At 35.7% G+C, this 72,089-nt stretch overlaps 1 protein-coding gene and 1 pseudogene across 1 annotated transcript; both read right to left on the bottom strand.

Annotated features, from left to right (window-relative positions):
* Positions 1-11,904: 11,904 nt before the first annotated feature.
* Positions 11,905-24,176, bottom strand: LOC131626566 (uncharacterized). The gene is made up of 9 exons (XM_058897387.1): positions 24,075-24,176; positions 23,728-23,938; positions 13,997-14,215; positions 13,649-13,739; positions 13,422-13,560; positions 13,208-13,323; positions 12,741-13,122; positions 12,599-12,655; positions 11,905-12,120 (listed from the first exon to the last, which is right to left on the bottom strand). The coding sequence occupies exons 1-9, from the start codon at positions 24,174-24,176 to the stop codon at positions 11,905-11,907; spliced, it is 1,533 nt and encodes a 510-aa protein (XP_058753370.1).
* A 2,227-nt stretch (positions 24,177-26,403) lies between these two features.
* LOC131626565 (protein HOTHEAD-like) lies at positions 26,404-47,219 on the bottom strand (annotated as a pseudogene).
* Positions 47,220-72,089: the final 24,870 nt, after the last annotated feature.

Here is a 72,089-nt window from a genome sequence, read left to right as displayed (position 1 = left end):
CCCACAATATTCAAATATTCAAATTATTTTAAAATTGGATTTTTTTTATAAAATTTTGAGGTCATTCACATTGACGTCTTGAATTTTATAAATATTCAATTTAAAGTCTATTTTAAAATATAATAATTTACTCTTAAATTATTTATATTTTAATAAATACTCCCTCCGTTCCTTTTTAAGTGTCGTTTTAGCAAAAAGCTCTTCCACCAAGATAGTGGATTATTAGAGTTGATTTTTCTATTATACCCTTATTTATTTTTCTCTTTCTAAATAAATTCAATCATATACTCTCTTTTTCCAATAACTAATTGAAAAATTTAAGGTGAAGTTATTGAAAAAATAAGGGTATAAATGACAAATTATAACATTAAATTATAAAACGACATTTAAATAGGAACAAAAAAATTCTTCTAAAACGACACTTAAAAAGGAACGGAGGGAGTAGCAAAATGCTTTCTCATGCTTCATACACTTCCAATTGGCTTTTATTTCAAACAAATAATATAACATAGTTGGTAAGGAGGTAAGGCTTGCAAGTACAAAGTCTCGGGTTCAAATACCACTTCTAACACTTTTTTTCTTTTTTTCTAACTATAGTTTTAATTTTATTTTTATTAAAAAAATCACAAAAAATCATTTTTTTTATCATTTAATTTTTAATTTTCGCACTATTTAAATATGCATTTTTTAAAATAGTCAAATTTTCACTTTTATGCATTTTTTAGTCAAAAATCATCAAAAATCATAAAATATTCAAAAAATCCAAAAAAAAAAAAGTTTTTAATCTTATTTGTCCTATTTTTAGCACTTTTTATAACTTAGAGAACAAGTCAATCTTATTAAATTAGTTTGATTTAATATTTTATTAAAATTAAAACAAATTGATTTTTGGGCTTTGATTTGGTCCATAGTTTTACTATAATTATTTTTTCTAACCTAATTCATGATATATAAATAAAACTAACAATTACAAATTTCTCAATTTACTCTCTCACAACTAAACCCTTATTTTTTTAACACCTTCAACCTTATTCTTCATTCCTAATTCCTGCATACAAAACAATTCACCAAGTTTCTTCAATATCTTTTGTTCTTCTTTTGCTTAGTTCTTGGCCAATGATTTCGTATGAGGCCTCATCTTCTTCTTTTTTAAAGAAAAAAACTTTTTCTAAATCTTTTTATCAAAACTAAAAATAAACCTTTTGTTTTCAAAACCTTTTGGCCAATGATTATCATATGAGGCCCTTGATGTATGTTTTTATACTAACTTTAGTTTTTGGCTAATGATGATACTTGATGCCACCTTTTATCAAAATTCTTATGTTTTTGACATCCTCTTTATGTTTCGAAACATTTTCTTTCAACTCTCTTTTTTTTTTTAAAAAACCTTTTTCAAATACTTTATCTAGAATTACAATTTTTTTGGCCAATGATGATACCTGAGGCTTGTTTTTTTTTATCATTGTTTTGGTCATTGTTGCTACATTTTAGTTTAAATTTATGTTTTTACAATCATAATTTTTTTTTTTTTTAACTTTTGAGAATTTTTGCCCTTTTAGCCATAATCTAACTTTCTGAACCTTTCTTTATTTCTTGGGAAAATTTAGATTATATGAGGTCAAACCTATTTTATAATATTTTTTATTTTATTATTGTAACTATTATCATTACTAACTCTTATTATTATTTTTATTATTATTATTATTATTATTATTATTATTATTATTATTATTATTATTATTATTATTATTATTATTATTAACATTATTACTATCCTTGTTTGCAGGTATCTCCTTTGGCCATTAACCTTGTTTTGGCCAAACAATTTTGCTGGCCACTTTCTCACCATGTACTCTCAAGAGCGCACAACACACAATCTGAGCTAAGTTTCTTTTTTTGTTTTTATTTTAATTGCATGAAATTTTATATATATATTCCTTTCTTTTTTTTATTATTAGTATAATTTTTTTTCTTTTATTTATTTTTATTTATTTAACCAAATTAGTTTTTATATATAATAATTTCATAGTTATTTATTTTAATCGAAAACTCGTTTTTTAATTTATCAATAATTATTTTTAAAACAATAAAAATTTTTATTTTTGTATATATTTTTAATTAATTAATTAATTGAAAATTAATAATTAAAGTTTTTGTTAACCTTGATTCATTTATAAACTTTAAAATCTTCAGGTAGGTGTTCTCCACTAACGCATTGTTAGGCCTTATAAACCTTTTGGGTCACAATAAGTTTTCTTAAATAACCCTTTAGGGTTCGTAAACTTTTTAGGGTTTATAATCAATTAACGTTTAAATCAGTTAATGCACTAACATTTCTCTTCTTCATGTCAATTCTTTTCAGGGTTAATAAGAAATTCTCCGCCTACGCACCCCACCAATCGAAAGCTAAGTTTTTTTAATTCTTTTCTTATTTAAATATTATTTTACTACTATTTTTTGCCTTTTTGCCCAAAATAGGGTTTGCCTCGAATAGTCAATACACTCACCGCTATTTATTTTCTGTTTAATTCTCAGATAAGCAGAGTCAATCGAAGATTCGAGGGAGATCAAGGCTCAAGATAAAGATTTTAAAATTGATTGTTGTTCCCTTTTTTCTACTTTAAATTCCCCCATCCCCTACAGGTGTTTATTATAATAGCGTAGGAAATTTTATTTCTGCCTTTACTTTATTTTAATTGCGTGGTTAGTAATTTAGGGAGTGATAACCATAAATTGAACGTAGATCACCTAATTACAAGATAAATGTCATCGAAGTTAACCAAGTGATTGTTGCACCCACACACCTTTAGGGTAACCCTTCTCGTTGCCTTATTACTGTTGCCTTATTACTGTTGCCTGTTGCCTTTAATTGTACTAAATAGTCAAAGTCCCTCGATTCCGAGGGTACCTAAAGCAAAACAAATGTTGCCCTGAGTTCATTATCATCATCAAATTTGTCCCTCGAAGTTGCCTCGGTAAAAACATGATGATTGTCCCAATTGCTAAGGTATCCTCGCATGATGCCTAAATTATCAAATGACTATTATATCCTTCCCTTAGACTACCTGCCCTCTTTATGGCAAGGGACAGTCTTATGGCGAACGATACGATTCTCGATGACCCTTAAACATCCAATTGAAAGACTTCCTACCCTCTATGGTATGGATAGATCCTTTCGCCTCGAAAAGCTAAAAGAACAAATTTTTAAAACTTAGGGTAGTTGCTACTAATTGCTTTCTCTAAAAATCAAAACTCTTTTCCCACTCTTTTCAAATCAAATTCAAAAAGACTACGCTTATTTACAAGCTAAAGTTCTTATTCAAAATTTCTATTCATACACTACTTTTCAAACAAATCAAACAAACAAACAAAGTGAGCTAAGCAATTAAGAGCCCATGGATAACCATGGATGCAAAGGGTGCCTTACACCTTCCCTTTGCATAATTTACCCCCGAACTCAAAATCTTTTAAAAGGTCTTTTCCTGTTCTTTTAGCCTTTCCTAAAATTGGATAAAATAAAAGTCGGTGGCGACTCTTGCTATCCGCGACATTTCGATATAAAAGTCAGTTCACCGTATTACAAAGTGGACTTAGACATTGCATTGGTGATAGTAATCATGGGGGTGTTAAATAGTAAGCCCAAATGAAGATTATAATTATAATAATAATTATAATAAAATAAGGGAAATAAGAAGAGAAGTTAGGTCTCAATAGACGTGGAGAAAGAAGAAAAGTTGGAGAAAGAGGAGAGGTGAAGAAGAGAGCCATGGCGGAAGAGAAAAGCCAGAGGAAATCCAATTTTCGCAGCAAGTTTCTGCAGTGAGACACTTTAGTAAAACGGACGTTTCTCCCAATCCAACCGTTGGATCGTCGCGGTTCTTGGACACAACGTTCCAGACTCGTAAAGGTAACTTCTGACCGGAGCGACTTTCGTTTTGATGATTTTAAGTCCGCCTGACAAAGAGATTTCCGAACAGATTTTTGGTGCTTCTCTGAATGTTGTTAGAAAAGATTTTCGGAGAAAAGTTGGAAGCGGTGGCATAAGCTATGGAAACCGGGAGGGTAGAGAAATCTCATATCCAAGGTAAGGGTGAGGTTCTAGCTCTATAAACGGTATTATGATGAATGATATGTGGGGGTTATGATTGTATGGATTGTCTCTGTTTTTTGTGGTTGTTTGTATCTTTGAGATTGAATTTTGTTGATGTTGAAATTGATTGATGTCTGTGAATAAGGTTATAAAAGTTCAATCAATTGTTGTGGGAAATTAACCTAGGGTTTATAATTATTATTATTGAGGAATTAAGTGCAGAAAAACGGATTAATGTTGATTGAGTATAACTATTATAGTGCTATGTCTATGTGTTGGTCGAAATTGATTTGCAACTGAATCGAAGGAGGAAAATTGAGTTTTCTGGTTGAGTTATAGGGATTTAGTATGATGGGGTTTGAGATTTGGGATCAAAATCAATGTGTTAAAATTCATGTTTTATGATTCCAATTCACTACTATATGTTAGGTATGAATGAATATGTGTTTGTTTTATGAAAAATAATTGAATTGAATGGATTTTAATGGAAAAATGCATAAAACCCGTAGCTGTTCTTGGGCAAAAATCTAGTTTTGGAGAAAACTTCAAAAATTCATATCTTTTGATCCGTAAGTCCGTTTGAGTCCCCGTTCGAAGCGCTAGAAAGCTAATAATGTGTATTTTCTTATAAAAATAGTTACATGTTCTGGAAATAAAAATTAATTGGTGTGTGATGAATTTTTGTTGTTTCGGTGTATGATACTGGTGTTTGCGCTTTCCGGAAACTTAGAAAATTCATAACTTTTGACTCGGGTGTCCATTTGACGTGCCGTTTGGACCGTTGAAAAGCTAAAATTATGTTCTATCTTATAAAAATATTTTCAAATACAGTAGATGAATTTTGTTGAATTGATATACATTTTCGTGTGTAATGTTGTGTAATTGTCGAACCGGGTGTACGCTATTAATCGTGTGCATGTTGTATGAACTTGTGTGATTGAATTGCATGTTGTATGAACTTGTATGATTGAATTGCATGTTGTTACTTCTGTTGTGTTGTTGTTATTAATATAAGTTGTTGCTTCATACAATTTGTTGATATAAGTTGTTGTCGATATGTTGACTAAGTTGTAGGCCTATGACCAGTGTTGAAGCTACGTTGAGTACCTCTAATGTTGGTACAGTGTTGAATTGTTATCGTTGTTGCTTTGTTGTTGTTGTGACGTTGTGGTTGTTGTTGCATGCATACATTTGCATTGTTTAAGTTGGCCATAATGGCACCACGTTGAAGGCTTACGCCTTGTTGAAATGCCTCGATAACCTGGCATATGTTTAAGTTGGGAGTTTTACTCCAAATGGTACCACATGCATTTGCACAGTTGAGTCGCATTTGAAGTTGTTGTTGTTTCGTTGTTGTTGTTATTACGTTGTTGTTGTTGTTGATATAAGTTGTTGTTGTTGTAAGTTGTTGTTGTTATAAGTGGTTGTTGTTATTAAGTTATGATGATTTAAATTGTGAAATAATTATTATAACTATTGTTATAGTTGTTGTTGCTAATTGTTGTTACTAATTGTTGTTATACTTGTTACTGAATATTGTTATCATAATTGTTGTTGGTAAATAATTATTATAACCGTTGTTGCTATTTGTTATTATAACTGTTGTTTGAATAAGTATGAAGTGGTGATATTGTATGATCTAATCTTAATATATTATTTATAATACGCTTGCTTATATTGTTGGATATCTCACCCCTTCTGTAATGATGTTACCTATTATGGGTAATTGAGCAGGTACTCAAGAATAGTTGTGGAAGTGAAGTAACTTTATGAAGTCTTTAGTTACTGTTAGTTCGACTTGGTCTTGCTCTGATACGTAGCACTCGGGGGATGTTTATGTGTTGTTTCTAAGTTACTGTTATTACTAATTGTTGAATAATTATAAATTGAACGATGTTTTAGTTGAATAAAGTTGCTAACTGATCTATAAGTTGGAAGTTGTAATTCTGTGGTTTTAATATTAAAAAGGTTGTTATGTTCCTATGAATAAATATGTTGTGAGTTGTTCAGCCGAATGCTATGTATCATATTAAAAGAAATACAGGTTGCTTTGTTGTTTTATGTTGAAATGTGACATCCTGTTATATGTTTCAAAATTTTAGCACTCTGATTTGTAATATAAATGTCGGGTATAAAATGGGGTGTTACATTTTAATGTAACACCCCGATATCCGCTGCACGCATCAACTGTGTCGGCCAACCGAGCATGTTACCGGCTTAATCAATAATCTCCTATAGGTCCGCTTATCGGCTGCCCCGGAAATATTGTTTTTGCCTTCCGCAGGAATCGAACCATGTACCTAGGGGTTAAGTACATATTCATAGCAATTCCTGCTACCAATTGACCATATGGTCAAGTGGTAGCAGGAATTGCTATGAATATGTACTTAACCCCTAGGTACATGGTTCGAATCCTGCGGAAGGCAAAAACAATATTTCCTGGGCAGCCGATAAGCGGACCTAGGGGGATTATTGATTAATCCGGTAACATGCTCGGTTGGCCGACACGGTTGATACGTGCAACAGATATCGGGGTGTTACATATTTTGTATGCTATTTTCTTTGAAAGGCAAGTCTCTATGTGCTACATCAGGTCTATAACCATCCTCACCATAAGGAAATATCAAAGGATACTGGTAAGCCATATAAGCCGCATGCAGTTCGTTGATTCTTTGAAGTCGTCCTCCCTTTGTCTGCATTATGATATCCCTCATTTCAGCTGTGTCAATATCACCGGCAACCAAGGCTGCAACCTCACAGTTGGTTGATTATACACTCTCCCATCTGTGGATCTCTTAGAAATGAGTCGCAGCTTCAAGTTTGGAGTTTCCCCTTTATTTAACCATTGCTTTGCCATTTGAAGACTCTTAGCATGAGGATTGCATTCATACAGCATATTGGATAACTGATTTATAACCAATGTATCAAAGTTTTCTTTGTTCCTTCACATGAGAAAACATTAATATTAATACAAATGAATGCACATGATTAGATATCACAAAAAAGGGAGATGACAGCATATTACTAACAGTCACAGTAGTATGTTAGGGGCAATAACCTTAGTCCATGCATTCGGTTTTCAACTTCATTCTCCGTGTCATAAATATATAATTGAGCAAACTTCGGTTTCTGACCTTGAGCAGGCAACAAACTTCCGATTCGATGGCAGGTTTGACCTTGTATCCTCAGTGTTGGAGGCCCACGTCCATCGTTAAAACGATTATCCACCTTTGCTCCAGGTGAAGTAAATGCAAACATCATGTTGTAAACACAGATGTGTTGTTGAAATTTCCGGCTAACAACGTTCTCGTGATCAAACAATAGCTTTGCAAGTATTTCTGGAGGTTGTCTAAGCAGTGGCAGTTCAACTTTCCCGTTCATACAACACAACATAAACTTCGGGTTAGCGGAATGGGAACTCTTGTGCATCCTCTCTTGATACCACATCATTGCTTTACAATAACGACATTCGATAAGAGGGGAACCGATATCCTAATATTCTACATAAGAAACAAAAGAATCAATCATAGATTAGAAAATAATCATGCAGCCTAGGACGAGTTTGATGATTGTAGCAAAATAAATCAAAAACTGCATACCCTCGGAATTCCCTGTTGCATTCGCATGAATTATAAATGGTGCTCCATCTCTTTCCGAGTCTGAACAGAACTCTTCTTCGGATTCATAAGCTGTTATGTTAAATCACAGTAAATGTACACCAATTAGAATGAGGTAATCACGTTGTTGGCTTCAAGGTAGAAAGTGTGACACAAAAATTAAACCATGACATGTTATAATTGCTGGAAGAAAGAATTATACTTACTTGCAAAGGGATCATAGTCGCTATCATCGTCGGAGTCGCTATCAAAATCCATATTGACCGTAGGTGTAAATATAGGACATGTTGGTTCCATTCTCTGCTTTGGAATAAGTGTGGACTGTGATACCGGTTGTGCTTCGTGCATAACATTTTGGTTCATGTCCTCTGGTGTTTGCAGACTAGTGAAAAATGGTGCACTGCGAACGCGGTTGAAAAATGGTTTTCACTATGAATATTATATAATTATAAGCGAATTAAAAATGGTGTACTGCGAACGCTGTTGGTTACCTTGAAGGCGGTGATTCTGTTGGTATAGACTGCCTGCCCCTAATTGAATTTTGGTTAGAGACATGCTTATTCAAATTGAAGGATAGGTTTTGATCTGTTTGTGTTTTCCTGGGCCTGCCCCTACCAGGTTTATGGAGCGTTGGACATCTGTACAATCGAAGGTAATTAAAGATTATTAAACTTATTAACATTCAAAGTTTAACAATTGAATTATAAACTCTGGATTCGGCATGACTGTTTCGAGGATTGGATCAGACTCCAATATAATAGCTAATTGCGCGACCTCGGTTAACCCGCGATGTCTTTATCAAAAGCTACAACGCAACCACTGTGAAACCGCCCGCTGAACTTGTATCTTTATAAGGAACATTGTCTACATTGTGACCACAAATTAATGGTATATATAACCATACAGTGTGTAGCAACAATTATAAGTGATTTTTCCATGTAGTTAAAGATGATACAGAAAAAAAGTACCTAGCTTGTGAGTAAGGTCTGTGCGTCTGACTTGGTGCGGCAGTACCTTCAGCACCAGTCAGTATAGGAAACTTGCTGCACAAGTTCAACACCATATTTGGAACTCCAAATTGATTTTTAGGCATGCCCCTGTTTGTTTTGGATATTGTTGCATTGCTGATAACATCAGGTATCAATAAGATATTATAATAATTTACTATATAATAGTTTTGAAGATTGGTTGATATATGGCTAAGAATGTAAAGTCATAGTACTTACTTCTTTAAATTAGATGAACTTCCAACTTCAATGACCGTGTTTTCATAAAGTGGAGATAATTGTTGCTTAGATTGCAATGACTAATGTTGGTACGTTTCATTTTCCACAACGGTTGAAGTTGTAGCAAACTTTTACAATAGATTTGTTCCTAGATTTCCAATTTGGTAGGTTTTCAAATTACTTCTAAAACTGTGTCTTGGTAGGCTAGGTTCTGAACCGGCAACACGTGCGCTTAGTTGAATAGACGGTACATTGAATTTTGATCTTGTATTACTATTTTGAGAGCACGGAGTCAGCTCGGACAAAGGTTGTCTTGGCGTGATGTGGCATGGAGTATTGTACATTGTATCCATACCAAGTACGTCCTGATGATTAATTTTGTGACGTTTGTTTAGGTTTTCCTTCATAATCAAAGATCTTCTTGTTCTTGCATTCTTTCCGGACACAATTTTCTCATCTGGGTTCATATTTGGCCAAAATAACTGATCTACAACAGTCAATGACAGTATAAGTTGTAATCTAATAACAACCACTGTGTCATAAATAGTATGCATAACAAAGATATTTTGGTTCACCAACATATTAACTTCCAACCTATAAAAGCTTATATAATATGGACAAAAGATCTATTAATACTTAATGTTTATGTTTGGCAAAAGTTCAATTAATACCTCAACCTATAAAGTCCCTATGCTTTTAATGAGGTGGTTGTTTCATCATAAATGAGTTCATTCATAAATGAGTTCAACAAATGAATCCTATAAGACAGGCATATTCCATCAAACCATGAGTAACTTTCAAATACATAGAGTGGCATTGTTTAACTGTATTAACTTATGGTCTCAGCAACACTAAGGTGAGTTACAAAATCTTCAACATTCATTCCACTAATAGGATGCAGAAATTAAATTGTCAATAGAACAACATCTTCAACATTCATTTTCCACAACAAATTTGATTTCATTCCACTAATAGCTTCCATGCCATACATCTCTTTGTCTAATATTTTTTCAGAGACAACACAGTGCAAATGGATTGCACTTAATAATCTAATGTTTTAGACAACAAAGGGTATTATAAATAGTCCTAGTGCTTTGGCAAGATTTGGTCCAAAAGTATAATTTTTATCTCAAAGGTTCTGAGGTAGTTGTTGTATATCTTATGAGTAGATAATTAAACTTGAAGAAATATAAGCAATGAAGATGCTCACCTGCTGCATGAAAATTCAAAGGCAACAGAATGGTGGTTCCTAGCTTTTTCTCATTTCCAACCAGTCAGTTCACAGCAGTTGAACATATTGATCCAGGTATGGACTTTTTGCTGGGTTTTTTTGGTTTGTTTAAAATAAATTATACTTGTTGATTTAGAGTCAAAATATGCATGAGATCTAGGCAGGAAATAAAATATGTTTCATATCCTTTTTATTTTGTTTAATATTATGTTGCAGGTTCCTAACTAAACTTATTTTGTTTCCTAAAAATATTAATTTTATTTAATGTTGTGTAGCAGTTTTGTTTAATATTACGTTTGTGGTTCCTATTTAAACTTATTTTGTTTCATGTTATATTAATTTTGTTTAATGTTACGTAGCAGCTTCCAATATATGCATGAGATTTAGGCCTAAATATCTTATTATATAATTATATATTTAGGACAGAGTTATGTAAAGGAGACTTACAAAATCTAGTTATATTTAAGAACTAAAAAGAGATATCCTTGGAAAGCAATGGATTTGATTCAGCAAAGATTCAAATGTTTAGACTTAGCATGCTAGGCTGACATTAGACGTAGGTCAATTAATATTCTGCAGTACCAGTTGTTCAAGGGACTGCTATCATGAATAAAGTAATCCATGATATAGGACAAATCTCATATAACATTAAATTGCCAATGGAAAAGCAAATGTGATGTTTGGAAAGAATGGAAATAAAGTTCAGAAACTATGTACCATCAATGTTGACCGTGGGAAAATCCTGGCTGCATTTATTGTAGAAGTGACACTCTACCCAAGAATTTCCCCAAACTATGGACATGGTGGCTGCTAGTTGTTGATCCGTGGCAGGCAAGGTAGTTTTTGGAGCAAATTGGCAGTTCCCAAGGCACGATACAGTCATCCTTTACTCCTAAAATCTGGCCATTGTACAATTAATCACATATAAAACACGCAAAGCTGGATAAAAGAGATGTACAGTTTGTAAAAACTAATATCATAAGATTTATTAATTTCAATCTCCTCTTAAATTTAATAGAACAACAACTTATAATACCTGGTACAACAATACCTTATAAATCTCTTGTTCAAGCGGGTTGAATTAATATGTGTTGCATAAATATAATAATGGTTTAATGGGGGCTCAAATGTTTTCTAAATAATGGTTTAAGTGGATAGTCCAGAAATAATTAATCTTTTGTCTGTGAATTATTGTGTAACCAATATCCAAGATCCCTTGCTAATTAATGTATTCAATGTTGATGGGTTAATGTGTAAGGATAGTCCAGAACTGTGATTGCCATCATAGCAGGGAGATAATATGGCTAGGAATAGATAACATACTCAAAAGGTTTCTAAAAATCTAGTACAGGGAGATAATCTTTTGTCTGTGTCCTAAAACTCATGGGGATGAACTCTGGTCAAATGTTGCTATAGTCTATAATAGCTCAAGTTCATATCCTAAACTATTGTTTGCTCAAGTGGAAGTTATTTCGATTTCATATGTATGGAGATCTAAGAATAACATCAACATATATAAAATGCCTCGACAATTAAATTTAACATCCAGCATTAATGTAACACAAAATAGCACTATCTCGAGTTAGGAGTTTTAGTTACAGTGCATCATGGCATAGAACACTTATACTGAGAGTGGGCAACAAAATAAGTAGTGAATAGTTGGATTAAATCCTTACAACTGATTATATGCTAGAAACAACATCAAAAAATGAGACAAATAGCTGAGATCACCCCACCAAATTACTCCTTCTTCAAATGCTTAGTCTTCTTTCCAGGCTTGGGTTTTGTGGCCGATTGCTTAGGAGTGAGTTCTTCAGTCAGTATGATATCATTAACCGATGTTGACATAGCAATCCTCTTGGCAAGAGTGGCGTTGGAGCTTGCTTCTGGACTCGAAGTATGGTTAGTAGCTGAGTCAGCTCTAGCGCAAAGAGATTGTTCACATGTTTGTGAGGCCTACATATGCCATTTACAAAGGAGTTACAATGCAGAAACAACATTGGAAGCTATGCAATAATACACAAACATATTTTCTTATAAAACCACATGACTGCAATGCGGTCCAGAAAAATAGAACTTCATTCTAATTCAACCTTTCCAATTTCTTCCTCCATAAAGCTAACACACAATTCTCATATATGTGTATATTATGGATCATTTGAATGTTGTGGATGAAAAATAAACAAAGGGATTGTAGTGATTGAAATATGCTAGATGTAAAAACAATGAAGCTAATCCTACAGCATTCCAGAATTGATTTACAACAGTTATAGATGATGAATTTTTGCAGACTGCTAAGGAAAACAACATTTATGGCCAGTGTTGCATATATATGAGAAATCGGAGAAATTGTGGAGCAGGGCTGGAACATGATTTGCATGAACATGCTACTATTGTGGAGCAGAGGTGGAACAGTCAAACATGAGTAACTTACTTGGTTTGTATTATGAGCGTTGGTGGAATTTGCTAGAACAGGAGGATTGATTGGATTCTGAAAAATGGGCAGAAAAATGGTTATTGTTTGCAGAATTAAATGTAGAGGTTTCAAGAAATTAGAATGACATGGATATTTGTACCTGATTTGTGGTGAGGTAGTTGTGAAACTTGTTGTAAAGGTCTTCCTCATTAAGTATTTTCACGACTGAGAATTGTCGGTATTGTGATTGATACTTGATACGAAAGGCGAGTTCTCTATTCAGCAAGACATCGAGTTGAGCAGGCCAAATCTTTGGGTTGTCCTCTCCAGCCCATTGATAACAACAACTAATATAGTTAATAATAGCTAAACAAATAAACTGGACGTAAGAATGGAAGTTATTCGGCACTGTCAAACTCACCGTCTTCATAACTTCTCTTATTTCCTTAGCATTCAGTTTAGTATAAGGAATACAGTCCTTATCCCAAAAAACAAAGATTCCCTTGTGTCCATCATATACTACCTCCACTTCAACTTTGAATCTAAAAGGAATAGTACAATATAAAGTTAATGAAGGCATTACAACAATAATTTACATGTTTTGAAATGGCAAGAGAGACTTCTCACTTGGTAACAGGTTCCGGATTTGCATTCCCAGAGGATCCAGTGCATGACTCAAAATACCAACCGTTTTTGGAGGCTCTTAAACTGACGGTAGTCCCAATCGTAGTTGCATAACAATCCTATTGCATAATACGGTATAAACTTTGTAGTTGCGTAACAATTATCTATATAACATAAAAAATGTAGAATGATACAAATATGAAAATAAAAGGCAGACCTTTCCCAAATCAGAGATTGCTTTGATACTCTTGACCTCACCCAAGCTAGTCCAGAAGTTGTTAGCAGGTTGAATGGTTGAATCACAGGTTAGTGATTGGGAAAGGGCAGGTATATTGGACAAAGCAGTTGCTCTAAAACTGAGAGAATAATATATTACTATTTAACATGCTGCAGTATGATAGTCATATATTTATTAAGATGGTTATTAGGTTCATATAACATTACTTAGCTTTGAATTCATCCACATGTGGATGCTCCAAGTTTATGTAAAGCCTTGAGCCGTTCCATGCATTGGATAGACATGGGAAACCTGAAACTGCCATAACATGTGATAGTTTGATAGTTAGATTATAAAACAATCATGAAAAAATGGATGATAATAAATAAACAACCCATGTAAATTTCAGTAAGATTAAAAGCAAACATCCAAAACATGTGATGGTTTGATAGTTAGATTATAAAACTATCATTAAAAAGTGGATGATAATAAGTAAACAACCCATGAAAATTTCTGTAACCATAAAAGTAGTTATAAATAAACGACTAACACATAAGTTGAAATGGTAATGAAACCTGTATTTGGCTTGCACCAGGCATGTGTCAGTATGACAATAGTAGGCCCAGAAATGTTGTCCGGGGTAGTGTAGTTCATGAATTGCTTGCCGTAATCATCCCATAAGACCAGCTCAATGATATTTCTTTCGACATCACGTAAAGTGACGTTGACGCAAGATTTTCTACCACCACCTCCATGTTGGGTCTTAACAACATCTTGCAACACTCCAATGACATCTGCAAATTTGAATGAGGAAAAAGAATGACATAACTAAAGTTTAAACTCAATGGCAAACAAAAAGGCATAAAAATGAGCAAATAGTATAAAGAACATATTAAGTGGTATCTGACCATATAGTGAAGGATAGAAAAACAATTAGAAAGGGGGGGTTTGAATAAGTGTAGTCTTAAAACTTGAACGATAAAAATAAATTGCACAATTATTTTTATCCTGGTTCGTTGTTAACTAAACTACTCCAGTCCACCCCCACGGAGTGATTTACCTCAACTGAGGATTTAATCCACTAATCGCACGGATTACAATGGTTTTCCACTTAGCCCACGACTAAGTCTTCCAGAGTATTCTGATCACAACTTGATCACTCCAGGAACAACTGCTTAGATACCCTCTAAGACTTCCTCTAGAGTCTTCTGATCAACACGATCACTCTAGTTACAACTGCTTAGATAACCTCTAAGACTTCCTAGAGTATACTGATCAACACGATCACTCTAGTTCCTTACAACTTAATGTAATCTATTCTAAGAGTATTACAAATGCTTCTGAAAAGCTATAATCACAACTGTGATATTTCTCTTAACGTTTAAGCTTAATCTCACTAATATATTACAACAGCAATGTAGTGAGTTTTGATGAAGATGAAGTTTCTGAGCTTTGATTTGAACAGTGTTTCAGCAAGTTGATATTCACAGAGTTGTTCAAAATTCGTTAGAGTTGGTAACCTTGCTTCTCATCGGAACTTCATACTTATAGGCGTTTGAGAAGATGACCGTTGGATGCATTTAATGCTTTGCGTGTTCCGTACAGCATTGCATTTAATATTTTACGCTTTTGTCAACTACCTCGAGCCTTGTTCACGCTGTGTCTATTGACGTTGCCTTTAATAGCTTCCAACGTTCCTTTTGTCAGTCAGCGTAGCCTGCCACTTGTACTTTCTTCTGATCTGATGTTTGTGAATACAATCGTTTGAATATCATCAGAGTCAAACAGCTTGGTGCAAAGCATCTTCTTGTCTTCTGACCTTGAAGTGCTTCTGCGCGTGATACCATGACATCAGTCACTTCTACTTCTGATCTCTAGTTCCTTCTGATGCTTCCATAGACCCATGTTCTGATTCTGCCTTGACCATCTTCTGATGTCTTGCCAGACCATGTTCTGATGTTGCATGTTGAACCTTTTGAGACAAAGCTTCTGAGCGTTGATTTATGCATACTCTTTGTATATTTCCTGAAAGGGAAATTGCAATGTATTAGAGTACCACATTATCTCACACAAAATTCATATCCTTGTTATCATCAAAACTAAGAATATTGATCAGAACAAATCTTGTTCTAACAATCTCCCCCTTTTTGATGATGACAAAAACATATATAAATGATATGAATTTGCGATCAGAAAGAGCAGACGGCTAAAGACAAATTACACAGCTATAGCATAAGCATGTGAATATGTCTCCCCCTGAGATTAACAATCTCCCCCTGAGATGAATAATCTCCCCCTGAAATAAATACTCGAAGAACTTTACTAATAAAAGACTTTCCTGATTATTTCGGTAGAGACGGTCACATAAGCTTTTGTCTTCAGAGAATTCATAGCTTCTGACTTCTGCTTCCATTGGACAGCTTCGGAACTTGAATTTCTTTAGATCCCTAGAACACTCACAGCTTCTGATTCCTGCTTCCATTTAGGACAGCTTCAGAACTTGAATTTCTTTGATCTTAAGAACATTCACAGCTTCTGATTCCTGCTTCTATTTAGGACAACTTCAGAACTTGAATTTCTTTGATCTTCAGAACATTCACAGCTTCTGATTTCTGCTTCCATTTAGGACAGCTTCAGAACTTGAGTTTTCTGGATGTTTAGAACATTCACAGCTTCTGATTTTTGCTTCCCTCGGATAGCTTCAGAGCTTTGAATTTCTTCTTACATCACTTCATGCTAGATTGTATCAGAACATTGTTGAATGTACCAGAGCATCATCAGAGCATCTCTACATCCTGAAATGTTACAGAACAAAACTAAACGACAAAAGTCAGCATGAATGAGTTAGAACATAAAATGTGTATCAGAACAAAAAATATGTATCAGAGCCATATAAGCCATATAGAATATATCAGATCCAATAGACAATGTATCAGAGCAAATAGACAATGATTTGGATCATATTCTACTATCAGAATTTCTGATTATTCTTCCTTCTTGCTTCTGATTCTGAAGCTTCCTAGCACTCAGCTTGCTTCAAGAATCCAAGAGCTATTTCTGATCATTCTTCCTTCTTGCTTCTGATTCAGAAGCTTCCTAGCACTCAGCTTGCTTCAAGAATCCAAGAGCTTGATTCATCTTGTTGCTTCTTATGTTGATTCTGAATCTTTGATTCCTGCAACAACACAGCTTAAAAACATAGAACTTTGCAAGTTCTGTTAGTAGGTGTAGGGACTTTCTTCCCGGTAACTGATAAAATTAATCAGATCATTTATCACCATTTTCTCCCCCTTTTTGTCATAACATCAAAAAGCATAAAAGATTCAGATGTAAAGCTAAAAAGAATCACATGGAAGAAAAGGAGAATTTTCATTTAAGCTTAACAATCCAGAAGTACAGAAGTACAAGGAGAGAAGGAAGACAAGATGCACAAAAACAGATGCAGCAAAGGCAAAAAACAAAGACAACAAAGACTCAATCTAAGATGGCCCTAGCTTTGACAAGATCTTAGCCAGCATATATTGAACCACATTGTTGTATCCATCTTTCCTCTCCATGAAAGCTCTAAACTCAGCATTGACTGAGCTTTGCTCATCCTGGTTCTTCTGAATAACTTCCATCTGCCTTGCAAGACGGGAAAATTCATTAGAAGAAGAAGCTTCACAGCTTCTATTCACAGGGATGACATTGTGATCTGCAGCTTCCATTGATAGATCATTTGCAGGGATTTCCTCAACAGGAACAGTTTCAGCAACATGATCTTCAGCAACTGTATCTGCTTCTTCCATAGAAACATCCTCATATTCTGCAGTCGGGATCTCAGAATCTCCATTCTCAAGAGCTTGAAGAATGGCAGCTAGATTCTTGGGAGCAGATGGACCTTCAACTTCTGGTGGGTCAACAACTTCTGGAATGACCAAGCTTGGGTCTTTCTCAGAGGGGTTTTCCCTCAGATAGTTAAAGAGAGTCTTGAAATCCCCGAGCAGAACAGGATAATCAGGAATCCAGATAACAATATCCCTGCATGGATTAGCTTCTAATGCAGCAGCCAGTCTTGCTTTCTCCATATCATCCATAAACGGCTTTTCTTCCAAAACATATCTTCCCCCGAGATGAGCAACCCAGACGTCTTCATAGCTTCTCAGAATTCCACGAGGCCGTGGGGCAGCTTCTATACAGGCTTCCTGAAGTTCTAAAAACAGAGCATCTGATTCTCTGCGTAAGATCCTCCAGAAGTTCCGCATAGCAACATCATTCAAGTCAGAACATTCAGCAATTCTGAGAGTATCAAAGATCTTCTGAAGATTTCTCTTTACCATTTCAAAAGATACACCAATAGGGTACAAACGGCGGGATATTATATAGGTTTTTGAAAAGGCAGGGTTAGGGATGGAATAGGTTTGAGGCTCTCTATCCATCTTATAGGAAGATTCTGCTTCATCATTAGAATCTAACACTACCACTTCAGCTTCAGGACGAGGCTTGGGAGTGTAATGGCAGTCACGGAGCAATTGCTCATGTGATGCAGAATTTGGACAATCAGAACCGTCTTGATTGTTTTGAGAGGTGGAAGGAATAGGTTCATAGTTGGCATAGGGAGGTGGTTGAGAAATGGAGATATTTGTGTGTGGTGGAAAAAGAGTTTGAATTGGTGGTATATCCAGAACATGATCAACAACAGCTTGGTCAGGAACAAGGTTAGTTGAGGGTGAAGGAGAAAGGATGGAGGCATGTGGAATTGGTGAAAGAGGAGGAGAATTGGGTTTGGTTGCAGGAGAAGATGGAGGTGTAAGAACACAGACAGTTATTGGTGATTCTGGTATGGCTTTTTCTGGTTCAGGGATAGGGGCAACCGCTATTGGTGCAACTTCTGAAAGACCAGCAGGAGTAGAATCAGGTTCAGAAATACATATACCTTTGGATGTTTTCTGAAGGGCTTGGATCGCAGCCTCTGTCTTCTTCTGCCTCTTACTCTTCGGCTCTTCAACAATCTTTGTTTTGCCGCTAGAGGTCTCTTTCCTTCTGATGCTCTCCAGAACATCCTGTTGGTTCACAGCCTCTTGAGCAACATTTTCTTCATCTGAGCTTTGAAGAATTATCTTCCTTTTTCTGGTTATCTTCTTCTCAACAACTTCAACAATCTCATCATTGTTATTTGACTTCTTCTTCTTTTTCTTCTTCTCAGCTTCCTTCTTATTCTTCTCAAATTCACTTGAAACAGCCTTGACAACCTTTGCAATGACCTCTTTAGAAGGATGATCAAACTTTCTTTTAGTCCTTTCCTCCTTCTTGCGATTTACTATGATTGGAGCACCCTTCTCTTGATCTTTGAAACTTTTATTTTCTTTTTGAGACTTTAGATACCTAGTTCTGACTTCAGGTACCTCACTGTTGAAGAAAGTTTCAAATTCAGCTAGAACTGGTGCTCTTATGATTCTTGTTCACGCAAGAGGTTGGGGAATCTTACTGATAGCCTTAATCACTTTCATCTTCTTTAAAGTGAAGGCATTCAGACAGGCCCCAGTTGTGACAGCAAGGTCCTTGATAGTGCCTTCAGTTTCCAGTTGCTCAACAATCTTGGAGTGAACCAGAAGATTGGTGATAATTCTCCCAAAAGGAATGCTTGTTCCACCTTTTCCTCTAAATGCGTTTTTGGAATCCTTCACAGCTTTCCACATATGGTTGAAGATAATGTAGATTGCATCAACCTTCTTCTTGGTGGCAATTCAATACAGAATGTATTTCTGCTCGTTGCTAATGAAGTCAGAAGCATGTGTCCCTTTTCTGTGATAGAAACATCCAAGAAGAATCTTGGTCCAGATTTTGTAGAGATCTTTCATGTCCTTGACATGTTTTGTTTCATTAATATCTAAGTAGAGAGTGGATAAAACGTCTTTCCACTCAGCCCTTCTATCGATTTCAAAAGCTCCCTCAGGGTTTCTCAGATCAAACATCATCCTTAGGATGTTCTCAGTTACTACTACAAACTTTCCATGGACGAAAGATAGGATGGATTTAGGGGCAACCATTGCATGTATCCAGAATTCCTTGACAAGATCCGGGTAGACTGGTCCACAGAACTCTGCGAACAACGAAGTCCATCCTTGGAAAATTATATCTTCTTTGAGATGAAATTGATGTTCTTCAATGTTGTCAAAGTCAACCATGAGTTCACATAGAACTTCCAATTCATCCTTAGGAATGGAGCATGCAACAACTGGAGTAAGTTGCATACTTTCTTCTTGAAGATGGAGAGTGACAGATGAATCATTAATTTTAGATGAAGAAGAAGCCATTTGAAGCAGAATGAACAAATGTGACGAACAAGAGAAAACTGGGTTTTCGGTTAGGGTTCAAAAGAGAGTATGCAAGAAGAAGGAGAGACAGGGAGCGAAAAAGATATATGAAAAGATTTGAAAAGAATATATAGAGACGGATTTGAAAAAGAAAATAATAAAAAAAATGAAACTGAACAGTTCCGGAATCAAAAGAAATTAATTTCATTAAAAGATGAGTGACGTAGGGAGAGAGAACGTGGTAAAAGAAATGATTTAGAACAGTTACCTAGGTCGGCGTCTTTTCAACTGCACGCTTTGTACCAACCGTACAGACACGTGTTCACCATCAGATAATAGATGATAGCTGTAAAATAAGAATAGACTTTACGCCTACTGATACTACTTCTGATTTGATCAACTTTCTCTTCTGGAATCACTTCTTCTAAAGTATGCTAATGTAAGTCTGAATGATCTTCTGATCCATTACTTCTGATATACATAGCTTCTGGAGATTTGCTTCTTGGTTCTGCAGCTTCTGATAAGACAAACTATATCTGCAAAATTCTCAAGCTGCTTTGGTTCTTCAAAACCAAGTTTATCATCAAACCAGATATTGATTGATTCTTCTACAATCAATGTTTCAATATTGAATATTTTGTAGCTTTTAGAGCATTCAGAATAACCAAGAACGAAACACCATTGCTTTAGAAATAAACTAAACAGATGGTTCCAAAACTGATAAATTTGCTCTTCTAATCTCCTTCAAGCTTAACTTCTCAGCAGATTTGAGTACCAGGACTTGGAAAACAGTCCTTCTTCCCTTCAAGTGTTGAGAACATCTTGAGTCCAGGTGACATGACATGTTGAATGTTGTCTTCTTTGTCATCAAGAGAATCTGCAATAGAAATAGTCTTTTTCTTTGGTACCCATAATTTCTTGGGTCCTTTCTTGTTAGTTCTCCTAAAGTTCTGATTGAACTTGGGTTTAGCATTAAAAGACATAGGAGGAACAGTATGATACTCCTTATTCTGAGTTCCATGATATTTCTTAGAATGTGTCACATGCTTCTTGGTGTGTGTTATGTGAAAACTTTGTGCATGTGATGTGTGCTCAATATCATGGGAGTGGCCAAATTTAAATTGGTTATACAGGGGCTTGTATGATATTTTCATATCATCGACAGATTCAAGCTTGTATGGGGTTTCACCCTCGTAACCAATGCCTACTCTATTGTTTCCAGACACAGCATATATCATAGAAGCAAGTTGACTTCTGCCTATGCTTCTAGATAGAAATTTTCTGAAGCTCAAGTCATATTCTTTCAGAATATGATTCATGCTAGGAATGGCTTTTTCTGTTTCAGAAGGAGATCCACTATTTTTGGATAGATTTAAAACTTTTTTCTTCAGTTCAGAATTTTCCAATTCCAGCTTCTTAGTTTCAAATTCAAATTGCTTCTTCAGCTTTTTGTATTTGATACTAAGATGAGCTTTGAGTTCCAGAAGTTCTGTTAAACTGGAAACTAACTCTTTTCCTAGATAGTTCAGAAAATACCTCTTCAGAATTTGATTCTGATGTAGATTCTGATCCGTCATCTTCTGTCGCCATCAGCGCACAGTTAGCCTGCTCATCTTCCGAGTCTGATTCATCTTCTGACTCATCCCAGGTTGCCATAAGATTTTTCTTCTTATGAAACTTCTTCTTGGGATTTTCCTTCTGAAGTTTTGGACATTCATTCTTATAATGTCCAGGCTCATTGCATTCATAGCACATGACCTTCTTCTTGTCATATCTTCTGTCATCAGAAGATTCTCCACGTTCAAATTTCTTTGAACTTCTGAAGCCTCCGAACTTCCTTTGCTTGCTCTTCCAGAGTTGGTTTACCCTTCTGGAGATCATGGATAGTTCATCTTCTTCTTCAGATTCTGATTCTTCAGGATCTTCTTCTCTAGCCCGAAAAGCGTTAGTGCATTTTTTGATATTAGATTTTAATGCAATAGACTTACCTTTCTTTTGAGGCTCGTTTGCATCCAGCTCAATTTCATGGCTTCTCAAGGCACTGATAAGCTCTTCCAAAGAAACTTCATTCAGATTATTGGCAATCTTGAATGCAGTCACCATTGGACCCCATCTTCTGGGTAAGCTTATGATGATCTTCTTCACATGGTCAGCCTTGCTGTAGACTTTGTCAAGAACTCTTAATCCAGCAGTAAGAGTTTGAAATCTTGAAAACATCTTTTCAATGTCTTCATGATCCTCCAGCTTGAAGGCTTCATACTTCTGGATTAGTGCAAGAGCTTTGGTCTCAGCATATATGTCATAGGCCGTTTCCCTGTTAGATATCTTCTCATACTCAGCATGAGAGATAGCATTCAGCAAAACAGTTCTGCATTTATGATGGTTCTTGAAATGCTTCTTCTGATCATCATTCAATTCTTTCCTTGTAAGCTTTACGCCACTAGCATTCACTGGATGTTTGTAACCATCCATCAGAAGATCCCATAGATCAGCATCTAGACCAAGAAAGTAACTTTCCAGTTTATCTTTCCAGTATTCAAAGTTTTCCCCATCAAATACTGGTGGTCTAGTATAACCATTGTTGTTACCGTTGTATTGCTCAGCAGAGCCAGATGTAGATGTAGTTGTATTTGTTGATTCACCAGCCATCTTTTACTGAAGCATTTTTCTCTTCCTGAATCTTTTCTAAACACGGTTAAGTGTTTGCACCTTAGAACCGGCACTCTGATGCCAATTGAAGGATAGGAAAACACTTAGAAAGGGGGGGTTTGAATAAGTGTAGTCTTAAAACTTGAACAATAAAAATAAATTGCACAATTATTTTTATCTTGGTTCGTTGTTAACTAAACTACTCCAGTCCACCCCCACGGAGTGATTTACCTCAACTGAGGATTTAATCCACTAATCGCACGAATTACAATGGTTTTCCACTTAGCCCACGACTAAGTCTTCCAGAGTATTCTGATCACAACTTGATCACTCCAGGAACAACTGCTTAGATACCCTCTAAGATTTCCTCTAGAGTCTTCTGATCAACACGATCACTCTAGTTACAACTGCTTAGATAACCTCTAAGACTTCCTAGAGTATACTGATCAACACGATCACTCTAGTTCCTTACAACTTAATGTAATCAATTCTAAGAGTATTACAAATGCTTCTGAAAAGCTATAATCACAACTGTGATATTTTTCTTAACGTTTAAGCTTAATCTCACTAATATATTACAACAGCAATGTAGTGAGTTTTGATGAAGATGAAGTTTCTGAGCTTTGATTTGAACAACGTTTCAGCAAGTTGATATTCACAGAGTTGTTCAGAATTCGTTAGAGTTGGCAACCTTGCTTCTCATCAGAACTTCATACTTATAGGCGTTTGAGAAGATGACCGTTGGATGCATTTAATGCTTTGCGTGTTCCGTACAGCATTGCATTTAATGTTTTACGCTTTTGTCAACTACCTCGAGCCTTGTTCACGCTGTGTCTACTGGCGTTGACTTTAATAGCTTCTAACGTTCCTTTTGTCAGTCAGCGTAGCCTGCCACTTGTACTTTCTTCTGATCTGATGTTTGTGAATACAATCGTTTGAATATCATCAGAGTCAAACAGCTTGGTGCAAAGCATCTTCTTGTCTTTTGACCTTGAAGTGCTTCTGAGCGTGATACCATGACATCAGTCACTTCTGCTTCTGATCTCTAGTTCCTTCTGATGCTTCCATAGACCCATGTTCTGATTTTGCCTTGACCATCTTCTGATGTCTTGCCAGACCATGTTCTGATGTTGCATGCTGAACCTTCTGAGACAAAGCTTCTGAGCGCTGATTTGTGCATACTCTTTATATATTTCCTGAAAGGGAAATTGCAATGTATTAGAGTACCACATTATCTCACACAAAATTCATATCCTTGTTATCATCAAAACTAAGAATATTGATCAAAAAAAATCTTGTTCTAACATATAGCAAGTCATGTTTGTAGTTCCCTTTGAGAAAGTTTTCAATCGGGTGAAAACAGAATTTGTGAGATGGTATTCCGGGTATGGAGAAATTCGTCATCGTAGTTCCTCCGTTGAAGACGAGCTTGAGTGGGTTAGAGCAAACTTTCAAAGGGGCGTCATTGTCAACAGGTTCTCCATTATACAGAAAAAAAGTGTCATGCTCCTTGACCTGTTGAACCCAATCGTTGAAGTCTTTGTTCCTGGTGGTGACATGAATCTTATCACCCTGTTAAAATGATGAACAAAGTAATATATTAGTTCACAAAAATTAGTATAACGTATGAAGTAAAGAAAACCATAAACAACATTAACAAACAAAGTGACCTCTCCATCTTGAATAACCATTTGAATGTGCTGATAACCATTTTTTCAGTAACAATCCACAAATCAACAACCCTAATAGCCATTTTCCATATCTGGTTTCCCTTGACCAGATCTTTGATAAGGATCGGAGCCCTTGACATGGTTACTGCGTTAAATGTAAAGTGTGGCTTATCATAAAAAATACATAAAAATCACAACTTTAAAGACAGAAAACCGGTATGAGAGTGGAAAGGAACAACACACACATTCAAGAAAGATTTCAGAAAAAACAAAACTTTAAGACACCAAAGGGGTTTGAGAGTGAAAAGGAAGAGAAAATCAAATGTAAACATGAAACGAAGAACTTTACAACAACACAAACATTCTGAAAAACCACAACTTTGAAGGAAGAGCAAATCAAATAAACGCTATAACATTTTGCGGTATGGAAACAAAGAAAGATACGGCTCTGATCGCGAGATTATGAAGGAGATGCTCAGCGGTGTAGGGTGCTCGGAAATACGGCGAAGATAGGGGTGGAAAAATGATACCTGAGCGTTTGAAAATAATGGAGTTCGGTTGACCATGGTGCTTGAGAGTTATGCAGATTGTTGAGAAGGAAGAGTGAGAAAGTTGTGCTTCTATAAACTTGCATAAGTGTGTATAAGCATGTATGTGGAAGAAGGGAAAAAGGTTGAGTGAAGTACAAATAGTGTTGTTGAAAAGTACAGAGAAATAGAAAGTGTGGCCAATCAAAAGAGCACGTTTGGCCAAATGTAATATTGATTTTGTTATTTACAGAAACATCCTTTTGGCTGTGGGAGTTTTTTTGAATAGAAGGGTTAAATGGTAACTTGGTCAATTTATTAGTATTGGGTAGATAGTAGATTCTAGACGTTTTAGGCAACGTTTTAAAACTGTTGCCTAAGTTATTTGGAACCGAGCAAAAGCGTTACTTATGGTGTCACCAGCGTCACATTACATTTTAGACAACGTTTTTTTGTCAATTACTTAAGGAAACGGTTTTAAACCGTTGCGTAAAATCTATAATTTAAAAAAAAAAACGGATCACTTTAAATAAGTGTTCCGGTTTGAACTTTCAAACCACACTTTAAATACCTTGAAAACTACCAGAACTCTTTTTCTAAGTGTTCCGGTATGTATTTTTTAAACCGGAAGACTTTAAAAAAGTGTTCCAGTTTGTATATTTTTGGGTGTTTTGAATTTTTTTTCGAAACGTGAAGAAAAAATGAAAAATTATAAAATATGTACTATTTATATGAGGGTATTTCGGTCCAATTTTTTTTCATGTAGGGGTAAAGGTATAATTGTAGGGGTACAAAGTAAATTTTTCGGTTTAAACTAAAGAAAAGTTGGCCCAAACTAGCACACTAAGGCCCAAATTCGAAATCAAATAAACACCAGAGGGGAGGTGCGCAAGAAGTATAGGGTTAGAGAGAGGAATTCTGGTTTGGCTGCTGGGTTAAAGGACCAACTAAACTTATAGCAAAGAAAAGAAAACCTAAAGCGCTAACCATCTCTTCTCTTGGTTGTTTTCTCTTTCTCACGTTGCTTGCTCTGTTCTTCATCTTCTTGACTCTCTCACTTTGTAACTTTCTCATCTCTCTGTAACTCCTTCTCTATCGTACACACAACAACAACGAACTTCCTCTTCATCTCTCACGAGCCTCTCTCGTTTCTAAACTCTCTCCCGATCTCTCACCTTAAAGAAATCCTCTCAAACTCTCCTCTCAGATCTTATACTCGGTTCCTATGTTCTTATTTTCAGTTTCGATTCCAAACTAGCAAATCAAGAAACATAAAATCGAACAATACTAAAAACCATCCAATGATTCGGCAACAACAACAAATCCAAAGTTTATAGCAAAAAAATATGCATACAAACATACACACAAAAGCTTAGGAAAAGTAGAACCGATACGTACCTACTCCGGTGGCTCTTTAGAAGCTGCGAAGATAAGAAAGCCAGAGATAGGTATGCTAATAGGAAGCAATTCCTATCAAGGTTCTAAACTAGGGTTTAAGCTAGGAAAGAGGAAGAACAATAAAAAGGACTTAAGATAAAAGATAAAATAAACTTTGATTTCATTTGATTGCTCTCTAATGTGTCAATGACACTACATATATAATGTTACTAATGGGCCAATAACTAAAAGGCCCAAATACTAGTGGAACCCAATTCAATAACAATTGAACTAAAATACCAACTAATATAAAACCTTAAATTAATAATTCTAATTAAACTAAAAATAATAAAATGTAACTAAATATTCTCTATCATTGTCGCGGGGTTCACTTGAACCTTGTCCTCAAGGTTCTAAAATAACTCCTGGATCCCATTGCTTAAACTGATGATGTCTCCCAAATCTAATATACACAGTTTCCATTACTCTTCATGGATTTGATTCCTTTGGCACTTGTTTCATTCTTGTCACCATTGTGATGAAAGATGATACTCTTAACTGTGGCATTCAAACAGTAAGATTTTTGGGATTTCCAGCCTCTAGAAGATCAACAGAGGTATGTCTTTGTTCAAATCCATAAAACACACTCCCATAAATCTTAGTTCCCTTGATATGCTTCAAAATATAACCATTGTAAGGTAAAATTCCAGTTTCAAGAAGACTAAACTCAACAACAAATTGCCACGGTGTGAGGAAATACGGAGGAAAAACAACTTTCGATTCAACCCATTTGTAAGCTTCTTTAACTAACATCTTATCCCAACCAACTTTCTCAACAAACTCATCACTTGCTCTACTATAAAATCCACCATTTATAGCCGATGATCCACCGAGAACTCTTCCTCGTACATTGCCAACACTGTCTTGCGAGGTGAATCGTTGTGCTACGGTCATATAGTGGTTGTCATTTTGAATCAATGGAAAACCATAGTATCTTCTATCAATCACCAAGGGATTTCCATATGGTGAACCACCTCTTTCTATGAGTAGCTGATAGGAAAATAGCAAGTGTACTATTTTTGCCTATGTAGTAGTAATGGGAAAATCCCAAGTATCGAATCTCAAGGACTGCTTGACGATACAGAGTTTCACAAGAATTTCAATTAAACAAAAGTTCAAAAGGTTGTTTTGATTGGTTTTGCAAATAATGCAAATACGCAGAATGTTAAAACGATGAACAGAGATGAGTAGGTTGCTAGGGGTCGATGAATGATTCTTCCTGTAACAACTATAGTTCTTAATGCAATAACATAGTTTCACAATCGATTACCGGTTCTCAAGAATATCTAATCCTAAGTCCTTAGTGAAAAGATCTTTGACGTCACAACCTAATTACTATGTCCATAGGTAATTATAATTGTGATCAAGCATTCCAATAACAAGAATTTCCGGTTAAGATAAAAATATCCCTAGTCCTAGGTGATAGATATTATCCTATGTTCTTACTCAAGTCAATGAACAATTTGCTGTCCAGCTTAATTTATTCATACAAATTCATTATCCGTTTTTCCGACGATTAAGGCATAAAGAACAGATGTAAGACAAACCAATTATATGAAAACCAAATTGTTATTGCATCAAATGAAATAAAGTTATCACATTCAGAATCAAGATCACCCCCTAGCAATGGGGGGTTTAGCTACTCATAAAAATAACAAAAACCATAGTGTAAATTGAAGACATTACAGATAAATGAATGAAATCCAATCTTCAATGGCAAAAGCTCATAGAATTCTTCAATCCTTGCATAAAATCTGAGTTCTCCAGCCTTCTACCATGAATTTTCGCTCCCAAATCCGTCGAACCCTTGTCCAAACGCAATCTCCTTCTTTTATTACTGTCATTCTGGGCTTTTCAGCAAAACAGGCCCAAAAATCACGTGCACACGCGTGTGGGAACGCGTCTGGTGCTGTGACACGCGTCCTAGGACGCGTTTGGGCAGAGGGGAAGTTTTCTTTATAATTCTGGCTGCTGGGACGCGTGTGGGCACGCGTCTGGTAGTCTGGGACGCGTCTGGACACGCGTGTGGACTCAGGAAACGCGTCCAGGGACGCGTGTGGGCAGGAGGTGCACTTTTCTCTTGCTGGACGCGTGTGGGCACGCGTGTGGACCTAGGAAACGCGTCTTGGGACGCGTGTAGCCAGAGAAGTGCACTTTGGCTTTTAGAAACGCGTCTGGGACGCGTGTGACCAGCATATGTGCTTTTCTTCAGTTTCTTCACTTTTTTCACTGATTTTCTCCACTTCATTCATCTGAGTCTGCAAACACTTAAACACAAAACCAAAGCATAAAATGACGAATAATGAATTAAAACATAAAATAAAATACTTCAAAGACAACTAAAAATAGCGGTAAAAATACGTGTGAAAACCACTGATCAAACTCCCCCAAACTTAAATCGTTGCTTGACCTCAAGCGACAATTACAAGAGTTGATGACCTTCAAGGCACATCGGTATTCATACGTGAGATATCCAGTTTTATTGATCAAGAAACAGTTGGTCCGGCATTCACATGACGCGACGAGTTTCTGCTCCCACTTTAAACCTTAAGCTCCCCTTTTAGATACCTCTCCAACTATGCTTTGCACTTAAGTCTCTTTCCGATTTTCCTCCTCTTTCATTCGGACAATCACATTACGGCACTGTATTTCTCATAATAATCATCACATGCATGAGACAGACCAAGACTTTATATTTTCTTTTTCTGGCACCAAACGAGCAGCATTTGCTACTTTCTTATTACCGATGAAATTTTCAAACTTTACAGTTGTATATTGTCCTTTTGGACGACGTTTGGGGATCAACCTCCTTTAGGCTGAATAACCGGGTGAGGGTTACCCAACTTAGCGAGCCGGTTGTCTTTTACCGCCTTTTCATCATTTGGTGCCCACCTTATATCCTTTTTTTTCAACCCATCATCATGCATGTGAATCTGAATTATGCCAGACTGTATCAATAAACTACTCGAGGAGTACTTCTCAGGATACAAGTACTATGGTGCAAATCTACACGTTGGACTCGTATTTCATTTAAGGAACCAAGGGTGTTTAAACAAACCTCTTCTTGTCACATTATTCCGAACTTCCTGTCCTCAAACAATCCTCCCTTCATCTCTATATACTATTCCCGGTCGCTCTTTAAGATCAAAACTCTTCAAAATTTAAAAATTTCGGTTAAAATTTGGGAGAATGATTTTGTAATTCTTACACGTATTATAGCAGCAATATAAAATAAATGCAAAGAGTAAAACCTCCCCCAAACTTGAACAAAACATTGACCTCAATGTTTTAGAACAAGCCCGAGAGAGGTGACTCACAGAGGGTAATGCACTCCATAGCTTCCACTTGAAATGCCCCTTTTATTTCCTGAAAATAAAACAAACAAACAGAGAAATTAATTATTAAAATTGTGGGTTGCCTCCCACGAAGCGCTTCGTTTAACGTCGCATGGCTCGACGGTCCATTACCCTTTATTATGGAGGGTATTTTCTATTCCTTACCTGGTTGCTTTTCACCTCCGCAACCAAAAACTCATGAAGATGAAAGGCATGGACAACTTTTCTCTTCAATTCACTTACCACATTCTTCTTGACTTTCTTAGCCTTCTTCGGACTTTTGATAGCTTCATGAGTTGTTTCTACCCGAGATGCTATGCTTGAAACTTTTTCTTGGAGCTGCTCAGGCTTTTTGTCTTTTTTTTCACTTTCTGTCATACCACCGGAACTTTGATCATTTACAACCGCCCTATGTTTCTTAACTCCTAACATCTTCAAGGTTACTTCTTCATCAAAAGATCTCAGCATTAGTGTCCCCTTTTCAATGTCGAGGTTGCAGCGGCTTGTCGACAAAAATGGCCTCCCAAGAAGGATAGGAGTTTCTTCGTCTTCCGGAATGTCCATGATGTGGAAGTCCACGGGGAATACAAACTTATCCACTTCCACCAATACATCTTCTGCTACCCCATATGATTTCTTAATGGTGTGGTCGGCGAACCTTAACTGTGTCTTACTCTCACTAATCTTTTGCAACTCAAGCTTTTTAAAAATCGACAAAGGCATTAAACTCACACTAGAACCAGAATCGAGGAGTACCTTTTTAAAAGTTATGCTATTGATAGTGTATGGTATTGCCACCGCTCTCGGTTCTTTCCTCTTTATTGGTATCTTTCTTGCTGACGAGACTAAACCTCACTTCTCAGTTGCAATCTTTTGTTCTCTTTCCACTGATCTCTTTTCGCCATCACCTCCTTCATAAATTTCCTATAAAAGGGCATGTGCTCAAGTGCTTCGAAGAATGGTAGATTTACCTCTAACTTTTTGAACAAGGCAGTGAACTTATGAAAATATTTATCTTTTGACTTCTTCTTTGTCACTCTAGAAGGGAAAGGTAGTTTGATCACCGGTTCAGCATCTTTATTATTTTTTTCTTCAACTGGTTTAACCGGTGGTATCGCAACTTCTGGTTCTTTTGGATTTTCTCTTATTTCCAAATCCACCTCTATTACCATAGGGTCATCTATTTCCTCTTTTTCTTTTTCAGATTCAGCCACTCTTTTGCTCCTTGTTGTAACTGCATTAATCTTCTCTTGGTCTTTCGAATTTTTCACAGTTGAACTCGGAAAGTTACCTTGTGCCTGTAGAGTGAGGTGTTGTGCTATTTGACCCACCTGAACTTCTAGATTTTTGATTGAAGTTGTGGTGTTCCTATGGTTGTTTCTTGTCTCTTCTTGAAACTGAGAGCATTTTCCAGCCAATCTCTCGATAGCTACTTCCCACTCCGCCTTCTGAGGGCCTTGTTGTTGTTGTTGATCTTTCCAAGCAAAGTTGGGATGATTCTTCCACCCAGGATTATAGGTGTTAGAATATGGATTATTTTGCCTCAAGAATTTGATTTCTTCAATTTGCTTGGGAGTAGCAACACAACAAACAGTTTGATGAGGACCATTGCAAATTTCACAGATTACAGGTTGAGCTTGTTGCACTTGAGCCACCTGTTGCGTACCTATATTCATAGCCTTCAATCCTTTTTCAACTTCAGCCGATATTGCATCTTCGACTCGGATTTTTGAGGTTTCCAGCTTGAGATCAATGATTCCTTCTGGTTTATTGGCACACCTATCATACAGCTCCAAATGCTCATTTGCAGCTATTGCTTCAATGATCTTGATGATACCAGAGGCTTTTGTGAAATTTGTTAAGCCTCCAGCTGCAGTGTCGATTAACTGCTTTGTCTTGATTCTCAGCCCGTTCACAAACATTTGCATCTGTTCAGTTTTGTCCATGTTGTGTGTTGGACATGCAACCAAAGTCCTCTTGAACCTTTTATAGGCATCACCCAAAGACTCACCCTCCTTTTGCTTGAAGTTCAGAATTTCATACCTTTTTCGTAGAAAAACTGACGCTGGAAAATATTCATTTAGGAAAGCTTTTTCCATCTCTCCCCATGATGTGATACTGCCTGCTGGTATCGAATAGAACCACTCCTCTGCCTCTTCTGCTAGAGTAAAAGGGAACATCCTCAGTCTCTTTGCTTCTTCGGTATGACCATCAATTTTTAGAGTGGTGCTCATGGTCAAAAATCTCTGCAGATGCTTGTTTGCGTCTTCGTTAACCTTTCCGGTGAAAGGTTTCCTTTCAAGCTGATTGATGGTGCTTGGGTGTAGGTGAACATTTGCAGCATTTACTGGTTGGTTGACAATTGTTTGTCTTCCCCCCGATATGTTTGCAGCACCGTAGTCACCAAGGAGCCTCTCAGGAGGAGGAGGATTGTAACACCCCGAATTTAATTAAATTGGTTAATTAAATTATTGAAGGATTTAAATATTTGATTTAGTCGAAATTGGATTGTCGGTGTTATTTAAGGGCGTATTTGGAATTATATAAATCGAAGTCGGATTGTCAGAAAATAATATTAAGAATAATATTATTTATAAGTCGGAATTATTATATTGAAGGAATTATTATTATAAGTGATATAATTGATTATTTGAGTTATATCTCTTATTGGGCCTAAAATTGGATGTGAAGAGAAAGTGTTAACTAAGCACAATTGGAAATGATAAATTAGGGTTTTAGAGATATGAAGAGGAGTTTGTCATTTTGAAGAGAACAAAGTTTGAAGAGAAAGAGGCGAGCAAAGAGGCAAAACTATGGAGAAGGAAAAAGGGGCTTGAAGATTTTCATCCATGATGTCAATTAAAGATGCAATTAGAGACCCATTGAGTTGCTTCAATTGATAAGGTAAGGGTGGGGTTCTTTTCCTATAATGGGGCTTATGAATAATTGTATGTGGGGAATTAGATGTGTTAAATTATTGCATTATCTTGTGTTGATAGTTGCTAGAGAAGTAGGGATTTAGGTTTTGTTGTTGCAGTGTTAAGTTGTTCCGAAACCTGAAATTGTGTGTCTTGCCGTTGCTGTTTGATTGTTGTTTGTGATAATGTTCATTGCTGTTTGTAATCATTAAACGTGAATAGTAGTAGTTGGTGGTGTAGCCCTTGGTGGTGTAGTAGTAGTTAAGAGTAAATATTGACATCATCATTGAAGCTAACACGTGAACAACACCATAGCCTGATAAAATTCAACTCAAACATTGGTCTTCTTTGTTAACAGCAAGTTCATATACAATGCACATGCTATTATTGTTTTCTCTTCTTAATGTTTTATTTTATTTTATTTTGTTTCAATAATCATGGGCTAGTATATATATTGTTTTATAATGCAAGCTGTGAGATGTGATGACTCGCAGTATGCTTTTAATTACATTCTGGTTCTATTCGCATTACTGTGCTTGCTGTTAGTTTCATTTCTCTCCATTTGGTGTGCATGCTGTTAGTGAAATATATGTATATATATAAAACAATATATATATATATATATATATATATATATATATATATATATATATATATATATATATATATATAAATGGAAACATATGGCTATGGAAATGAACCATGGTTTAGAGATTGAATATTATTGAAAGCAATATTATATAATTGAAAATCGTGAAACATTAGAAATTATAGAACAGTGTATTCCAAAGAGTCCCGTTTTATTGAAACAGTCGAATTAAGCGGTTTATTTAGTTGTCCGGAATTTGATGAAAATTTACGTGGTAGCTAAGTTTAATTAGTAGATTAACATGGTGGTGTTATTTTGTTGAAATTGTGATATTTTACGAATCGACTGAAATTGTGTTTGGTTTAAATATTCTTTATAAATAAATTATAATAATTTAATAGAATTGTCAATAGAGTTGTTAGAGTTGTCAATAGAGTTGTTAGAGTCGACAATAAGTTGTTGAAGTTGTTTTGAATTATTAAGAGTCATGTTTTTATTTGTTTTGAGTAATTCTGACATGTTTAGAGTTGTCAGTGTATAACGTCGGTGTTCGTTTTTTTTATTAGAACCTTAACAATTCATATTTTTTTAACCGTAACTCCGTTTGAGTCTCCGTTCGAGGCGTTAGAAAGCTAGCGTGATATTCTTTTTAATAAAAAAGGTTTTGAGCAATAGAATGCTAGAAATTGGAAATGGAGTATAAATTGAAGTGAATTAAATTAATATAGTGTGATTATTAATTGGTTGATTTAATTAATAGTTGAATTAATTTCAATGTGTTTAATTGATTAGAATATAATTTGGAATTAGATTAACTATTTGGTTTGTCGGTAAATTACGATATTTTGAGAATTTATCCGTAATTGTGTTTTGATTGAATATGTATGTTGAGAAATATATATTATTATGTCAATGATGTTGTTTTGATATTGATTCTCTGTGGGTAGTTGGATAGCATTAATTTTAATGATTAATTGCTTGATTTTAAATGTGTATGTTCATATATAATTGGCAAAATGAGAATTAACATGAGATAGTATGGTTACTAGTGTTAATTGGATTTTGTGAATCGTAATTGATTATTTGACCTTTTATATGTGAATGATATGTATGTGTTGTGAATGTTGTGTACAATTGGTGGATAATTCATCGAGTTGAATTATTGTGATATGCTAAATATTAAGATGGTAGAGATGATCTTAATTGCATATGTTTGATTAACATTGTACATACATTCATATCATGGATGCCTTGAAACAAAGGTGGTTTGCTTTGAAACATAAGCGTGGCTTAGATTCTAGAGTGAATCGGAAAGCGGTAAACTATATGTTTACATTTGGTGGCTTTGATCTTGTCCGGATCTGAAGCGTGGCTAGATTCTATATGAATCGGAAGCGGTGGAACTTTGGGTCCACATTGGGTACCACATGCATAGAGTCACATGTCTTGCATTGAGTCACATTGAGGTTAAGTGATGTTTGAATATATGCATTTATGTGATTGTCATGTGTACATGAGATGTGATAATTGAAATTGGTGATGTTTTGATATATAATTGGTTAAACGTGTGAATATGTGATAATGATGGATTGTGTATATATTTGGGATAATAGTATTGAATCTTTTGAGTATTATACTATTGAATTTTGTGCTTACTTGAATATGTGAAATTTATTAGATGATACTATTCACATGATTATGACTTGTTGTGTGATGAAAAGTATGTGAGATTAATGAACTGTAGAAGTATGATGTGTATAGTAGCTATTGATACTTGTGATGTGATGATTTTATATGTCTGAATCCTAGCATGCAATTTATCATATGCCCACTTATATGATTTGATATCTCACCCTTTTCTCTTGTTTCGCCGTTGCCTTTATATTGGCAACGTGCAGGTATTCAAGTATGAAGATTTAGTTGCCGTTACTCGAGTCGGTTGTCGCTCTGATACGTAGCACTCTGGGGGGAAAGATTTATATTATTGTTGATGTTGCTATTTAATCGTTTCATTTTGGTTGGACAAAATGTTAAGTTAACTGAAGATATTTTATTGAATACATTCTTAAGTGATTCCGCTGTGTTTTAATAAAATAAGTTATTCTATTTTAAATGTGCTATGTATCCGCTTTATGCGACGAGGTGATTTGTTTTGTTTTGATTATGTGACGCCTCATTTGTTTATTGAGAAATTTTGAAAACTCTGATTTTTATATATAATTGCCGGGTAGAAATGGGGTGTTACATTAGTGGTATCAGAGCAGGTCGGTCTGTTCGGCCAAGTTGTCGAGTATGTTGAGTTTGTACGACAGTTGAATGCTGTCGGTGTTTTATCCTTTAGTACGCGACATGTGTGTGAAGCACTGTTAGTACTTATTTGTTTTGTTGCAGGAAGTAGTTTGACGATAAGTGGGGGAGAAGCCTTGCTTCTCGAAGAGGTTTCTGTTGTAAGAGAATCTGATATGTCGTCGATAAGCGACGATGCAATTATTGTTGAGAGTTTTGGATGTTTACGGATTCGAAGGCGACGTGAAGCTAAGAATGAGTTTGGGAGCTACCATAAAGATTATAGATGCTTGACGTCGATGTTACAATTTTGGATAACATTGGAGATTGTATCTTGGGTTTCGAGTATCAGTTGGACGTACCGTTTGAGCCTACGAAGAGGTGAAGTTGTATTCTACTTTATGGAAATGTGTAATCCTGTTGAATAAGAATGGTTATAACCGCAAATGTCTGAAGCGAAATTAAGCAGAACTTGTTGTTGATGATTAAGATGAGAGAACGAGATGTTCGGTATTACAGATGATTTGAGTACTGATGACTTTTAAGGAAGAGTGAAGTAGTAGTGAAGAAAAATTCAGACTTAGGGATGATAGAAGTCGTATTTGGGATGCCAAAAGTGGCGGTGTGTATAAAAGGACTGTATGGAATTTATATCGCCAGTTTATCGTGAGGATGACTTCGGTTCAAAAAAAAAATTGTGTGATGCTAAGTGATTATGAATTAGACTTTTTTTATTATGTTTGGACGTCGAGTCTCATTGACAAGATCGATTGATAAGGTAAGATGTTGTAGGAATTGTAAAAACCTAAAGTGAATCATTGGATTACGTCGTGTTAATGGATTTAAGTGGAAATTCGGAAAGGATGTTATTTTGATGTAACAACGATTTATACTCCACTAAGGTTGTCGGATACTAATTGGCAAATTGGGGAACTGATCACCCTCAATCTATTGTTAATGGTAGACGAAACTCGTGTTGGACGTTATAGATTTGTCTTGTTGTCTTAATAGTGTAGAAAGAATATCTATATTTTATCGTGAAGATAGTCGCCCATTAGTTTGTGTAGCTTGGTAAGAGGGATGGTTGAGTTAGAATTAGATGAGATTAACAATCGGTGTGGTACGTTTTATGCAAGCGAGTGTCACAAAGTGAAAGATTGGAATTATCAAGTAAACAACGATGTGAGGATGAGTATTGAAGAAAGTTTGTATTGGATCGAGAATTTGTGAACCATATAAGTGGACGGAATTTTATCGAGAATGGTGACTTAAAAGAGAATTATCAGAGTTGATCAGCGGGAGCCTTAGGTGACACTGTTGTTGTAAGGCTTGAGGGAGTAAGAAACTATATGCCAAAAGTCGGTAAAGATGAGTTATCTTGATATTTGGATTGGTGGACTGTTGGAATAAGTGTGATGCGCCAAAATACTGCATTGAGTCGTTGATTATTGCAAAACTGGTAAAAACTGTAATGTGTTTATGTTCATGAGAATCATTGTTGTGACGAAGAGGTAGTGATCGAAGTGTTACCAAGCGCGATTTGGAGATTGATATTTGGATACGAGGTTTGTGTTAGGATGGTGTTGAGCCAATTTTCGAGGACGAAAATAATCTAAGTGGGGGAGAGTTGTAACACCCCGAATTTAATTAAATTGGTTAATTAAATTATTGAAGGATTTAAATATTTGATTTAGTCGAAATTGGATTGTCGGTGTTATTTAAGGGCGTATTTGGAATTATATAAATCGAAGTCGGATTGTCAGAAAATAATATTAAGAATAATATTATTTATAAGTCGGAATTATTATATTGAAGGAATTATTATTATAAGTGATATAATTGATTATTTGAGTTATATCTCTTATTGGGCCTAAAATTGGATGTGAAGAGAAAGTGTTAACTAAGCCCAATTGGAAATGATAAATTAGGGTTTTAGAGATATGAAGAGGAGTTTGTCATTTTGAAGAGAACAAAGTTTGAAGAGAAAGAGGCAAGCAAAGAGGCAAAACTATGGAGAAGGAAAAAGGGGCTTGAAGATTTTCATCCATGATGTCAATTAAAGATGCAATTAGAGACCCATTGAGTTGCTTCAATTGATAAGGTAAGGGTGGGGTTCTTTTCCTATAATGGGGCTTATGAATAATTGTATGTGGGGAATTAGATGTGTTAAATTATTGCATTATCTTGTGTTGATAGTTGCTAGAGAAGTAGGGATTTAGGTTTTGTTGTTGCAGTGTTAAGTTGTTCCGAAACCTGAAATTGTGTGTCTTGCCGTTGCTGTTTGATTGTTGTTTGTGATAATGTTCATTGCTGTTTGTAATCATTAAACGTGAATAGTAGTAGTTGGTGGTGTAGCCCTTGGTGGTGTAGTAGTAGTTAAGAGTAAATATTGACATCATCATTGAAGCTAACACGTGAACAACACCATAGCCTGATAAAATTCAACTCAAACATTGGTCTTCTTTGTTAACAGCAAGTTCATATACAATGCACATGCTATTATTGTTTTCTCTTCTTAATGTTTTATTTTATTTTATTTTGTTTCAATAATCATGGGCTAGTATATATATTGTTTTATAATGCAAGCTGTGAGATGTGATGACTGGCAGTATGCTTTTAATTACATTCTGGTTCTATTCGCATTACTGTGCTTGCTGTTAGTTTCATTTCTCTCCATTTGGTGTGCATGCTGTTAGTGAAATATATGTATATATATATATATATATATATATATATATATATATATATATATATATATATATATATATATATATATATATATATATATATATATATATATAATGGAAACATATGGCTATGGAAATGAACCATGGTTTAGAGATTGAATATTATTGAAAGCAATATTATATAATTGAAAATCGTGAAACATTAGAAATTATAGAACAGTGTATTCCAAAGAGTCCCGTTTTATTGAAACAGTCGAATTAAGCGGTTTATTTAGTTGTCCGGAATTTGATGAAAATTTACGTGGTAGCTAAGTTTAATTAGTAGATTAACATGGTGGTGTTATTTTGTTGAAATTGTGATATTTTACGAATCGACTGAAATTGTGTTTGGTTTAAATATTCTTTATAAATAAATTATAATAATTTAATAGAATTGTCAATAGAGTTGTTAGAGTTGTCAATAGAGTTGTTAGAGTCGACAATAAGTTGTTGAAGTTGTTTTGAATTATTAAGAGTCATGTTTTTATTTGTTTTGAGTAATTCTGACATGTTTAGAGTTGTCAGTGTATAACGTCGGTGTTCGTTTTTTTTATTAGAACCTTAACAATTCATATTTTTTTAACCGTAACTCCGTTTGAGTCTCCGTTCGAGGCGTTAGAAAGCTAGCGTGATATTCTTTTTAATAAAAAAGGTTTTGAGCAATAGAATGCTAGAAATTGGAAATGGAGTATAAATTGAAGTGAATTAAATTAATATAGTGTGATTATTAATTGGTTGATTTAATTAATAGTTGAATTAATTTCAATGTGTTTAATTGATTAGAATATAATTTGGAATTAGATTAACTATTTGGTTTGTCGGTAAATTACGATATTTTGAGAATTTATCCGTAATTGTGTTTTGATTGAATATGTATGTTGAGAAATATATATTATTATGTCAATGATGTTGTTTTGATATTGATTCTCTGTGGGTAGTTGGATAGCATTAATTTTAATGATTAATTGCTTGATTTTAAATGTGTATGTTCATATATAATTGGCAAAATGAGAATTAACATGAGATAGTATGGTTACTAGTGTTAATTGGATTTTGTGAATCGTAATTGATTATTTGACCTTTTATATGTGAATGATATGTATGTGTTGTGAATGTTGTGTACAATTGGTGGATAATTCATCGAGTTGAATTATTGTGATATGCTAAATATTAAGATGGTAGAGATGATCTTAATTGCATATGTTTGATTAACATTGTACATACATTCATATCATGGATGCCTTGAAACAAAGGTGGTTTGCTTTGAAACATAAGCGTGGCTTGGATTCTAGAGTGAATCGGAAAGCGGTAAACTATATGTTTACATTTGGTGGCTTTGATCTTGTCCGGATCTGAAGCGTGGCTAGATTCTATATGAATCGGAAGCGGTGGAACTTTGGGTCCAAATTGGGTACCACATGCATAGAGTCACATGTCTTGCATTGAGTCACATTGAGGTTAAGTGATGTTTGAATATATGCATTTATGTGATTGTCATGTGTACATGAGATGTGATAATTGAAATTGGTGATGTTTTGATATATAATTGGTTAAACGTGTGAATATGTGATAATGATGGATTGTGTATATATTTGGGATAATAGTATTGAATCTTTTGAGTATTATACTATTGAATTTTGTGCTTACTTGAATATGTGAAATTTATTAGATGATACTATTCACATGATTATGACTTGTTGTGTGATGAAAAGTATGTGAGATTAATGAACTGTAGAAGTATGATGTGTATAGTAGCTATTGATACTTGTGATGTGATGATTTTATATGTCTGAATCCTAGCATGCAATTTATCATATGCCCACTTATATGATTTGATATCTCACCCTTTTCTCTTGTTTCGCCGTTGCCTTTATATTGGCAACGTGCAGGTATTCAAGTATGAAGATTTAGTTGCCGTTACTCGAGTCGGTTGTCGCTCTGATACGTAGCACTCTGGGGGGAAAGATTTATATTATTGTTGATGTTGCTATTTAATCGTTTCATTTTGGTTGGACAAAATGTTAAGTTAACTGAAGATATTTTATTGAATACATTCTTAAGTGATTCCGCTGTGTTTTAATAAAATAAATTATTCTATTTTAAATGTGCTATGTATCCGCTTTATGCGACGAGGTGATTTGTTTTGTTTTGATTATGTGACGCCTCATTTGTTTATTGAGAAATTTTGAAAACTCTGATTTTTATATATAATTGCCGGGTAGAAATGGGGTGTTACAAGGATTCTCACCCATGGTTTCTTCTTCACTTTCAGACTCTGAATCGGAATGAACTGACACAATTTCCTCTTCAGGTTCTAGATTAGCCAACCGAGCTTGTCTACGCCTTGCATGCAAAGTTCTTTCAATTTCTGCGTCAAAAAGAAATTCAGCTGAGGCCTTACCTCGCATACACAGATTAGACAACTATTAGAATTAGGAAAAATAAATAGTGCAGAAAATAAAATTTTAGTCGCAGAGCAACAAAATTTTAATTGAAATAAATTTAGAACTCTATAATCTTCGGCAGTCCCCGGCAACAGCGCCAAAAACTTGATAGGAAAATAGCAAGTGTACTATTTTTGCCTATGTAGTAGTAATGGGAAAATCCCAAGTATCGAATCTCAAGGACTGCTTGACGATACAGAGTTTCACAAGAATTTCAATTAAACAAAAGTTCAAAAGGTTGTTTTGATTGGTTTTGCGAATAATGCAAATACGCAGAATGTTAAAACGATGAACAGAGATGAGTAGGTTGCTAGGGGTCGGTGAATGATTCTTCCTGTAACAACTATAGTTCTTAATGCAATAACATAGTTTCACAATCGATTACCGGTTCTCAAGAATATCTAATCCTAAGTCCTTAGTGAAAAGATCTTTGACGTCACAACCTAATTACTATGTCCATAGGTAATTATAATTGTGATCAAGCATTCCAATAACAAGAATTTCCGGTTAAGATAAAAATATCCCTAGTCCTAGGTGATAGATATTATCCTATGTTCTTACTCAAGTCAATGAACAATTTGTTGTCCAGCTTAATTTATTCATACAAATTCATTATCCGTTTTTCCGACGGTTAAGGCATAAAGAACAGATGTAAGACAAACCAATTACATGAAAACCAAATTGTTATTGCATCAAATGAAATAAAGTTATCACAATCAGAATCAAGATCACCCCCTAGGAATGGGGGGTTTAACTACTCATAAAAATAACAAAAACCATAGTGTAAATTGAAGACATTACAGATAAATGAAGGAAATCCAATCTTCAATGGCAAAAGCTCATAGAATTCTTCAATCCTTGCATAAAATCTGAGTTCTCCAGCCTTCTACCATGAATTTTCGCTCCCAAATCCGTCGAACCCTTGTCCAAACGCAATCTCCTTCTTTTATTACTGTCATTCTGGGCTTTTCAGCAAAACAGGCCCAAAAATCACATGCACACGCGTGTGGGAACGCGTCTGGTGCTGTGACACGCGTCCTGGGACGCGTTTGGGCAGAGGGGAAGTTTTCTTTATAATTCTGGCAGCTGGGACGCATGTGGGCACGCGTCTGGTAGTCTGGGACGCGTCTGGACACGCGTGTGGACTCAGGAAACGCGTCCAGGGACGCGTGTGGGCAGGAGGTGCACTTTTTTCTTGCTGGACGCGTGTGGGCACGCGTGTGGACCTAGGAAACGCGTCTTGGGACGCGTGTAGCCAGAGAAGTGCACTTTTGGCTTTTAGAAACGCGTCTGGGACGTGTGTGACCAGCATATGTGCTTTTCTTCAGTTTCTTCACTTTTTTCACTGATTTTCTCCACTTCATTCATCTGAGTCTGCAAACACTTAAACACAAAACCAAAGCATAAAATGACGAATAATGAATTAAAACATAAAATAAAATACTTCAAAGACAACTAAAAATAGCGGTAAAAATACGTGTGAAAACCACTGATCAAACTCCCCCAAACTTAAATCGTTGCTTGACCTCAAGCGACAATTACAAGAGTTGATGACCTTCAAGGCACATCGGTATTCATACGTGAGATATCCAGTTTTATTGGTCAAGAAACAGTTGGTCCGGCATTCACATGACGCGATGAGTTTCTGCTCCCACTTTAAACCTTAAGCTCCCCTTTTAGATACCTCTCCAACTATGCTTTGCACTTAAGTCTCTTTCCGATTTTCCTCCTCTTTCATTCGGACAATCACATTACGGCACTGTATTTCTCATAATAATCATCACATGCATGAGACAGACCAAGACTTTATATTTTCTTTTTCTGGCACCATACGAGCAGCATTTGCTACTTTCTTATTACCGATGAAATTTTCAAACTTTACAGTTGTATATTGTCCTTTTGGACGACGTTTGGGGATCAACCTCCTTTAGGCTGAATAACCGGGTGAGGGTTACCCAACTTAGCGAGCCGGTTGTCTTTTACCGCCTTTTCATCATTTGGTGCCCACCTTATATCCTTTTTTTTTTCAACCCATCATCATGCATGTGAATCTGAATTATGCCAGACTGTATCAATAAACTACTCGAGGAGTACTTCTCAGGATACAAGTACTATGGTGCAAATCTACACGTTGGACTCGTATTTCATTTAAGGAACCAAGGGTGTTTAAACAAACCTCTTCTTGTCACATTATTCCGAACTTCCTGTCCTCAAACAATCCTCCCTTCATCTCTATATACTATTCCCGGTCGCTCTTTAAGATCAAAACTCTTCAAAATTTAAAAATTTCGGTTAAAATTTGGGAGAATGATTTTGTAAGTCTTACGCGTATTATAGCAGCAATATAAAATAAATGCAAAGAGTAAAACCTCCCCCAAACTTGAACAAAACATTGACCTCAATGTTTTAGAACAAGCCCGAGAGAGGTGACTCACAGAGGGTAATGCACTCCATAGCTTCCACTTGAAATGCCCCTTTTATTTCCTGAAAATAAAACAAACAAACAGAGAAATTAATTATTAAAATTGTGGGTTGCCTCCCACGAAGCGCTTCGTTTAACGTCGCATGGCTCGACGGTCCATTACCCTTTATTATGGAGGGTATTTTCTATTCCTTACCTGGTTGCTTTTCACCTCCGCAACCAAAAACTCATGAAGATGAAAGGCATGGACAACTTTTCTCTTCAATTCACTTACCACATTCTTCTTGACTTTCTTAGCCTTCTTCGGACTTTTGATAGCTTCATGAGTTGTTTCTACCCGAGATGCTATGCTTGAAACTTTTTCTTGGAGCTGCTCAGGCTTTTTGTCTTTTTTTTCACTTTCTGTCATACCACCGGAACTTTGATCATTTACAACCGCCCTATGTTTCTTAACTCCTAACATCTTCAAGGTTACTTCTTCATCAAAAGATCTCAGCATTAGTGTCCCCTTTTCAATGTCGAGGTTGCAGCGGCTTGTCGACAAAAATGGCCTCCCAAGAAGGATAGGAGTTTCTTCGTCTTCCAGAATGTCCATGTTGTGGAAGTCCACGGGGAATACAAACTTATCCACTTCCACCAATACATCTTCTGCTACCCCATATGATTTCTTAATGGTGTGGTCGGCGAACCTTAACTGTGTCTTACTCTCACTAATCTTTTGCAACTCAAGCTTTTTAAAAATCGACAAAGGCATTAAACTCACACTAGAACCAGAATCGAGGAGTACCTTTTTAAAAGTTATGCTATTGATAGTGTATGGTATTGCCACCGCTCTCGGTTCTTTCCTCTTTATTGGTATCTTTCTTGCTGACGAGACTAAACCGCACTTCTCAGTTGCAATCTTTTGTTCTCTTTCCACTGATCTCTTTTCGCCATCACCTCCTTCATAAATTTCCTATAAAAGGGCATGTGCTCAAGTGCTTCGAAGAATGGTAGATTTACCTCTAACTTTTTGAACAAGGCAGTGAACTTATGAAAATATTTATCTTTTGACTTCTTCTTTGTCACTCTAGAAGGGAAAGGTAGTTTGATCACCGGTTCAGCATCTTTATTATTTTTTTCTTCAACTGGTTTAACCGGTGGTATCGCAACTTCTGGTTCTTTTGGATTTTCTCTTATTTCCAAATCCACCTCTATTACCATAGGGTCATCTATTTCCTCTTTTTCTTTTTCAGATTCAGCCACTCTTTTGCTCCTTGTTGTAACTGCATTAATCTTCTCTTGGTCTTTCGAATTTTTCACAGTTGAACTCGGAAAGTTACCTTGTGCCTGTAGAGTGAGGTGTTGTGCTATTTGACCCACCTGAACTTCTAGATTTTTGATTGAAGTTGTGGTGTTCCTATGGTTGTTTCTTGTCTCTTCTTGAAACTGAGAGCATTTTCCAGCCAATCTCTCGATAGCTACTTCCCACTCCGCCTTCTGAGGGCCTTGTTGTTGTTGTTGATCTTTCCAAGCAAAGTTGGGATGATTCTTCCACCCAGGATTATAGGTGTTAGAATATGGATTATTTTGCCTCAAGAATTTGATTTCTTCAATTTGCTTGGGAGTAGCAACACAACAAACAGTTTGATGAGGACCATTGCAAATTTCACAGATTACAGGTTGAGCTTGTTGCACTTGAGCCACCTGTTGCGTACCTATATTCATAGCCTTCAATCCTTTTTCAACTTCAGCCGATATTGCATCTTCGACTCGGATTTTTGAGGTTTCCAGCTTGAGATCAATGATTCCTTCTGGTTTATTGGCACACCTATCATACAGCTCCAAATGCTCATTTGCAGCTATTGCTTCAATGATCTTGATGATACCAGAGGCTTTTGTGAAATTTGTTAAGCCTCCAGCTGCAGTGTCGATTAACTGCTTTGTCTTGATTCTCAGCCCGTTCACAAACATTTGCATCTGTTCAGTTTTGTCCATGTTGTGTGTTGGACATGCAACCAAAGTCCTCTTGAACCTTTTATAGGCATCACCCAAAGACTCACCCTCCTTTTGCTTGAAGTTTAGAATTTCATACCTTTTTCGTAGAAAAACTGACGCTGGAAAATATTCATTTAGGAAAGCTTTTTCCATCTCTCCCCATGATGTGATACTGCCTGCTGGTATCGAATAGAACCACTCCTCTGCCTCTTCTGCTAGAGTAAAAGGGAACATCCTCAGTCTCTTTGCTTCTTCGGTATGACCATCAATTTTTAGAGTGGTGCTCATGGTCAAAAATCTCTGCAGATGCTTGTTTGCGTCTTCGTTAACCTTTCCGGTGAAAGGTTTCCTTTCAAGCTGATTGATGGTGCGTGGGTGTAGGTGAACATTTGCAGCATTTACTGGTTGGTTGACAATTGTTTGTCTTCCCCCCGATATGTTTGCAGCACCGTAGTCACCAAGGAGCCTCTCAGGAGGAGGAGGATTCTCACCCATGGTTTCTTCTTCACTTTCAGACTCTGAATCGGAATGAACTGACACAATTTCCTCTTCAGGTTCCAGATTAGCCAACCGAGCTTGTCTACGCCTTGCATGCAAAGTTCTTTCAATTTCTGCGTCAAAAAGAAATTCAGCTGAGGCCTTACCTCGCATACACAGATTAGACAACTATTAGAATTAGGAAAAATAAATAGTGCAGAAAATAAAATTTTAGTCGCAGAGCAACAAAATTTTAATTGAAATAAATTTAGAACTCTATAATCTTCGGCAGTCCCCGGCAACAGCGCCAAAAACTTGATAGGAAAATAGCAAGTGTACTATTTTTGCCTATGTAGTAGTAATGGGAAAATCCCAAGTATCGAATCTCAAGGACTGCTTGACGATACAGAGTTTCACAAGAATTTCAATTAAACAAAAGTTCAAAAGGTTGTTTTGATTGGTTTTGCGAATAATGCAAATACGCAGAATGTTAAAACGATGAACAGAGATGAGTAGGTTGCTAGGGGTCGGTGAATGATTCTTCCTGTAACAACTATAGTTCTTAATGCAATAACATAGTTTCACAATCGATTACCGGTTCTCAAGAATATCTAATCCTAAGTCCTTAGTGAAAAGATCTTTGACGTCACAACCTAATTACTATGTCCATAGGTAATTATAATTGTGATCAAGCATTCCAATAACAAGAATTTCCGGTTAAGATAAAAATATCCCTAGTCCTAGGTGATAGATATTATCCTATGTTCTTACTCAAGTCAATGAACAATTTGTTGTCCAGCTTAATTTATTCATACAAATTCATTATCCGTTTTTCCGACGGTTAAGGCATAAAGAACAGATGTAAGACAAACCAATTACATGAAAACCAAATTGTTATTGCATCAAATGAAATAAAGTTATCACAATCAGAATCAAGATCACCCCCTAGGAATGGGGGGTTTAACTACTCATAAAAATAACAAAAACCATAGTGTAAATTGAAGACATTACAGATAAATGAAGGAAATCCAATCTTCAATGGCAAAAGCTCATAGAATTCTTCAATCCTTGCATAAAATCTGAGTTCTCCAGCCTTCTACCATGAATTTTCGCTCCCAAATCCGTCGAACCCTTGTCCAAACGCAATCTCCTTCTTTTATTACTGTCATTCTGGGATTTTCAGCAAAACAGGCCCAAAAATCACATGCACACGCGTGTGGGAACGCGTCTGGTGTTGTGACACGCGTCCTGGGACGCGTTTGGGCAGAGGGGAAGTTTTCTTTATAATTCTGGCAGCTGGGACGCATGTGGGCACGCGTCTGGTAGTCTGGGACGCGTCTGGACACGCGTGTGGACTCAGGAAACGCGTCCAGGGACGCGTGTGGGCAGGAGGTGCACTTTTCTCTTGCTAGACGCGTGTGGGCACGCGTATGGACCTAGGAAACGCGTCTTGGGACGCGTGTAGCCAGAGAAGTGCACTTTGGCTTTTAGAAACGCGTCTGGGACGCGTGTGACCAGCATATGTGCTTTTCTTCAGTTTCTTCACTTTTTTCACTGATTTTCTCCACTTCATTCATCTGAGTCTGCAAACACTTAAACACAAAACCAAAGCATAAAATGACCAATAATGAATTAAAACATAAAATAAAATACTTCAAAGACAACTAAAAATAGCGGTAAAAATACGTGTGAAAACCACTGATCAGTAGCACAGAGAAGTTATGTGATAATGTAGCAGCTAATGGACAACCACATGTTCCACCTCCAACTATAATGTAGTCATATGATTTAACTGCTACTTCTTCAACATATGATGTCATGCGCCATTGTCTTTTACCTTGTTGTGAGCATAAACATTTTAAGATTGAAGAGATCGTTAGAGGCTTCATATTGCTAAAGAAAATTTTCCGATTCATCTTCAAAGCCATTTGATTCCACTGTAAAATATAAATACCATAACACCACATTCTCCACGATTCCCGTGGCCAACAAAAAGCTTTGTCAGGTGGCCATTCCATCACTGAAAAGGAAGCCGACACCGACATACGTGACGAAACTGAAGAGTTGTTGTCGTGACAATACCACATATGCAACAAAACTAGTTTGACAACCACGATTCATTTTCCATGACGCAACACTGCCGGTCCGGTGGCTCTGGTGGTGGTGGAGGATTTTCATTGACATTAATATTCTCAGGTGGTAAAACAATTAAAATATATATAAAAGGCTTATATGCTTTAGGTAGTGTCGTTGTATAAACAATTTCTATAGCTTGTTTCACCGCAGACCACTCAACCAGTCTATCATTTAGGAAAAGCACCATAGTGATTTTCTTGGCAGCATAGTTAGCATTAGACACATAACCATTCAGCTCAAAAACTGAAGAAGACGGATCATCGTCTGAAGCTTTAACTTCAACCAGATTGCGAGCAGCTGAGACCCCATAAACTGTTCTTATGGAATCGAGCCTTGAAGATGTGACCTGATAAGGGCCAAAATGTCGATTTTTTGTGTATGTAAATAATGGCACTTATAGATACTTTTGTTAATACCGTTTGAATAATACCTCGTTTTGTGTATAAATACGTATACTTTGTGAATAGTTGTATTTTCATATACTTTTATACCATTTGATAGTTTTTCCTTTGTTTTTATAGGTATTGATGCTTATTGGAGCCTTGAGGAATAAAGTGTCAAAGGCACGGCTTCGATTTCGCAATTTTGGTGAAAGCCCGCTTAGCCACCATCAAGCAGACTTCCAAAGACTCAAAATAAGGATGACCAAAATCATCATTTTGGTTTCCATTCATTCATTATTGGATAGATCATTGAATAAGCTTTCCAACACTTCGAACCGGACGCAATTCGGAGTTACGGTTCTCGAGTTATGGCGAAAACAAAATCTGATTTTTAGCAGACTCCGCTAAGCGGACTCTGTTCCTCTCAGCGGACCTGCGGATTTTCAAACTTGTTAAAAAGGGGAAAAATCACATTTTTAGGTTATGGGTTGGGTATTTTGGAGTCCCAACACCATCAACTTCATTCTTAGATCAAAATTAGCTTAGAAAACAACTTCGGAGGTTGCATACGGATGATTGGGGGTGGATTGAGCATCGAACGGAGCTGACAAACCGGGAGATTTTCGGTTCATTTCTCTTCTTCTTTCTGCATTTCTCTTTGGTTGGGTTTTGTTTGTATATTTACTTGAATCTTATGTATATTTACCGAATATAATGTTATATTTAACTTGCTTTACGAATCTATGTTAATGTTGTTCTGGATTTTTGCTCTATGCTGGGGATTTGGGGTGCTTTGGAGATAAACTTATTTAATCCTTATCTAGGATGATTATCTGTTGGTTCTGAACTCTAGAGATAGATTTAGAGCTAGCATTCATCGATTGTATCAGTACTTAATGCTTTCGTGTTTGAGCGGCGCGCGAGAGATCGCCGACGCGAGAATACGGATGTTCTTGTGACTTCGCGTTAGAGACAACCTTAGTTGTGAGATGATCTCGTTTGTGCTTCAGAGATGGACGCTTATGTGAGAGATACGTGATAACATAGATGAGTATCGTAGGTTAAGTATAATGGGTTGGTAAGTGTATGTTTGTGAAGAGTGGATATATTTACATTCCTGATAAGTTATTTCTCTTCTAAGAATGTGTTTATTCTTTTCCTGTCTATATCTTTGTTTACTTTTAGCTCATTCAAACCAAAGCTCGAAACCATAGAAACTATTGTATGACATCTCTCCATCTCTGAGGACGATAATTCCCGGATTAGTATTTCTAAATCTTTTTTTGTTGCTTGCCCTATACTGCATTCAACAAAATGGCGCCGTTGCCGGGGATGGTTCTGATTGCATCGCAATAGTTTCTGTGGTCTTGAGCTTGGTTAGGACACTTTCTTTATGCTTGTGCGGTGAGACGTCACCATGGCATGACAAGAGGAGGCTACTTTCCAAACACCGAAACAATAAAGGCGTCGAGCTAACGACGTAAAACAAGAGCTTGTTGGGAGGCACACCAACGGTTGTAAATGTTGTTTATAATTAGGATAAAGAAGTATTTAGGTGAAGTGGAGGAAAGTTGGAACAGCTATTTCTGTTTTGATTTTTCAGGTTTTTCTGTCATCCGCTAAGCGAGCCTAGCTCTGCTAAGCGATGACAGTAAAATTTTGTTTTCTTGCTTTGTACCAGTGGGGTTCCTATTCCACTTGGTTCACTCCTTTTTCCCACTTTCACCAAGGCTATTTAGTAGTAGATACTATTTTTATTTTTCTAATTCCTTTATTGGTTGTTTGTACTTAAATTTTGTTCGGTGATTCGAAGATTTTTGAGGTGATTTTCCAAAGCTTGAGTGTTTCAACTTGCAGATGTATGGTAGGATATTGTTTTTGAAGTTGTATCATTCAAGGTACTCATTTATTGCTTTCTATAACATAACATGTTTAGGAAACTTTTCATTTGTACAATTACCACACAATTCATTCTTTTGCATTACTTGTTTGTTGATTGAATCTCTTTAGTTCCCAAACCATAAATGTGAGGAAGCTTTCCATTGTTTACATATGCTGGAGGCCACAATCTTTGTTTTAACTGGATTTTATTATGCTTAATCTTTTGTTTATGTTGATTTTATGAAAGCATGAAAAAGATCAAGGCATTTTGTTTCATTTTGAGCACAACTACAAAAACCAAATAGTCAATTCACCTTGTGAGTGTGTGATCATTTGTTAACCCTTTTGAGCCTTTTTATCAATGTCCATGTTGTTTTTGCTAAATGCTTATCTTTGAGTGTTTAGTTCTCATTTTTGCATGGATGATTGATTCTTTGTTTTCTTGAACCCTCAACCATGATTTTTGGTATGAATTTTTACCTTGCCTTAGAAAGTAGGGAGTATTCATATGATGATGTGGTTGAATTCAAGTTAGGGAGAAAAATGATTATGCACTTATTTGGTTGTTGCTATGAAAAGAAAGAAAAAAAAAAGTGAAAAGAAAAGAAAAAGAAAAAAAGGAGAAAAAGTTTTGAAAAAGAAAAAGAAAAGAGAAGTTAATAATTGTGCTAATAAGTATTGTGATTGGTTTGAGAAACTTGTGGTTAAGGAAGAAGTTTAATCGAGATTTTGTTGCTTAGGACTTTGGTCGATTGATCACTCCCTTAGGTTTAGGCAAGTTTTTGTTTCGATTAGCCTTAGGACATATCCCTTGTTTGTTAACCAAGCCACATTACAACCTTGAAAAGTCCTTGTGATTCTTGCTTTAATATCTTCAATGTGATTTTTGGATGAATGCATAATTTAATCTTTTGTTTGCAAGATTGTTGGATGAGTGTTAAAAGTCCTTCACCTTTGTGTGTTCTTCATCCATTGATGAAATTTTTGCTAGGTGTGATTCATGAGTAGCATGTATTGTTTTAGAATGTTTTGCATGATTTTTGTACTTAGGATCCGTTTCGTTCATATGTTTTCGTTGTAGGATAGTGGTAAGTATTGACTTTGTTTATACGTTTTTGTATTGAGCCATACAATTGTTTTTGATTTCAAAACTTGTTGATTCACAATTCTTTGGTTTATTACTTTTGATTCTTTGATTTATTTGACATTGTTTGAGGACAAACAAAGTTTCAAGTTAGGGAGAGTTTGATAAGTGCCAAAATGTCGATGTTTTGTGTATGTAAATAGTGGCACTTATAGATACTTTTGTTAATACCGTTTGAATAATTCCTCGTTTTGTGTATAAATACGTATACTTTGTGAATAGTTGTATTTTCATATACTTTTATACCATTTGATAGTTTTTCCTTTGTTTTTATAGGTATTGATTCTTATTGGAGCCTTGAGGAATAAAGTGTCAAAGGCACGGCTTCGATTTCCCAATTTTGGTGAAAGCCCGCTTAGCCACCATCAAGCGGACTTCCAAAGACTCAAAATAAGGATGACCAAAATCATCATTTTGGTTTCCATTCATTCATTATTGGATAGAGAATTGAATAAGCTTTCCAACGCTTTGAATCGGACGCAATTCGGAGTTACGGTTCTCGAGTTATGGCGAAAACAAAATCTGATTTTTAGCAGACTCCGCTAAGCGGACTCTGTTCCGCACAGCGGACCTGCGGATTTTCAGACTTGTTAAAAAGGGGAAAAATCATATTTTTAGGTTATGGGTTGGGTATTTTTTAGTCCCAACACCATCAACTTCATTCTTAGATCAAAATTAGCTTAGAAAACAACTTCGGAGGTTGCATACGGATGATCGGGGGTGGATTGAGCATCGAACGGAGCTGACAAACCGGGAGATTTCCGGTTCATTTCTCTTCTTCTTTGTGCATTTCTATTTGGTTGGGTTTTGTTTGTATATTTACTTGAATCTTATGTATATTTACCGATTATAATTTTATATTTAACTTGCTTTACGAATCTATGTTGATGTTGTTCTGGATTTTTGCTCTATGCTGGGGATTTGGGGTGCTTTGGAGATAAACTTCTTGAATCCTTATCTAGGATGATTATCTGTTGGTTCTGAACTCTAGAGATAGATTTAGAGCTAGCATTCACCGATTGTATCTGTACTTAATGCTTTCGTGTTTGAGCGGCGCGCGAGAGATCGCCGACGCGAGAATACGGATGTTCTTGTGACTTCGCGTTAGAGACAACCTTAGTTGTGAGATGATCTCGTTTGTGCTTCAGAGATGGACGCTTATGTGAGAGATACGTGATAACATAGATGAGTATCGTAGGTTAAGTATAATGGGTTGGTAAGTGTATGTTTGTGAAGAGTGGATATATTTACATTCCTGATAAGTTATTTCTCTTCTAAGAATGTGTTTATTCTTTTCCTGTCTATATCTTTGTTTACTTTTAGCTCATTCAAACCAAAGCTCGAAACCATAGAAACTATTGTATGGCATCTCTCCATCTCTGAGGACGATAATTTCCGGATCAGTATTTCTAAATCTTTTTTTGTTGCTTGCCCTATACTGCATTCAACAAAATGGCGTCGTTGCCGGGGATGGTTCTGATTGCATCGCAATAGTTTCCGTGGTCTTGAGCTTTGTATATATCGTATATATTGTATAGTTTCACTTGTATATATATTTACTTATACATGTTTACTTGTTTATGTTCACCATATAAGTTTACTTGTATATGTTACATATAATTATACTTTTATTGGTGAATGTTGGTGAAACATGTTGATCTCGGATAAGCTATTTCCTTACAATTCTTCACTTTTCAACTTGTGCATCCAACATTCACCAACTTTCTCTTTGTGTATGTTAATAGTTATAAGTGTTTCATGTTTGTATATATGTGTTTGTTCATGCACATATTTGTATACTTGTGTTTTCCTTTATGTCCGTTTAATCATTTATATATTTGTACCAGTAACATTTGTTGAGTGCTTTGGTTAGGACACTTTCTTTAGGCTTGTGCGGTGAGACGTCACCATGGCATGACAAGAGGAGGCTACTTTCCAAACAACGAAACAATAAAGGCGTCAAACTAACGACGTATAACAAGAGCTTGTTGGGAGGCACACCAACGGTTGTAAATGTTGTTTATAATTAGGATAAAGAAGTATTTAGGTGAAGTGGAGGAAAGTTGGAACAGCTATTTCTGTTTTGATTTTTCAGGTTTTTCTGTCATCCTCTAAGCGAGCCTAGCTCTGCTAAGCGATGACAGTAAAATTTTGTTTTCTTGCTTTGTACCAGTGGGGTTCCTATTCCACTTGGTTCACTCCTTTTTCCCACTTTCACCATGTAACACCCTTCTAAACCCCCACGATAAAATAGAATAATATTCAGAGTAAACATGAAGTACAAGGATGTCACAACTTCTTTAACAGAAAATACCATAGTCATTTGTCATGCTACACGAGGAACCACTTAACATAATTACAATTCATGTTCAACACAGCGGACAATAATCCATAACATTGCATATTCATTATCCATGCAAGTTATTCTAAAACAATCATAAAACAACAAGACCGACATAATAATTCGTCTCTAAACTATCGTTCCCCAGTGTTACAATCAGAGCATGACTCGACACGAACTACGGGCTAGCTTACAAGCTATCTTCACCCAATCAAGACGCCGCTACATCCTTAATCTGAAATCATCAAAGTAAGGGTGAGTTTCATTCGAATTAATAAGCATTATGCAATCTAAAGCAATAAAATCTCATAGTAATTATCATCCACTCAATCATACATATAATCGGAATTATTTCAACAAGTAAGCATCATCCAACAATATTGGCCATCGGCCCATAACTCATCAATTTCATCAAGGATCAAGTCATATTAACAACATCTTCTTAATACATCAACAATGTAAAAACACACCAAGGCATAACACTGGATCTCATCCAATCATGTTATAACCAATGCATATGATTCGACTGACACTATGCATGTGGTACCAAAAATTCGTGAATCATATCACAGGACTTCTCTCTTTGATACTGCCCTCTAGTCGCTCACACCCCACATGGGCACACGACTACTGCCTCATCGCTCACACCCCACATGGGCACACGATGACTTCCCGCTAATCTCCGCACAATGGGAATTAGCCTTCCAATGCAAATGATTTATGAATAATGCACACATGACACATACTTACATCTTTATACATCATGATCATTCCGATGCTTAACATCGCTTATCACCTCTTACCAATAAGGTCACAACAAGTATGTACATGTATAAGCATCATTCAATCATTCACATCCATACATCACATCATCACAATTAACATACACATCATATTAATGTTAATTGCCACCATAGCCAACATATTAATATTAACAATATATTAATATTCACAATCACCAATCATCATCATCATACTTCGTACATCTATCATCATTACACACCACGTAATAATTATATAAGACAACTCAACAATAAGTCACACAGCATGTATCATTTACGACATGTTATACACCAACATCATTCATTGGATATTATAATCCCATCACCAACATAAATACATGCATCAATAGTCATATGAATAAGCACATATACGAATACCATGTTTCAATCATCAATAATTAATTTGAGTTCTTAAAGTAAAGTCGGCTACTGCCCATTTATCAATTCATCAGTTAAAGCATCTCATTAGCTTCGCAACGCCCAAAATGGCACATAAATCGGATACTCAGATCAAAAGTTATGAGTTTTCAAAGATAAAACATTTTTAGAAAAATGCTGCAGGAACCGGGTTGTCCCTACATGGGAACCGGTTCCTGGCAGTCTCCAGAATCACGCCTCGGATTTTTACTATGGGGAACCGGGTTGTCCCTACATGGGAACCGGTTCCCAACAACCCAGAACCCTCATTTCTCTGTTTTTATGAGTGGGAACCGGTTCGTCCCACATGGGAACCGGTTCCTACGTACCTGCACAACAAAATTTCACCTTTTGACAGCATTTTACTCAATCCCATTTTCCCAATTTCAGGTACATAAAACATACGATACAAATATCATCAATTTTCTCATAAACAGATAATTCAGACAAATTTTATACAAGTGTTAACAACACATAACATGAGCATTAACAGAATCATGTAATTCATCCAATTCATCAAAACCTAACACAAATCCCAAACCCGACACGTACGATTGAACTAGATAACAATCCTAATCAATCCTACTACCTACAATCGCATAAGGATTACTAACCCGAAGAATCCCCCCTTACCTTAGAGTCGGATCTTCGAAGTTCTTCTCCCCCTTTGGCTCTTCTCACTTTCACGTGTTCTTCTTTTCCTCAGACTCTGTCTCTTGTGTTTCTGTCTCCCTTCCATCCAATTCCTTTATTTTATGAAAAATAAAATAAAATATTATAATGGGCTTGCTTAGTCAACACCCCCTCTTCTGCTAATCACCACTCTAGGCCCAATGCCAATAACTCATCATTTTCCATATAATTCAACCAAATTCTAAATTATCTCTAATTAATAATTTAATTTCCAATTAAATTAAAATTAGAAAATATGGGGTGTTACACACCAAGGCTATTTAGTAGTAGATACTATTTTTATTTTTCTAATTCCTTTATTGGTTGTTTGTACTTAAATTTTGTTCGGTGATTCGAAGATTTTTGAGGTGATTTTCCAAAGCTTGAGTGTTTCAACTTGCAGATGTATGGTAGGATATTGTTTTTGAAGTTGTATCATTCAAGGTACTCATTTATTGCTTTCTATAACATAACATGTTTAGGAAACTTTTCATTTGTACAATTACCACACAATTCATTCTTTTGCATTACTTGTTTGTTGATTGAATCTCTTTAGTTCCCAAACCATAAATGTGAGGAAGCTTTCCATTGTTTACATATGCTGGAGGCCACAATCTTTGTTTTAACTGGATTTTATTATGCTTAATCTTTTGTTTATGTTGATTTTATGAAAGCATGAAAAAGATCAAGGCATTTTGTTTCATTTTGAGCACAACTACAAAAACCAAATAGTCAATTTACCTTGTGAGTGTGTGATCATTTGTTAACCCTTTTGAGCCTTTTTATCAATGTCCATGTTGTTTTTGCTAAATGCTTATCTTTGAGTGTTTAGTTCTCATTTTTGCATGGATGATTGATTCTTTGTTTTCTTGAACCCTCAACCATGATTTTTGGTATAAATTTTTACCTTGCCTTAGAAAGTAGGGAGTATTCATATGATGATGTGGTTGAATTCAAGTTAGGGAGAAAAATGATTGTGCACTTATTTGGTTGTTGCTATGAAAAGAAAGAAAAAAAAAGTGAAAAGAAAAGAAAAAGAAAAAAAGGAGAAAAAGTTTTGAAAAAGAAAAAGAAAAGAGAAGTTAATAATTGTGCTAATAAGTATTGTGATTGGTTTGAGAAACTTGTGGTTAAGGAAGAAGTTTAATCGAGATTTTGTTGCTTAGGACTTTGGTCGATTGATCACTCCCTTAGGTTTAGGCAAGTTTTTGTTTCGATTAGCCTTAGGACATATCCCTTGTTTGTTAACCAAGCCACATTACAACCTTGAAAAGTCCTTGTGATTCTTGCTTTAATATCTTCAATGTGATTTTTGGATGAATGCATAATTTAATCTTTTGTTTGCAAGATTGTTGGATGAGTGTTAAAAGTCCTTCACCTTTGTGTGTTCTTCATCCATTGATGAAATTTTTGCTAGTTGTGATTCATGAGTAGCATGTATTGTTTTAGAATGTTTTGCATGATTTTTGTACTTAGGATTCGTTTCGTTCATATGTTTTCGTTGTAGGATAGTGGTAAGTATTGACTTTGTTTATACGTTTTTGTATTGAGCCATACATTTGTTTTTGGTTTTCAAAACTTGTTGATTCACAATTCTTTGGTTTATTACTTTTGATTCTTTGATTTATTTGACATTGTTTGAGGACAAACAAAGTTTCAAGTTGGGGAGAGTTTGATAAGTGCCAAAATGTCGATGTTTTGTGTATGTAAATAGTGGCACTTATAGATACTTTTGTTAATACTGTTTGAATAATTCCTCGTTTTGTGTATAAATACGTATACTTTGTGAATAGTTGTATTTTCATATACTTTTATACCATTTGATAGTTTTTCCTTTGTTTTTATAGGTATTGATGCTTATTGGAGCCTTGAGGAATAAAGTGTCAAAGGCACGGCTTCGATTTCCCAATTTTGGTGAAAGCCCGCTTAGCCACCATCAAGCGGACTTCCAAAGACTCAAAATAAGGATGACCAAAATCATCATTTTGGTTTCCATTCATTCATTATTGGATAGAGCATTGAATAAGCTTTCCAACGCTTTGAATCGGACGCAATTCGGAGTTACGGTTCTCGAGTTATGGCGAAAACAAAATCTGATTTTTAGCAGACTCCGCTAAGCGGACTCTGTTCCGCTCAGCGGACCTGCGGATTTTCAGACTTGTTAAAAAGGGGAAAAATCATATTTTTAGGTTATGGGTTGGGTATTTTTGAGTCCCAACACCATCAACTTCATTCTTAGATCAAAATTAGCTTAGAAAACAACTTCGGAGGTTGCATACGGATGATCGGGGGTGGATTGAGCATCGAACGGAGCTGACAAACCGGGAGATTTTCGGTTCATTTCTCTTCTTCTTTGTGCATTTCTCTTTGGTTGGGTTTTGTTTGTATATTTACTTGAATCTTATGTATATTTACCGATTATAATGTTATATTTAACTTGCTTTACGAATCTGTGTTGATGTTGTTCTGGATTTTTGCTCTATGCTGGGGATTTGGGGTGCTTTGGAGATAAACTTCTTGAATCCTTATCTAGGATGATTATCTGTTGGTTCTGAACTCTAGAGATAGATTTAGAGCTAGCATTCACCGATTGTATCTGTACTTAATGCTTTCGTGTTTGAGCGGCGCGCGAGAGATCGCCGACGCGAGAATACGGATGTTCTTGTGACTTCGCGTTAGAGATAACCTTAGTTGTGAGATGATCTCGTTTGTGCTTCAGAGATGGACGCTTATGTGAGAGATACGTGATAACATAGATGAGTATCGTAGGTTAAGTATAATGGGTTGGTAAGTGTATGTTTGTGAAGAGTGGATATATTTACATTCCTGATAAGTTATTTCTCTTCTAAGAATGTGTTTATTCTTTTCCTGTCTATATCTTTGTTTACTTTTAGCTCATTCAAACCAAAGCTCGAAACCATAGAAACTATTGTATGGCATCTCTCCATCTCTGAGGACGATAATTCCCGGATCAGTATTTCTAAATCTTTTTTTGTTGCTTGCCCTATACTGCATTCAACAAAATGGCGCCGTTGCCGGGGATGGTTCTGATTGCATCGCAATAGTTTCCGTGGTCTTGAGCTTTGTATATATCGTATATATTGTATAGTTTCACTTGTATATATATTTACTTATACATGTTTACTTGTTTATGTTCACCATATAAGTTTACTTGTATATGTTACATATAATTATACTTTTATTGGTGAATGTTGGTGAAACATGTTGATCTCGGATAAGCTATTTCCTTACAATTCTTCACTTTTCAACTTGTGCATCCAACATTCACCAACTTTCTCTTTGTGTATGTTAATAGTTATAAGTGTTTCATGTTTGTATATATGTGTTTGTTCATGCACATATTTGTATACTTGTGTTTTCCTTTATGTCCGTTTAATCATTTATATATTTGTACCAGTAACATTTGTTGAGTGCTTTGGTTAGGACACTTTCTTTAGGCTTGTGCGGTGAGACGTCACCATGGCATGACAAGAGGAGGCTACTTTCCAAACACCGAAACAATAAAGGCGTCGAGCTAACGACGTAAAACAAGAGCTTGTTGGGAGGCACACCAACGGTTGTAAATGTTGTTTATAATTAGGATAAAGAAGTATTTAGGTGAAGTGGAGGAAAGTTGGAACAGCTGTTTCTGTTTTGATTTTTCAGGTTTTTCTGTCATCCGCTAAGCGAGCCTAGCTCCGCTAAGCGATGACAGTAAAATTTTGTTTTCTTGCTTTGTACCAGTGGGGTTCCTATTCCACTTGGTTCACTCCTTTTTCCCACTTTCACCAAGGCTATTTAGTAGTAGATACTATTTTTATTTTTCTAATTCCTTTATTGGTTGTTTGTACTTAAATTTTGTTCGGTGATTCGAAGATTTTTGAGGTGATTTTCCAAAGCTTGAGTGTTTCAACTTGCAGATGTATGGTAGGATATTGTTTTTGAAGTTGTATCATTCAAGGTACTCATTTATTGCTTTCTATAACATAACATGTTTAGGAAACTTTTCATTTGTACAATTACCACACAATTCATTCTTTTGCATTACTTGTTTGTTGATTGAATCTCTTTAGTTCCCAAACCATAAATGTGAGGAAGCTTTCCATTGTTTACATATGCTGGAGGCCACAATCTTTGTTTTAACTGGATTTTATTATGCTTAATCTTTTGTTTATGTTGATTTTATGAAAGCATGAAAAAGATCAAGGCATTTTGTTTCATTTTGAGCACAACTACAAAAACCAAATAGTCAATTCACCTTGTGAGTGTGTGATCATTTGTTAACCCTTTTGAGCCTTTTTATCAATGTCCATGTTGTTTTTGCTAAATGCTTATCTTTGAGTGTTTAGTTCTCATTTTTGCATGGATGATTGATTCTTTGTTTTCTTGAACCCTCAACCATGATTTTTGGTATGAATTTTTACCTTGCCTTAGAAAGTAGGGAGTATTCATATGATGATGTGGTTGAATTCAAGTTAGGGAGAAAAATGATTGTGCACTTATTTGGTTGTTGCTATGAAAAGAAAGAAAAAAAAAGTGAAAAGAAAAGAAAAAGAAAAAAAGGAGAAAAAGTTTTGAAAAAGAAAAAGAAAAGAGAAGTTAATAATTGTGCTAATAAGTATTGTGATTGGTTTGAGAAACTTGTGGTTAAGGAAGAAGTTTAATCGAGATTTTGTTGCTTAGGACTTTGGTCGATTGATCACTCCCTTAGGTTTAGGCAAGTTTTTGTTTCGATTAGCCTTAGGACATATCCCTTGTTTGTTAACCAAGCCACATTACAACCTTGAAAAGTCCTTGTGATTCTTGCTTTAATATCTTCAATGTGATTTTTGGATGAATGCATAATTTAATCTTTTGTTTGCAAGATTGTTGGATGAGTGTTAAAAGTCCTTCACCTTTGTGTGTTCTTCATCCATTGATGAAATTTTTGCTAGGTGTGATTCATGAGTAGCATGTATTGTTTTAGAATGTTTTGCATGATTTTTGTACTTAGGATTCGTTTCGTTCATATGTTTTCGTTGTAGGATAGTGGTAAGTATTGACTTTGTTTATACGTTTTTGTATTGAGCCATACATTTGTTTTTGGTTTTCAAAACTTGTTGATTCACAATTCTTTGGTTTATTACTTTTGATTCTTTGATTTATTTGACATTGTTTGAGGACAAACAAAGTTTCAAGTTGGGGAGAGTTTGATAAGTGCCAAAATGTCGATGTTTTGTGTATGTAAATAGTGGCACTTATAGATACTTTTGTTAATACCGTTTGAATAATTCCTCGTTTTGTGTATAAATACGTATACTTTGTGAATAGTTGTATTTTCATATACTTTTATACCATTTGATAGTTTTTCCTTTGTTTTTATAGGTATTGATGCTTATTGGAGCCTTGAGGAATAAAGTGTCAAAGGCACGGCTTCGATTTCCCAATTTTGGTGAAAGCCCGCTTAGCCACCATCAAGCGGACTTCCAAAGACTCAAAATAAGGATGACCAAAATCATCATTTTGGTTTCCATTCATTCATTATTGGATAGAGCATTGAATAAGCTTTCCAACGCTTTGAACCGGACGCAATTCGGAGTTACGGTTCTCGAGTTATGGCGAAAACAAAATCTGATTTTTAGCAGACTCCGCTAAGCGGACTCTGTTCCGCTCAGCGGACCTGCGGATTTTCAGACTTGTTAAAAAGGGGAAAAATCATATTTTTAGGTTATGGGTTGGGTATTTTTGAGTCCCAACACCATCAACTTCATTCTTAGATCAAAATTAGCTTAGAAAACAACTTCGGAGGTTGCATACGGATGATCGGGGGTGGATTGAGCATCGAACGGAGCTGACAAACCGGGAGATTTTCGGTTCATTTCTCTTCTTCTTTGTGCATTTCTCTTTGGTTGGGTTTTGTTTGTATATTTACTTGAATCTTATGTATATTTACCGATTATAATGTTATATTTAACTTGCTTTACGAATCTGTGTTGATGTTGTTCTGGATTTTTGCTCTATGCTGGGGATTTGGGGTGCTTTGGAGATAAACTTCTTGAATCCTTATCTAGGATGATTATCTGTTGGTTCTGAACTCTAGAGATAGATTTAGAGCTAGCATTCACCGATTGTATTTGTACTTAATGCTTTCGTGTTTGAGCGGCGCGCGAGAGATCGCCGACGCGAGAATACGGATGTTCTTGTGACTTCGCGTTAGAGATAACCTTAGTTGTGAGATGATCTCGTTTGTGCTTCAGAGATGGACGCTTATGTGAGAGATACGTGATAACATAGATGAGTATCGTAGGTTAAGTATAATGGGTTGGTAAGTGTATGTTTGTGAAGAGTGGATATATTTACATTCCTGATAAGTTATTTCTCTTCTAAGAATGTGTTTATTCTTTTCCTGTCTATATCTTTGTTTACTTTTAGCTCATTCAAACCAAAGCTCGAAACCATAGAAACTATTGTATGGCATCTCTCCATCTCTGAGGACGATAATTCCCGGATCAGTATTTCTAAATCTTTTTTTGTTGCTTGCCCTATACTGCATTCAACAAAATGGCGCCGTTGCCGGGGATGGTTCTGATTGCATCGCAATAGTTTCCGTGGTCTTGAGCTTTGTATATATCGTATATATTGTATAGTTTCACTTGTATATATATTTACTTGTACATGTTTACTTGTTTATGTTCACCATATAAGTTTACTTGTATATGTTACATATAATTATACTTTTATTGGTGAATGTTGGTGAAACATGTTGATCTCGGATTAGCTATTTCCTTACAATTCTTCACTTTTCAACTTGTGCATCCAACATTCACCAACTTTCTCTTTGTGTATGTTAATAGTTATAAGTGTTTCATGTTTGTATATATGTGTTTGTTCATGCACATATTTGTATACTTGTGTTTTCCTTTATGTCCGTTTAATCATTTATATATTTGTACCAGTAACATTTGTTGAGTGCTTTGGTTAGGACACTTTCTTTAGGCTTGTGCGGTGAGACGTCACCATGGCATGACAAGAGGAGGCTACTTTCCAAACACCGAAACAATAAAGGCGTCGAGCTAACGACGTAAAACAAGAGCTTGTTGGGAGGCACACCAACGGTTGTAAATGTTGTTTATAATTAGGATAAAGAAGTATTTAGGTGAAGTGGAGGAAAGTTGGAACAGCTGTTTCTGTTTTGATTTTTCAGGTTTTTCTGTCATCCGCTAAGCGAGCCTAGCTCCGCTAAGCGATGACAGTAAAATTTTGTTTTCTTGCTTTGTACCAGTGGGGTTCCTATTCCACTTGGTTCACTCCTTTTTCCCACTTTCACCAAGGCTATTTAGTAGTAGATACTATTTTTATTTTTCTAATTCCTTTATTGGTTGTTTGTACTTAAATTTTGTTCGGTGATTCGAAGATTTTTGAGGTGATTTTCCAAAGCTTGAGTGTTTCAACTTGCAGATGTATGGTAGGATATTGTTTTTGAAGTTGTATCATTCAAGGTACTCATTTATTGCTTTCTATAACATAACATGTTTAGGAAACTTTTCATTTGTACAATTACCACACAATTCATTCTTTTGCATTACTTGTTTGTTGATTGAATCTCTTTAGTTCCCAAACCATAAATGTGAGGAAGCTTTCCATTGTTTACATATGCTGGAGGCCACAATCTTTGTTTTAACTGGATTTTATTATGCTTAATCTTTTGTTTATGTTGATTTTATGAAAGCATGAAAAAGATCAAGGCATTTTGTTTCATTTTGAGCACAACTACAAAAACCAAATAGTCAATTCACCTTGTGAGTGTGTGATCATTTGTTAACCCTTTTGAGCCTTTTTATCAATGTCCATGTTGTTTTTGCTAAATGCTTATCTTTGAGTGTTTAGTTCTCATTTTTGCATGGATGATTGATTCTTTGTTTTCTTGAACCCTCAACCATGATTTTTGGTATGAATTTTTACCTTGCCTTAGAAAGTAGGGAGTATTCATATGATGATGTGGTTGAATTCAAGTTAGGGAGAAAAATGATTGTGCACTTATTTGGTTGTTGCTATGAAAAGAAAGAAAAAAAAGTGAAAAGAAAAGAAAAAGAAAAAAAGGAGAAAAAGTTTTGAAAAAGAAAAAGAAAAGAGAAGTTAATAATTGTGCTAATAAGTATTGTGATTGGTTTGAGAAACTTGTGGTTAAGGAAGAAGTTTAATCGAGATTTTGTTGCTTAGGACTTTGGTCGATTGATCACTCCCTTAGGTTTAGGCAAGTTTTTGTTTCGATTAGCCTTAGGACATATCCCTTGTTTGTTAACCAAGCCACATTACAACCTTGAAAAGTCCTTGTGATTCTTGCTTTAATATCTTCAATGTGATTTTTGGATGAATGCATAATTTAATCTTTTGTTTGCAAGATTGTTGGATGAGTGTTAAAAGTCCTTCACCTTTGTGTGTTCTTCATCCATTGATGAAATTTTTGCTAGGTGTGATTCATGAGTAGCATGTATTGTTTTAGAATGTTTTGCATGATTTTTGTACTTAGGATTCGTTTCGTTCATATGTTTTCGTTGTAGGATAGTGGTAAGTATTGACTTTGTTTATACGTTTTTGTATTGAGCCATACATTTGTTTTTGGTTTTCAAAACTTGTTGATTCACAATTCTTTGGTTTATTACTTTTGATTCTTTGATTTATTTGACATTGTTTGAGGACAAACAAAGTTTCAAGTTGGGGAGAGTTTGATAAGTGCCAAAATGTCGATGTTTTGTGTATGTAAATAGTGGCACTTATAGATACTTTTGTTAATACCGTTTGAATAATTCCTCGTTTTGTGTATAAATACGTATACTTTGTGAATAGTTGTATTTTCATATACTTTTATACCATTTGATAGTTTTTCCTTTGTTTTTATAGGTATTGATGCTTATTGGAGCCTTGAGGAATAAAGTGTCAAAGGCACGGCTTCGATTTCCCAATTTTGGTGAAAGCCCGCTTAGCCACCATCAAGCGGACTTCCAAAGACTCAAAATAAGGATGACCAAAATCATCATTTTGGTTTCCATTCATTCATTATTGGATAGAGCATTGAATAAGCTTTCCAACGCTTTGAACCGGACGCAATTCGGAGTTACGGTTCTCGAGTTATGGCGAAAACAAAATCTGATTTTTAGCAGACTCCGCTAAGCGGACTCTGTTCCGCTCAGCGGACCTGCGGATTTTCAGACTTGTTAAAAAGGGGAAAAATCATATTTTTAGGTTATGGGTTGGGTATTTTTGAGTCCCAACACCATCAACTTCATTCTTAGATCAAAATTAGCTTAGAAAACAACTTCGGAGGTTGCATACGGATGATCGGGGGTGGATTGAGCATCGAACGGAGCTGACAAACCGGGAGATTTTCGGTTCATTTCTCTTCTTCTTTGTGCATTTCTCTTTGGTTGGGTTTTGTTTGTATATTTACTTGAATCTTATGTATATTTACCGATTATAATGTTATATTTAACTTGCTTTACGAATCTGTGTTGATGTTGTTCTGGATTTTTGCTCTATGCTGGGGATTTGGGGTGCTTTGGAGATAAACTTCTTGAATCCTTATCTAGGATGATTATCTGTTGGTTCTGAACTCTAGAGATAGATTTAGAGCTAGCATTCACCGATTGTATCTGTACTTAATGCTTTCGTGTTTGAGCGGCGCGCGAGAGATCGCCGACGCGAGAATACGGATGTTCTTGTGACTTCGCGTTAGAGATAACCTTAGTTGTGAGATGATCTCGTTTGTGCTTCAGAGATGGACGCTTATGTGAGAGATACGTGATAACATAGATGAGTATCGTAGGTTAAGTATAATGGGTTGGTAAGTGTATGTTTGTGAAGAGTGGATATATTTACATTCCTGATAAGTTATTTCTCTTCTAAGAATGTGTTTATTCTTTTCCTGTCTATATCTTTGTTTACTTTTAGCTCATTCAAACCAAAGCTCGAAACCATAGAAACTATTGTATGGCATCTCTCCATCTCTGAGGACGATAATTCCCGGATCAGTATTTCTAAATCTTTTTTTGTTGCTTGCCCTATACTGCATTCAACAAAATGGCGCCGTTGCCGGGGATGGTTCTGATTGCATCGCAATAGTTTCCGTGGTCTTGAGCTTTGTATATATCGTATATATTGTATAGTTTCACTTGTATATATATTTACTTGTACATGTTTACTTGTTTATGTTCACCATATAAGTTTACTTGTATATGTTACATATAATTATACTTTTATTGGTGAATGTTGGTGAAACATGTTGATCTCGGATTAGCTATTTCCTTACAATTCTTCACTTTTCAACTTGTGCATCCAACATTCACCAACTTTCTCTTTGTGTATGTTAATAGTTATAAGTGTTTCATGTTTGTATATATGTGTTTGTTCATGCACATATTTGTATACTTGTGTTTTCCTTTATGTCCGTTTAATCATTTATATATTTGTACCAGTAACATTTGTTGAGTGCTTTGGTTAGGACACTTTCTTTAGGCTTGTGCGGTGAGACGTCACCATGGCATGACAAGAGGAGGCTACTTTCCAAACACCGAAACAATAAAGGCGTCGAGCTAACGACGTAAAACAAGAGCTTGTTGGGAGGCACCCCAACGGTTGTAAATGTTGTTTATAATTAGGATAAAGAAGTATTTAGGTGAAGTGGAGGAAAGTTGGAACAGCTGTTTCTGTTTTGATTTTTCAGGTTTTTCTGTCATCCGCTAAGCGAGCCTAGCTCCGCTAAGCGATGACAGTAAAATTTTGTTTTCTTGCTTTGTACCAGTGGGGTTCCTATTCCACTTGGTTCACTCCTTTTTCCCACTTTCACCAAGGCTATTTAGTAGTAGATACTATTTTTATTTTTCTAATTCCTTTATTGGTTGTTTGTACTTAAATTTTGTTCGGTGATTCGAAGATTTTTGAGGTGATTTTCCAAAGCTTGAGTGTTTCAACTTGCAGATGTATGGTAGGATATTGTTTTTGAAGTTGTATCATTCAAGGTACTCATTTATTGCTTTCTATAACATAACATGTTTAGGAAACTTTTCATTTGTACAATTACCACACAATTCATTCTTTTGCATTACTTGTTTGTTGATTGAATCTCTTTAGTTCCCAAACCATAAATGTGAGGAAGCTTTCCATTGTTTACATATGCTGGAGGCCACAATCTTTGTTTTAACTGGATTTTATTATGCTTAATCTTTTGTTTATGTTGATTTTATGAAAGCATGAAAAAGATCAAGGCATTTTGTTTCATTTTGAGCACAACTACAAAAACCAAATAGTCAATTCACCTTGTGAGTGTGTGATCATTTGTTAACCCTTTTGAGCCTTTTTATCAATGTCCATGTTGTTTTTGCTAAATGCTTATCTTTGAGTGTTTAGTTCTCATTTTTGCATGGATGATTGATTCTTTGTTTTCTTGAACCCTCAACCATGATTTTTGGTATGAATTTTTACCTTGCCTTAGAAAGTAGGGAGTATTCATATGATGATGTGGTTGAATTCAAGTTAGGGAGAAAAATGATTGTGCACTTATTTGGTTGTTGCTATGAAAAGAAAGAAAAAAAAGTGAAAAGAAAAGAAAAAGAAAAAAAGGAGAAAAAGTTTTGAAAAAGAAAAAGAAAAGAGAAGTTAATAATTGTGCTAATAAGTATTGTGATTGGTTTGAGAAACTTGTGGTTAAGGAAGAAGTTTAATCGAGATTTTGTTGCTTAGGACTTTGGTCGATTGATCACTCCCTTAGGTTTAGGCAAGTTTTTGTTTCGATTAGCCTTAGGACATATCCCTTGTTTGTTAACCAAGCCACATTACAACCTTGAAAAGTCCTTGTGATTCTTGCTTTAATATCTTCAATGTGATTTTTGGATGAATGCATAATTTAATCTTTTGTTTGCAAGATTGTTGGATGAGTGTTAAAAGTCCTTCACCTTTGTGTGTTCTTCATCCATTGATGAAATTTTTGCTAGGTGTGATTCATGAGTAGCATGTATTGTTTTAGAATGTTTTGCATGATTTTTGTACTTAGGATTCGTTTCGTTCATATGTTTTCGTTGTAGGATAGTGGTAAGTATTGACTTTGTTTATACGTTTTTGTATTGAGCCATACATTTGTTTTTGGTTTTCAAAACTTGTTGATTCACAATTCTTTGGTTTATTACTTTTGATTCTTTGATTTATTTGACATTGTTTGAGGACAAACAAAGTTTCAAGTTGGGGAGAGTTTGATAAGTGCCAAAATGTCGATGTTTTGTGTATGTAAATAGTGGCACTTATAGATACTTTTGTTAATACCGTTTGAATAATTCCTCGTTTTGTGTATAAATACGTATACTTTGTGAATAGTTGTATTTTCATATACTTTTATACCATTTGATAGTTTTTCCTTTGTTTTTATAGGTATTGATGCTTATTGGAGCCTTGAGGAATAAAGTGTCAAAGGCACGGCTTCGATTTCCCAATTTTGGTGAAAGCCCGCTTAGCCACCATCAAGCGGACTTCCAAAGACTCAAAATAAGGATGACCAAAATCATCATTTTGGTTTCCATTCATTCATTATTGGATAGAGCATTGAATAAGCTTTCCAACGCTTTGAACCGGACGCAATTCGGAGTTACGGTTCTCGAGTTATGGCGAAAACAAAATCTGATTTTTAGCAGACTCCGCTAAGCGGACTCTGTTCCGCTCAGCGGACCTGCGGATTTTCAGACTTGTTAAAAAGGGGAAAAATCACATTTTTAGGTTATGGGTTGGGTATTTTTGAGTCCCAACACCATCAACTTCATTCTTAGATCAAAATTAGCTTAGAAAACAACTTCGGAGGTTGCATACGGATGATCGGGGGTGGATTGAGCATCGAACGGAGCTGACAAACCGGGAGATTTTCGGTTCATTTCTCTTCTTCTTTGTGCATTTCTCTTTGGTTGGGTTTTGTTTGTATATTTACTTGAATCTTATGTATATTTACCGATTATAATGTTATATTTAACTTGCTTTACGAATCTGTGTTGATGTTGTTCTGGATTTTTGCTCTATGCTGGGGATTTGGGGTGCTTTGGAGATAAACTTCTTGAATCCTTATCTAGGATGATTATCTGTTGGTTCTGAACTCTAGAGATAGATTTAGAGCTAGCATTCACCGATTGTATCTGTACTTAATGCTTTCGTGTTTGAGCGGCGCGCGAGAGATCGCCGACGCGAGAATACAGATGTTCTTGTGACTTCGCGTTAGAGATAACCTTAGTTGTGAGATGATCTCGTTTGTGCTTCAGAGATGGACGCTTATGTGAGAGATACGTGATAACATAGATGAGTATCGTAGGTTAAGTATAATGGGTTGGTAAGTGTATGTTTGTGAAGAGTGGATATATTTACATTCCTGATAAGTTATTTCTCTTCTAAGAATGTGTTTATTCTTTTCCTGTCTATATCTTTGTTTACTTTTAGCTCATTCAAACCAAAGCTCGAAACCATAGAAACTATTGTATGGCATCTCTCCATCTCTGAGGACGATAATTCCCGGATCAGTATTTCTAAATCTTTTTTTGTTGCTTGCCCTATACTGCATTCAACAAAATGGCGCCGTTGCCGGGGATGGTTCTGATTGCATCGCAATAGTTTCCGTGGTCTTGAGCTTTGTATATATCGTATATATTGTATAGTTTCACTTGTATATATATTTACTTGTACATGTTTACTTGTTTATGTTCACCATATAAGTTTACTTGTATATGTTACATATAATTATACTTTTATTGGTGAATGTTGGTGAAACATGTTGATCTCGGATTAGCTATTTCCTTACAATTCTTCACTTTTCAACTTGTGCATCCAACATTCACCAACTTTCTCTTTGTGTATGTTAATAGTTATAAGTGTTTCATGTTTGTATATATGTGTTTGTTCATGCACATATTTGTATACTTGTGTTTTCCTTTATGTCCGTTTAATCATTTATATATTTGTACCAGTAACATTTGTTGAGTGCTTTGGTTAGGACACTTTCTTTAGGCTTGTGCGGTGAGACGTCACCATGGCATGACAAGAGGAGGCTACTTTCCAAACACCGAAACAATAAAGGCGTCGAGCTAACGACGTAAAACAAGAGCTTGTTGGGAGGCACCCCAACGGTTGTAAATGTTGTTTATAATTAGGATAAAGAAGTATTTAGGTGAAGTGGAGGAAAGTTGGAACAGCTGTTTCTGTTTTGATTTTTCAGGTTTTTCTGTCATCCGCTAAGCGAGCCTAGCTCCGCTAAGCGATGACAGTAAAATTTTGTTTTCTTGCTTTGTACCAGTGGGGTTCCTATTCCACTTGGTTCACTCCTTTTTCCCACTTTCACCAAGGCTATTTAGTAGTAGATACTATTTTTATTTTTCTAATTCCTTTATTGGTTGTTTGTACTTAAATTTTGTTCGGTGATTCGAAGATTTTTGAGGTGATTTTCCAAAGCTTGAGTGTTTCAACTTGCAGATGTATGGTAGGATATTGTTTTTGAAGTTGTATCATTCAAGGTACTCATTTATTGCTTTCTATAACATAACATGTTTAGGAAACTTTTCATTTGTACAATTACCACACAATTCATTCTTTTGCATTACTTGTTTGTTGATTGAATCTCTTTAGTTCCCAAACCATAAATGTGAGGAAGCTTTCCATTGTTTACATATGCTGGAGGCCACAATCTTTGTTTTAACTGGATTTTATTATGCTTAATCTTTTGTTTATGTTGATTTTATGAAAGCATGAAAAAGATCAAGGCATTTTGTTTCATTTTGAGCACAACTACAAAAACCAAATAGTCAATTCACCTTGTGAGTGTGTGATCATTTGTTAACCCTTTTGAGCCTTTTTATCAATGTCCATGTTGTTTTTGCTAAATGCTTATCTTTGAGTGTTTAGTTCTCATTTTTGCATGGATGATTGATTCTTTGTTTTCTTGAACCCTCAACCATGATTTTTGGTATGAATTTTTACCTTGCCTTAGAAAGTAGGGAGTATTCATATGATGATGTGGTTGAATTCAAGTTAGGGAGAAAAATGATTGTGCACTTATTTGGTTGTTGCTATGAAAAGAAAGAAAAAAAAAGTGAAAAGAAAAGAAAAAGAAAAAAAGGAGAAAAAGTTTTGAAAAAGAAAAAGAAAAGAGAAGTTAATAATTGTGCTAATAAGTATTGTGATTGGTTTGAGAAACTTGTGGTTAAGGAAGAAGTTTAATCGAGATTTTGTTGCTTAGGACTTTGGTCGATTGATCACTCCCTTAGGTTTAGGCAAGTTTTTGTTTCGATTAGCCTTAGGACATATCCCTTGTTTGTTAACCAAGCCACATTACAACCTTGAAAAGTCCTTGTGATTCTTGCTTTAATATCTTCAATGTGATTTTTGGATGAATGCATAATTTAATCTTTTGTTTGCAAGATTGTTGGATGAGTGTTAAAAGTCCTTCACCTTTGTGTGTTCTTCATCCATTGATGAAATTTTTGCTAGGTGTGATTCATGAGTAGCATGTATTGTTTTAGAATGTTTTGCATGATTTTTGTACTTAGGATTCGTTTCGTTCATATGTTTTCGTTGTAGGATAGTGGTAAGTATTGACTTTGTTTATACGTTTTTGTATTGAGCCATACATTTGTTTTTGGTTTTCAAAACTTGTTGATTCACAATTCTTTGGTTTATTACTTTTGATTCTTTGATTTATTTGACATTGTTTGAGGACAAACAAAGTTTCAAGTTGGGGAGAGTTTGATAAGTGCCAAAATGTCGATGTTTTGTGTATGTAAATAGTGGCACTTATAGATACTTTTGTTAATACCGTTTGAATAATTCCTCGTTTTGTGTATAAATACGTATACTTTGTGAATAGTTGTATTTTCATATACTTTTATACCATTTGATAGTTTTTCCTTTGTTTTTATAGGTATTGATGCTTATTGGAGCCTTGAGGAATAAAGTGTCAAAGGCACGGCTTCGATTTCCCAATTTTGGTGAAAGCCCGCTTAGCCACCATCAAGCGGACTTCCAAAGACTCAAAATAAGGATGACCAAAATCATCATTTTGGTTTCCATTCATTCATTATTGGATAGAGCATTGAATAAGCTTTCCAACGCTTTGAACCGGACGCAATTCGGAGTTACGGTTCTCGAGTTATGGCGAAAACAAAATCTGATTTTTAGCAGACTCCGCTAAGCGGACTCTGTTCCGCTCAGCGGACCTGCGGATTTTCAGACTTGTTAAAAAGGGGAAAAATCACATTTTTAGGTTATGGGTTGGGTATTTTTGAGTCCCAACACCATCAACTTCATTCTTAGATCAAAATTAGCTTAGAAAACAACTTCGGAGGTTGCATACGGATGATCGGGGGTGGATTGAGCATCGAACGGAGCTGACAAACCGGGAGATTTTCGGTTCATTTCTCTTCTTCTTTGTGCATTTCTCTTTGGTTGGGTTTTGTTTGTATATTTACTTGAATCTTATGTATATTTACCGATTATAATGTTATATTTAACTTGCTTTACGAATCTGTGTTGATGTTGTTCTGGATTTTTGCTCTATGCTGGGGATTTGGGGTGCTTTGGAGATAAACTTCTTGAATCCTTATCTAGGATGATTATCTGTTGGTTCTGAACTCTAGAGATAGATTTAGAGCTAGCATTCACCGATTGTATCTGTACTTAATGCTTTCGTGTTTGAGCGGCGCGCGAGAGATCGCCGACGCGAGAATACAGATGTTCTTGTGACTTCGCGTTAGAGATAACCTTAGTTGTGAGATGATCTCGTTTGTGCTTCAGAGATGGACGCTTATGTGAGAGATACGTGATAACATAGATGAGTATCGTAGGTTAAGTATAATGGGTTGGTAAGTGTATGTTTGTGAAGAGTGGATATATTTACATTCCTGATAAGTTATTTCTCTTCTAAGAATGTGTTTATTCTTTTCCTGTCTATATCTTTGTTTACTTTTAGCTCATTCAAACCAAAGCTCGAAACCATAGAAACTATTGTATGGCATCTCTCCATCTCTGAGGACGATAATTCCCGGATCAGTATTTCTAAATCTTTTTTTGTTGCTTGCCCTATACTGCATTCAACAAAATGGCGCCGTTGCCGGGGATGGTTCTGATTGCATCGCAATAGTTTCCGTGGTCTTGAGCTTTGTATATAT

This window comes from Vicia villosa, unplaced genomic scaffold (genome assembly GCF_029867415.1).
Source record: "Vicia villosa cultivar HV-30 ecotype Madison, WI unplaced genomic scaffold, Vvil1.0 ctg.000306F_1_1, whole genome shotgun sequence".
Classification (NCBI taxonomy): Eukaryota; Viridiplantae; Streptophyta; class Magnoliopsida; order Fabales; family Fabaceae; genus Vicia; species Vicia villosa.
Note: the sequence above shows the minus strand (reverse complement) of the source record. Positions and strands in the feature narration are given on the sequence as shown.

Coding starts and splice junctions, on each gene's coding strand:
- LOC131626566 (XM_058897387.1), bottom strand. CDS start 24,176: ATGTCAAGGGCTCCGATCCTTATCAAAGATCTGGTCAAGGGAAACCAG. Junction 13,740..13,996: donor CTGGTGCAAGCCAAATACAG/GTTTCATTACCA, acceptor ATGTTATGGCAG/TTTCAGGTTTCCCATGTCTA. Junction 12,121..12,598: donor ACGCTCATAATACAAACCAA/GTAAGTTACTCA, acceptor TGGCATATGTAG/GCCTCACAAACATGTGAACA.